The following is a 72,089-nucleotide window of genomic DNA, read 5'->3' as shown; positions in this document are numbered from 1 at the left end:
CCAGAACAGTCGTTACACTTACCTTTGCACAAAGACCTTATCTATACCTAGTATTTAACAAAGGAAACCAATCCCCTTGCCACGTGTCCACCCTACCACTTCTGAATTCGTCCCTTTATAAAAAATAAAAAAAAAATAAAAACAAAGAAGAAAGGCTACCAAAACCCACCAAAAAATAAGGGGCTTACTATTTACCGCCCCACATTACTCAAAACCGCCCTAATATTTTACTTGTATAACCCTCTTTATTTACCCCTTCATTTTTAACATTTACCATTACCATTTCTTTTTTTACCGTTTCCCCCACCGTCGGAGCACCACCGCCGGACCACCGCAGCCGGAGCGCCGCCGCCGGAGCACCACCGCCGCCGCCGGAGCACCGCCGCCGGAACCCACTTCCAACACCACGCCGACCACCACAATGCGAAACAACTTTTACATGGCCGAGACTACCGGAGGAACTTCAAATTCACAAGAGGTATTTTTTTTTTCCGGAAAAAAATTTAATGGACTTATGCAATTCTAGCTCCGACCATGGTACAGACTTATGAGTTTTAAGTCTGTACCATGGTACAGACTTATGCAATTCCAGCTCCAACTATGGTACAGACTTATGCAATTCTAGCTCCAACCATGGACGGAGCTAAAACTTCATAAGTCTATACCATGGTTGGAACTAGAAATTCATAAGTCCGTTAAATTTTAAGTTTTTTATTTGTTGTTTAATTTGGTTAAATTTTTCCGAAAAAAACATTACTGACTTATGCATTTTAAGTTTGTACCATGGTACAGACTTATGAATTTTAAGCTCGTACCATGGCAGGGGCTTACAATGCATAAGTCTACACCATGGTGTGGGCTTACGATACATAAGTCTGTTAATTCACAAGATTTTTTTAAAAAAATTTTGTGTACTTAAAACAATTCATAAACTTATGCAATTCTAGCTCCGACCATGGTACAGACTTATGCATTTTAAGTTTGTACCATGGGACAGACTTATGTGTTTTAAGCTCATACCATGGCAGGAGCTTAAACTGCATAAGTCTACACCATGGTGTGAGCTTAAAATGCATAAGTCCTTACCATGGTATGAGCTTAAACTGCATAAGTTTGTGTCATAAAAATAAAATTAGTATTTTTCTTATATATTGAATATAAAAATTACTTTGTTTAAAGAATTTATTTTTTTAAATGGGCAGGTTCCGTTGCTAGATTTTGGAAGCGAGCTGGTGATGGAACGAAGAGGGGTGGGGGAACGAAGTGGGTGCCGGTGAAAGGGGGACAACGCCGACGAGGGGAACGAAGTGGGTGCCGGTGAAAGCGCCGGTGAAGGCGCCGGTGAAAGGGGTGCCGGTGAAAGGGGACGGTGAAGGGTGTGGTGGTGGTCCATTTTTTACACTGTCGATGAAGGGAGTTTCTCTCTCCTAAGAGAGAGGGAGGGTTGAAAAATAAAAAGTTACTTTAAATTAAGTAAGGGTATTGATGTAAAAGAATAGGGCGGTTTTGAGTATATTGGGGCGGCTTTTAGCGCTCCACAAAACAAAAAGACAAACAAAGATCCACCCAAAAAAGGAAACCAACAAAACCCATTATTCTTCCCTGACTTCCCCGACTCCCCGTCTTCCCCAACTTCACCATTTACAACCCCATTTACTAAACTTCAATTCACTCCATGGAAATCACTTCTCCATTTATCATTCTTCAATTACATCAGCAGTTACAAGATATAAATTTCTCTATCAATTCTTTCATGATTATTTACTCTCATCCATTCCCTATTTCATCTTCAATTGGAATTGGAATGATAGAATCTTGATTTTGAAATTGTAAAAACTCTTCAATTGAATGTCATCTTCAATTCGACCTTCAAACGCAACACCATTCTTGAATTCTACCTTCAATTTGATCCACCATCTTCTTTAAAAGCTTCCATTTATTGATCAATTCCTCCCAAAACCATTAATAATTGAGTAAATTATGTCGGTTACACTTTGTAACCACAAACGGCCGCTGATGTATCGGCTCTCATCTCTAAATCCAATTCTTACCCTATTTAACATAGTAGGTACTGTTCCGGCGGCGGACTCGGAACAGGAAAAGGATGACTGACTCCCGACTGAGGTTGCTGACTGGATCCTGCACAGTGAAGCCGTTAACTAGCCTCGGGGGTGATCCGAGAATTACCCCTCCGATGCTTAAGTCAGATTATGCTGGTAGCTCTGTAATAAATGCTCATAAGAATGATTGGATTGGAATTGCGTACCTTTGGCATTGATGGGGGTCCGTATATATAGACGGGTTATTTGTACGGAGGACCCGGGTTATTACCCGTTGGTTCCGGATCCTCCCTTTCGGCTCTGATAGGCAGATGATGTCAGAGAACTGCCGACTGGGTTTGTAAACCCTGGATGCCGACTGCACCTTTGGTGCTTCTTGTGAGTATATGTCTATGTTACAGCTGTTATGGGTTGTCCTACCGGCATACCGGTAGGGCTACCCGTACAACTAGCCCCCTCAGAGTGACTACAGCTGGTTTTTACGGTCTGTAGTTGCTCTGATAAAAAGAAAAAAGCGAAAGCTGGGGTAAGCCCCCTATACAACTAGCCCCCTCGGGGACGATCAACACCCCACGGGTGTGATTGTTCTGTAGATGGTTGTTTTACAGTGCGGTTTTTAGCTCAATACTTGTTCTGATGTCACGACTAGCCCCCATTAGGACAAGGATTGATTGCTTTAAGTGGAAGGTTTTTTGTATGCCGGCTGCCCATGTTTGTGTTTGATTCTCTTGGCTGACTGTTATCCTTGATTTCTTTGAATGACTAGTCCCCTTGAGTTTCTAGGCTGACTAGCCCCCTTGACTTTTTAGGCTGACTAGCCCCCTTGACTTTATTAGGCTGACTAGCCCCCTTGACTTTTTAGGCTGACTAGCCCCCTTGACTTTTTAGGCTGACTAGCCCCCTTGACTTTATTAGGCTGACTAGCCCCCTTGACTTTATTAGGCTGACTAGCCCCCTTGACTTTATTAGGCTGACTAGCCCCCTTGACTGACACGTGGTGACGGTTCATTTTTCTTTATGCGCGTGGCGGGAGATTTTGAAAAGTGTTTTGGACACGTGTCGGCCATCCGGCAAGTGTGGGGAGTTGTGATATTTTCAACCGCCCAGATCTGCTTCTTGTCGTTTCAACTTCCTTTCGTTCTTTTAAATAACCGTTTCTTCTTTTTTTTTCTTCATTTCCGCTCTTTCTTATTTTCCTTTGCCAATTTTCGCGCTGCCAATTTGCTCTCTTTCTCTCTCTTGTTTTTCCTCTTAATTTTTGTCCGTTTCTTCCTGCCGTACTTTTCCGTTGGGGTTTGGTTGTCTCTCTTGGTAAGTTTTGAACTTAGTCTGGTTTTTTTTTTTAGGTTGTCTGCTGTTTTGTTAAGGTTTGGCTGTCTGATTTTCTCGTGTTGCTCTTTCAGTTGGGTTGTTTGAGGGACTTTGCAGCTGTTTGAGAGTGAATTTCCAGAATTAGGTACGGTTTCTGGTCTTACTTTCTCTTTTTGTCGGGTGTTTATGTTCTTTGCTTGCATGCGTTTTGAGTGGGGGTAGCCAAAACATGACTGGTAGGGTTGGGGTTAGTAACGTGATAGATCTGTCAGACACAAGTAGCGATTCTGGTATAGAACTAAATATGGACGGGAATACGGCCGGTAGTAATGCTAAGAATGCTGGGTGGGGGGTAAAATCGAACACGCCACCTCCTTTTGCGGAGTTTATGGGTGGGAATCCTGTTACCGGCCCTTTTATACCCATGACTGCGGCTCAGTTTACTCGCTCACAACAGCTACATGGCCTGCGGGCACGAATGGAGAGAGAGCTTAGGCCGAATGAGCATAACGTGCCGGCTGGGGAGCCGATATTAGACGTAGATCCGATTTCGGTTAGGTACCATTTGCGGGATTATCGGGAATTTACTCAGCCTGGCGGCTCTGGTCTTGGGGAGTACGGTACTAACATCGGCAATATATATGTTTCTAGGGTCATGCCGTCAGACGCCGAACCGTCTACAAGTAATCGACGGGCCGGGAAGGATCCTGCCGTCCATGATGCGGGTGAGGTTGATGCCGCCGTTAGTGGTGATGTGCCTTCCACCCCTGGCGACTCCATACTGGAGTCTTCTGAGTCTGGGTCTCCCGGGCTAAGGGCGCCGCCCATTGCCGACTCTGATGAAGATGAGGAGGATGCTGCGATTTTGCAGCAAGTGTTTGAAGAAGAGGCCTTGGACGCCGATGTGAATTTCGAAGGTGAGGCTGCCGCGTTCTTGGTTCCGGCCCCTCCTCCTAATGATTCTGCTGCCCTCACCACTGAGATAGATAGTGACTTTGTAAAAGAGGCCGTTGCCAACCGGCATTCTGAGGTTGGTGGTCGCTTTTTGGGTTTACCTGAGGGCTACAAGTTGACTGTGCCGAAAGAAGAGCAAACGGTGGCCGACTGTCCCGTAGGTCATGTTGTTGTATACACGAAGATGTTCGACTATGGGTTGCGCTTTCCCTTGCACCCGTTCATTGAGAAGGTTCTGCGGGCCTGGAATGTCGGCCTCGTTCAATTATCGCCCATAGTTATTCGCAATCTGGTTGCGTACACTTGGTTATTTTCATTCAAACAGTGGCCCTTGACCCTCAACCTTTTCAAAAAACTGCACTGGCTGAAGCGTGATGGGAAAGATACCGGCTGGTGGACGATCTTTACCAAGAGTCAGCGTCAGACTGTGAGCCCCCGGCTCTCCAGCTGCAAGGACTGGAAGGACCACTTCTATTTCATGGCTGTTCCCGAAGATTACCCCCTTCGGCGTACATTCTACCAGCCTAAACCTAGGATGGAACAATTTGACTAAGCCGACCTTGGGCCCCGAGAGCAACGTGCGTACGACAGGCTGCTGGTTGACTATGTTGACGTTGGGCTGTCTAAGCCTAAAACCTTGCCGACTTTTTGGCTTCCTCCTGCCGGTTATATTCTTAGTCCTGCCGCTTTGGGCGCAGTCGGTCTTGCACCTACACATCCCCTTGGTAAATGCAGTTGTTTGCCTGCACTCGTTATCTGCTGTATTTGTTTATATTTCTTGGATCTCTGTTGTGTCGTGTTGCGTTTGTTAAAAAAATTTTCTGACTTCCTCGTTCATTTATTTATTTATTTATATTATTTTTCTTAGGGCACCATCTTTTAAACAAGGCTTCACTCGGCCTTGACAAGAATTGGAGGGTTGCTGAACAGTGTCCGGCGGGTCCTGCTGAGAAATATTACACTGTTTCTACTTTCTGCGCGAAAGCTTGTCGTGGTCGGTCAGCCAGCTTTGTGACTCCTTCTGCCGTTGTGGACCGAGGTGTTGTTTCTCGCGTTGTTCGAACAAAGGTTCCGGCAGCTGACCAGGCTACATCCTCAGCCCAAGAAGAAATGACTACTGGCAGGTTTGCTTCTCTTCCTACCGGTCGGGGGGGACATGCTACTCGGAAGAGGTCTTCCAGCCAGGCGAAGGCCAGTTCTCCCAAACGGTCAAAAAATGACGCTGCGAAGACAGCGCAGGAGAAGGTGAAAGACGTCTACGCCAGCGTCGACAAGCCCTTGCAGACATCTGGCGCTGGAAAGAAGATTGCTGAACAGCCTGCTCAGTCGGTTGAGATTTTGGATGCTGACCTTTTGTCCAAATTGAACCGGAAGCAGGTGTTGAGCGATTTGATTAGCGACCCGATCCATCCTGCGCCTGTGTCGAGGCATAGCCCTTCCATGAACCGGTCTGCCAGCTCGGCCTCTAAGTATGGGGTTATAGTTCGTTCTGGGGGGTTCATCGAGGACAAAACTGTTGTGCTATCTCCGGATATTCTTGCCGGTCTAGCCGCTGCTCCCGGTCATGCTGAAGAGCACTGGCAGCCGCAAAATGATGTTCTGAGGGGTGAGTCTATCCTTTTTGACCGTCCTAAAGACGGAGGTACACTGGGCTACCGGTCTCTGCGCCAAGTTGTTACACCCGCCGACGGTACGCCCCAGGAGATTGAGACGCCGGCTGCACAGTTGATGCATGACCTGTACTCGGTATTTTACTTCCCTCTTTGACTTGCTTGTTTTTTATACTTGCTTTTATTTTCGGCTCTGAGCGATTTTACTTTCCTCAGGTGACGCAATCTGCTACCGAGCTTGTGGAGTGCTATCGGAGCTATCAGCGTCGTTTAAAACGATCGCAAGCTGAGAAAGAGAAGCTTCAGACGGACCTTGCTGAATCGGTCAGGACTGAAGGTGACTGCCGGAAGGAGATTGCGAGACTTGAGCTGGATGTTATTGCCGCAGGCAATAGGAAGGCTGAACTAGAGCTTCTTCCAGCCAAGTTGACGGCCGAAGAGCAGAAGACGGCTGAGCTGCAGATCAAGCTGGATGCGGCGCTGCAGGCGGCCCAAGATGCTGAGAAAGCTGCTAAGGATGATCGCAAGGCTGTGGCGCTGAAGGCTGTGCAGAAATTCATGAAGTCTGACTTCTACTGCGAGGAGATGAAGGGGCGCTACAATGGTGGTTGGACTGCAGCTCATCGTTGTGCCGTCAAAGCCTTGACGCTGACTGAGGATGCCTGGGGTAAGGTGGAGGGATCCTATGAAGAGGGTGGCCATATTGATCCGACTGGCATGGAGACCCAGACCTTCCCAGACATCGTCATTCAGAATGCTGACCCTCGCCTTCTGCCCGACAGGGAGATTCCCGAGTCTGCTTACTGGAGTGATGCAGACTACTCAGCTTGACGGTCTTGGCAGTCATCACCAGGCTCTTCTTGTGGTTCTTCCAACAGTTTTTTCCGGCCTCATACTTGTTAATGTCTGTTGGTAGCTTTTGAATATCATTTAGCGGATGTAACTTATAAACAATTTCCTTTTTTGGTACCTTTTAGCTGTTTGTGGCACTTTGTCTTTTGCCGTGTGTTAACTGTTTCAAGAACGTTATTGTCGTCTTGGCTGCGCCGTCTGAGGCGTATGTTTGTGCCTTTTAGCAACTACTCACTCCGCATTTAGTTATTTTTGGGTGGTGGCTGTCGTCCCTGTATTTGTTTAAAACCTATGTGATGCACTTGATGGATTATCCGTTTGTTTTTATTCAATTTGTCACGTAATGGCGTCGTTTTGCCTTTGATTTTATTATATATTGCATCTTGCCTCTTGTCGACTGGGCCAATGTGTTCAACCCTTGCATATGCTTATGTCGTATTTTGCCTCGTTGCTGACTGAGCCAATGTGCTCACCCTTAGATTTTAATTTTTACCGTTTCTTGCATCATTGCTGACTGAGCCAATGTGCTCAAATTTAGATTTTAACTTTTACCGTATGGTAATCTTTGCTGACTGAGCCAATGTGCTCAACCTTTGATTTCGTTTTGTTGTATCTTGCAACATTGCTGACTGAGCCAATGTGCTCAACCTTTTATGTCGTTTTGTCGTATCTTGCAACATTGCTGACTGAGCCAATGTGCTCAACCTTTTATGTCGTTTTGTCGTATCTTGCAACATTGCTGACTGAGCCAATGTGCTCAACCTTTTATTTCGTTTTGTCGTATCTTGCAACATTGCTGACTGAGCCAATGTGCTCAACCTTTTATTTCGTTTTGTCGTATCTTGCAACATTGCTGACTGAGCCAATGTGCTCAACCTTTTATTTCGTTTTGTCGTATCTTGCGACATTGCTGACTGAGCCAATGTGCTCAACCTTTTATTTCGTTTTGTCGTATCTTGCAACATTGCTGACTGAGCCAATGTGCTCAACCTTTTACTTCGTTTTGTTTATGCCGTATAGTTTCCCTGGAATATAGTTGTAGCTCATATATTAGATTTCAAAATATGGCACTGTCGGCCCTACTACATCATGTTTTCATACAACTTCACACATGGAATTTTCTTAAAGTATCTGCGTTCCATGAGTTCTTCAGCGGTGTTCCATTCATCTCCATTAGTCTGTATGATCCAGCTACCACTTCTTCCCATATCTGGTAGGGCCCTTCCCAATTTGCAGTCAGGTTTCCTTGTTTTTGAGCTTTGCCGGTTGCTGCCGTCCGGCGGAGTACAAGGTCGCCTACCTCCAGCTTCCTATGTTTTACTCGCTTGTTGTAGGCCCTGCTCATTCTGTTTTTGTATGCGGCCGACCTAATTTCCGCCTGCAGTCTGACCTCTGGTAGGAAATCAAGCTGGTGTCTGAGTAAGCTGTCGTTTCCCTGTTCTTCATAATGCTGGATGCGAAAGGTGGGTAGTGCTACTTCAGCCGGTATGACTGCTTCTGATCCGAAACACAGTTTGAAAGGACTCTCTCCTGTTGCTTCTTTAACCGTCGTTCTGTTACCCCATAGAACCTCTGGGACTGTGTCTGCCCACTTGCCCTTGAACTCATCCAACTTTTTCTTAAGGGCTACGAGTATTTGTTTGTTTGCAGCCTCGGCTTGCCCGTTGCTCTACGGGTGGCAGACTGAGGCATATGCGAATTTGATCCGGTAGTCTGCCAAGAATGCTCGTATAGGTTCGCAGTCGAACTGGCATCCGTGGTCGAATACTATTGCTGTCGGTATTCCAAATCTTGTTATGATGTTTTTCCAGATGAACTTCCGTACCTGGTTGGCTGTTATTTTTGCTACCGGCTCGGCCTCAATCCATTTTGTGAAGTAATCGACGGCAACAATCAAGAACTTCCTGCCTCCTGAGGCTGTTGTGAAGGGTCCCACGATATCCATTCCCCACTGGGCGAATGGGATTGGATTCAAAATGGGCATCAAGTCGTTTGCTGGCATACGTATTACTGGGGCAAATAGCTGGCATTTTTCGCATTTCTTGACGTAGCTCTGTGCGTCCTCCAGCATGGTTGGCCAGTAGTAACCTTGTCTTTGGCAGATCAAAGCAAGTGTTTTTCCTCCTACATGGTTTCCGCATATTCCTTCATGCATTTCTTCGATTAACCTTGCGGATTCGTATGCCGTCAAACACCGCAGCAGGGGGAGGCTGAAGGCTCTTTTATAGATTTGCCCCTGATATATGACGTACCAGCAGATGTCTTTTTTGATTTTCTTTGCCTCCCTGATATCGGCCGGGAGAACTCCAGTCGTCTTGTACGCCCAGATATCATCGTACCACTCTTTGTTTGCCGTGATGGCCATTATTTCCTTTCCTTTTTCCTCCGTACTCCTTCTGTGCATGATTTCTATCATTACTGATCGACTGAGCTCGATTGTTTTCGAACTGGCCAGTTTTGCTAGGCTGTCTGCGGCAGTGTTCAACGCTCTGGGGACCAATTCGATGTCAAAAGCTTCTAACTTCGCTGTCAGCGTCTTCAGTTTTTCTTGATACCGCCGCATTGACGGCTCTTTTGTTTCATACTCTCCCGAAAACTGATTTGCCACCAACTGAGAATCCGTTGTCATTACTATCCTCTTGGCATCTGCCAACAAGCATAGCTGTACCCCTGCAATGGCTGCTTCATATTCTGCTTCGTTGTTCGAAGCTGCGAAAGTGAATCTGATTGCGTATTCGAACTTATCTCCTGTCGGAGAGATCATGACAACGCAGGCTCCCGCTCCCGACTGAGCGGCTGAACCGTCTACTGATACTTTCCAGGATTCTGCTTTGGTTTCCTCTTCTTGATAGGATGCTTCAACTACGAAGTCAGCCAAAGCTTGTGCTTTTATTGCATTGCGCGGGTGAAACTCAAGATCGTACTCCGACAGCTCTATTGCCCATCGCAACAGTCTGCCGGCTGTATCCATTTTTTGCAAAGCCTTCTCTAGTGGAAAGTTCGTCAGAATTTGTATGGTATGTGCGTCAAAATATGGTCTGAGCTTTCTGGCGGCTATCAGGACTGCATAGGCCACTTTCTCTATCAGCGAGTATCTTGCTTCTGCCGGATTCAAAATGTGGCTGACAAAGTATATCGGCTGCTGGACTTTGTCTTTTTCACTGATTAGTACGGCAGCAACGGTTTGGGCTGAAGCGGACACATATAATTGTAGCTTGTCGCCCTCTTCCGGCCTGGCTATCGTCGGTAAAGCACGAAGATGTTCTTTTACCTTCTCGAAGGCCCTTTCCTCGGTTTCCCCCCACCGGAGTTTTCCATTCTACTTAAGAGTGTTAAAAAATGGAATCGACCTGTCGGCTGATTTGCTAACAAATCTTGTCAGAGCCGCCATTCTTCCTGTCAGCCTTTGTACATCTTTGATGCTTTTTGGTTGAGGCAGACTGAGTATCGCTTCTACCTTATCTGGGTTTGCGTCTATGCCTCTCTCGCTGACAAGGAAACCCAAGAATTTCCCCGATTTCACTCCGAACACACATTTCTTGGGGTTTAGTTTCATTTGGTAACGGCGCAGAGTTTCAAACGTTTCCCTGAGGTCATCTAAATGATCGGTCTCCAATTTGCTTTTCACTATGGAGTCGTCGACGTATACTTCAATGTTGCGGCCTTTTTGGTTTGCGAACACTCTGTCGACCAGTTTTTGGTACGTTGCCCCAGCGTTCTTTAACCCAAACGGCATAGCCTTGTAACAGAATACTCCCCCCTCAGTGATGAATGCTGCTTTTTTCCTGTCGGCCTTTGCGAGGCTGACTTGGTGGTACCCGGAGAATGCGTCAAGGAAACTGAGCAGCGCGTGGCCAGATGTGGAGTCGACTAGCCTGTCGATTCTTGGTAGTGGGTAGCAGTCTTTTGGGCATGCTCTATTAAGGTTTGTGAAATCTACGCACATTCTCCACGAGCCGTTTGACTTCTTAACCATTACGACGTTGGCCAACCACTCTGGGTAGTCGCATGGTTCAATAAATCCTGCTGCCAACAACTTTTCTACCTCTTCCTGTATTGCTTGATTTTTTTCTGTTGAGAAGTTTCTTTTCTTTTGCTTTACCGGCCTGACTGCTCTGTCGACATTCAGTCGGTGCTCGATTACCTCCGAGTTTATACCGGGCATTTCGTCTGCGGAAAATGCGAACACATCCGCATGTTCTCTCAACAGACCGATCATGTTTACCCGCAACTGGGGGTCAATGTCGGTTCCTAATTTTACTGTTCTGCCAGTTTCTCCTTCTACCAGCTCGACTTCTTCTGACCTTCCTCCGGCCTCTACCCTAGGTAGAGAAGTCCCCTTTTCTATGCTTTCGATTGTGGGTGACTCCCTTTTCTGCCTTTTCTCCTTCTTGGGCAAAAGAGATGACTCGCCCTCCAATCTTGGGGCTTGACCCTTTGCCGGTCTTTTCATTGCTGCCTCTCTCGCTATATTCCTAGATGGGGTCAGTCGGCCTGGTGTTTTTAATGCCGTCAAGTAGCATGATCTTGCTGAATCTTGACTGCCTCGGATTCTTTCAGCCTTCTCAAAGTTAGACATGTATATCATAGTTAGATGGTATGTTGATACCACTGCTTGTGCATCGTGGATGAATGGCCGGCCCACTATTACGTTGTATGCAGCAGGCACTTTGATTACTAAGAAGTCTACCATTAGGTCCCTTGCGGCTCTACCTTCTCCAATCTGCACTGGTAGCCTGATGCTACCTTCCGGGAAGACTGTGGCTCCGGAGAATCCTATCACAGGATAGTTGACTCGTGTGAGTTCTGTCTCGTCTATTTTCAGCTGAACGAAGGCTTCCCAAAAGATAATGTTCGCTGAACTCCCTCCATCCACCAGTATTCGTTTCACTGGGAAGTTTGCTATTTCGAGGCCCAAAACCAGTGGATCGTCGTGAGGGTATATAATTCCGCGACAGTCGTCTGGGGTGAATGAAATATTTGGCATGACTTGGGTTGCCGGCCATTTTATGGTGCTGTGGTAGTTTACCAGGTGGCGGTGTTCGCCCAGACTTCTGCCGGCTCCACTGATTGTTCCTCCATGGCACGGTCCTCCAGATATGACCCATACTGTCGGCCCCTTCTGGCCACTGTTTCTAGCCTCCCCATTCCGACTGGTTTCTGGTGCTTTCTGCTCTATTCGGAGCGGTGTTTGGGTGGATGGTAATCTGTTGTTTGTGTTATTGCTTTGCCAATTGCTATTCTGTTGGTTGTTGTTGTTCTGTCGGGCTTTATATTGTGTCAGATAGCCTCTCCTGATCATATCCTCGATGTTATCCTTCAAATCTCTGCAGTTTTCCGTATAGTGTCCACAGTCATCATGGAATGCGCAGTACTTCGACTGTGGTCGGGGTTTGTCGCTCATTGGTGGAGGCCTCTTCCAGTTTTCGTTCTTGTTGACATTGTAAATCGCGGCTCTTGGGGCGTTCAATGGAGTGTATTCGTGGAATGTGGGGTATATGCTGGTTGATTGTTTCTGGTAATCCCTCCCTCTTGGGTCTTTCCTCTGTTCTTCCTTTCTGAACCCCCTGTTCTGATTCTGCTGCGCCGGCTGAACCGGCCTTGGTGCGGCATTTCTGGTCTGTGCCGACTGATAGTGATTTGGGATTGTCATCAGCTCGTCGCTTTTGATGTATTCGTGGGCCTTTATCAGTGCGCTTCCCAAATCGGTGAAGGATTTTCTTCCCAAGTATTTTTTGAACTCGCAGTGGTTCATTCCTCTCATCAGGGCCACCACAGCTATCTCTTGCTGCAAGTTTGGTATGCTGGTGGACTCGTTGTTGAATCTGGTGAGGTAATCTCTTAAGGATTCTCCGCTTCTCTGGGTGACTGCCATCAGCTCTCCCGACGTTTTCTTTCTCTGCTGCCGGCTGATGAACCGTAGCATGAACTCTGTTTCTAACTGTCGGTAATTATATACCGACCCCTTTGGTAGTCCCTTATACCAGCCGGATGCCACTCCCAGCAGTGTTGAGGGAAATATCTTGCACCACATGGCGTCGGAATCTGTATACAACATCATATGTTGCTCAAATGTGTTGCAGTGGACCTCCGGATCTGTGGATCCGTCGTACTTGCAGAGTGGGAACTTCAATTTCTCCATTGGTTCCTCCAGAATGTCCGCGCACAGGGGGGAGTTTGCAGGTTGGATGGTGTAACGGCGCGACGCGTATCTCTGGGGTGCTTCTCTTGTCTCTTCGATGACCATGGGTTCCGGCCGACTGCGCAGAGCAATCGCCTGGTTTGTATTTGGGTGTTGTTCTTGTTGCACTAGGATCTGTTCTCCGAATAGGTTTCTTATCGGCAATCTCTTCCGTTTTTCGCCGACTGGTGTTTCTGTAGTCTGGTGTATGACTGTCCTGGGTACAGGTTCTGTGTTTGCCTTTCTTGCTGGCTTCAAGGCCGACAACGCGGCCATCACCGCTCTTGCTGTAGCCAACTGTTCCTCCGAGAACTGACCGGCGAGTTCAGACGGCATTTGCGTATCGTCCTGGGCTGGGCTTTTGGGCTCTTCTTCTGAGTCGTCGTCCTCGACTGAGTATCCCAGAACATGCAAGGGTGTTGCTGCAGTCGTAGTTTTGCTGACGACCGACTGGCTCCCTAGCTGGGGGGTGGGTTGGTCATTGACGGGTGTTATTATTGGTTCTGCCGAGAATAGCGTGGGTTTCAATGGGGTTGTTGTTTTTGTCGTCTGCGTACTCTGTGGGGTTGCTTTCGAGGCCTGCTTTTTGCTTCTCTTATACGAATCTGACTGCGTACTCTCCATTTTCAAGGGTGATGATTATGATTGATTTCTTTTTTTTTTTTTTTTTTTTTTTTTTTTTTTTGTTTTGCCTGGCTGTGGGTTCTGCTTACAAGTGGGGGTCCCCTCCTTCTAGCGCCAATTGTTCCGGCGGCGGACTCGGAACAGGAAAAGGATGACTGACTCCCGACTGAGGTTGCTGACTGGATCCTGCACAGTGAAGCCGTTAACTAGCCTCGGGGGTGATCCGAGAATTACCCCTCCGATGCTTAAGTCAGATTATGCTGGTAGCTCTGTAATAAATGCTCATAAGAATGATTGGATTGGAATTGCGTACCTTTGGCATTGATGGGGGTCCGTATATATAGACGGGTTATTTGTACGGAGGACCCGGGTTATTACCCGTTGGTTCCGGATCCTCCCTTTCGGCTCTGATAGGCAGATGATGTCAGAGAACTGCCGACTGGGTTTGTAAACCCTGGATGCCGACTGCACCTTTGGTGCTTCTTGTGAGTATATGTCTATGTTACAGCTGTTATGGGTTGTCCTACCGGCATACCGGTAGGGCTACCCGTACAGGTACGACAACAGTAATGCTAAGAACATGAGCTAGACTGAGACATGTACCTTTTTTGGCTCCTTTTTCCTATTTTGGTTTACCAGTTCAGTTGATTAGTGTTGATGTGTTTGTTTCTGAATAGTAGTAGTATGCTAATATTTAGTTTGTTCTATGTGTGTGGAAGTTTTGTTTGATTGCGGTTGATTGAGGTTGAATGTGTACCAATACCAGAATATGGAAGCCAAATCAAATGTTCTGGAATTGTGTTTCATGCTCTGAGTTGTTCCCTGGTTTTTTTACCCATTTAGTTTTAGTACAGAGTATTTGTGAATTTTAATTAAATTTAATGTTATTGTTGATAGAGAAGAGAAGTGTGACAAGGTGGGTGGTAAATGACTCAAACGTTAAGGAATGGTTATTGTAATTTGCTGGAAGTTTTTCAGGGACATAGTCTACTGCATTTTAATGAATAATGGGGTTGAATAGGGTGTAGTAATGTACTATTTCAATAGAGTGTTTTAGAACCTTGAATGGGGATTGTCTCAAATATATGTGGTGATATTATTTTGTGGTGGTTCTGTCCTTTTATAGGTTCTTGGGTTAATTGTGTACCCAGCGTTCGGTGTGCAGTGATTCCGACAGGCTTTTCCAAAGGTGATACCTTTTATCTATTTTGTTTGCAACATCTTGAAATTTCGCCACTACTGTGCATTTTGCATCATTTTGTTTTTGATGTTTTGAGAAAATCTAGGTATGGACTATGGAGGGAATACTTTTACATTGTAGGACTGTATTCGAATAAGTGACTATTAATGTTTTCGGAGAACTCCTAACATCATATAAAGTGAGTTTTTCCTTCCATATTGTTCCAGTATATAAGAACTTCCCCCAACACAAGAGTAGCTCTGACTATATTTTTTTTCAAAAAGCAACATATAGCACATTTGAGTAGCCCAAAATAACGGTACATTTATTAGAACTCTAATTCTTATTTGTATGATTTAGAAGGCCACTAATCTGTAACTGATTGTTCTGCATTCATTGACAATGCTAATGGCCTCTTCTATTTGACATTGAAGTTTCGACTGCTGTCTCTGCCATTATAGTCTAATACTGACATTGTAGTTTCCAGTTCAAATGTGCTCTGCTACTCTATGCAAGTACAACCGTAATGGTTGTATTGTCCACTAAAACATATAGGAGTAATCCAATGCTACTTTCTTTAATGGATGATTACTCACTTTCTTTGAAATCGAAAAAGCTCATTAATCTTCCTCACCACCAATCAAATTCTACACACAGTAGAGCTTGTATTGTGAAGAGCAGCTTTCTTGCATTCTCTCCAGGCTAGAAGCAATCGGAATTGGGAGAATCTAACCAGTTCAGAACAAAAAAAATACTTTACCAAACAGACAGCTCTACTTAATTACATGATAGATTAATATTCTAAACAAGAGATATCAGGTTTTATTTCAAGGGTGGAAAAGGTAAAACTGTAAACATTTAAATAAAAATTCCCAATACTGTTTGCATCTATATCTTGACTTTCAGTATCCACATTACAAATATCAGACAAAAGCTATTAACCTATTACCCCAACTTAAGCATACTCATTAAAGGGGGACATACCTGCACAACAAGGGAGCTAAAGTTGTATACCACTGTGACATTATAGTGTTGATCATCACTCTATTCAATATAGTTTCTTCCTTGAGGGTGTACCAACTACCAAAGAAGAAACCCCCAAAGATTCAATATAATTTCTAAACTATTAATCTGTCAAAGAAGAAATACAATGCCTTTTACATAGTATACTGATATAGAAAAAATCAATCCCTCACAAAATACCCCCACATAATTCTCCAGGTTTCTATAAATTCCTTCAAGGTTAAAGAATACATTTTGGGGGGATTATATACCGATTTACTGAGAAATTACAGACACTTCTCATTTGTGTTTAAATTAGAATCAATCAAACACAACTATACATTAAAAAAATGGTTTATAAAATATTTGCATATGGAATCATGTTCCCTGGTACTTTATATTGATATGATAAAACCATACAATAACAATGTATGTTGCATGATTCGGTTTTTGATAATTTGTGAATTTTGTCACAGTTGGAGACCCATTAAGGGACTGAATGTTAATTTAATTTTCCATATTTTTTAAAAGAAAATGAAGAATGGCAGGAAACTGTTCACCATTAGTTTCACAGGGTTGCTTGGTCAAGTTGTTCAATGGTATGGTCTTCCTAGACCCCTGTACAGACAATACTACAAAGCTAAAAAACACAAGTATAAGGTTGTTGTGAAGCTTACAATGAACAAAGAAGATTTACCAATCAAGGTTTATAGTAAACTACACAAAGGCATTGCACAAGCCTCTGAAGATGCAGCGAAACAGGCAGTCAAAATTATTCAACAAACATATAATTTTGATGTAGATGATATTAAGTATGAAGTATGCATGCAACAAAGGAGAAAAAGACGTTTAGCCGAGATTAAGCTAGCCACGGAAGAGATGAGCTTCAATGATCTTAAGCGAAGCTACTTTGAAGTTTGTGATGAGAATAGAATTTTTCGACAACATCTACAAATTTTAGGGCATCTTAATAAGTAGAGAAATATCTACTAAGTCAAACTATATTAGTTGGATTATCTATTTAGAATTTTGGCCAAATTTATGTTTTCATTCCAAATGAATAATAGAAATTGCAATCTTGACTTTGCTCAATTGAATCTTACATTTGTCTATTTGCACTTCAAATATTATAATTCATGGTCTACATTAACTTCTATCAATTTCATGGTCTGCAGTAGTACTCCATGCTAAAATAATTTTATGCACACCTTTTGTAGTTTGAAAATGGATAATGGTAACAAAAATGCTAGACATGCTCGATTGTTAAGAAAACATATACTTAAACAAAGGAGAATTGAACGCACATCAGCCTTTGGATTGTCGCCAAGAGATGTTAGAAGTTCAGTTAGAAGACCCACGACTGGTGTAACTGGTAAGAGGTCAATTTAAAAGCACAGACCATGGCTGTTATATTTGAACAATTGTAATAGTCAATCTAAATGTTTATGTATTTGGTATAATATACTTCACCCAACTCAACAAGTACCCAAAGGGTAAAATGTATAGTATTGTAGCTCATGTTTCAATTTTTTTTTGGTTTTTTAAAGTGTCCCTAATCACTATTTGAAATGCAGATAATGAGCAAACACAAAGTTTGGTATTCCGTGGCCAACAACCGATACCCCTAACTGCCACATTGGAAATGGATTATGTTAAAGGCAAAGAAAAACATGCTAGATTTTTAAGAAAACAAATAGTTAACCAAAGGAGAGATCGACGCGCATCAGACTCTAGACCACCCCTAAGAGAGGTTAGAAGATCTGTCAGGAGACCTATGACTTGTATAACTGGTAAGGGGTCTATTCAAAATTACAGAACATGGCTATTATGTTTGATCAAATGTGACAAATCAATGTAGCTGAGACTGATTTTCAGTCTGAATACTTAAATTTTTGGTTTCAGATATTTCACCCAACTCAACAAGTGTACAACCTACTCCAAGTCGCGGAAGAGGGCAGTGTCGTCAAAGTGGGAACGAACAACTGACGACATAAGAAGATACAGATCAACGGGTCGTAAATCTAAACTCACAATCACCAAATGGTAAAAAAAAGTATTGTAGGTCATGTTTAATGTTGGTTGAATTTTTTCCACACGGTACATAATCACATTTTGAAACGCAGATATTGAGCAAACACAAAGTTTGGAATTTCATTGCCAACAACCTATACCCCTAACTGTCAGACTGGACATCGAATATGTTAAAGGAAAAGCTAAACATGCTAGATTGTTAAGAAGACATATACTTAACCAAAGGAGAAATCTACGCGCATTAGCCTCTGGACCGTCCCCAAGAGATGTTAGAAGACCCCTGCCCGCTAGCATTGGTAAGGGGTAAACTGTATTGAAAAACATGACTTATGTTTGGAATTTTGAAATAAAAAAGTCTGACATATTATTTATTTGGTATTTTAGACATTGCATCCAGCTCAAATAGTGTACAACCCACTCAAAGCCGTGGAAGAAAACGTACCCGTCAAAGTGACACCGGACAACTGACAACATTAATGGCCACACAACAACGGATCACAATTCAAAACTCAGAATTCGAAAATGGTAAGAAGTAGTAATATATCTCATGTTTCAAGTAGGTTGTTTTTTTTATTAACATATTCCACCATTCTCACATTCTTGAACCACAAATATGCAACAAACACAAAGTTTGGCACTGTACGGCCACCAACACTTAGCTCAACCTACCAAACATACAAGTGAGTATTTTTTTTAATCCAATTTCAATGTAATGGTACCTGAACAAAATCAACCTAACACGTTCCCAACCATCACACAGGAATATACACTGAACCTTGGACTTTTGGGGGGCCAAGTGAAGTGTGTCCAAAATGTGATGTTATATTTTGGTTTGAAGAACGGGCGAGGAAGGATAGAAATAGTGATGTAGCTGAGTACAATTTTTGTTGTCAGAAGGGCAAAGTCAGGTTACCTTTATTAAGAGACCCCCCTAAATTTCTGAAGGATCTACTTGACAATAATGACACTCTGTCAAAAGATTTCAAAGTTAAAGGAAGGATGTACAACTCCATCAACGCATTCACTTCAATGGGAGGGAAGGTTGACACCAGCATCAATCGAGGAAATGCTCCGTATGTGTTCAGATTAAATGGCTAGAATCATCACAAGTTTGGGTCGTTGCTTCCGCCAGAAGGGCAGCAACTCAGGTTCACCCAACTTTATATTTATGACACACAAAATGAAGTAACAAACCGGATAAACAGCCTTGGAAGTGGAGAAGGAAAAGCAGATTTAGACCGAGACATTGTAGCGAGTTTATAAAAAATGTTTGATGAGCATAATGAACTAGCAAAAGTGTTTCGAATGGCAAGGGAAAGGTTCTACGAGTCTGATTTTCAACCAGTGAAGATCCGATTGATCGGAACAAGGGAAAAAGATGGAAGACAATACAACCTCCCTACTTCTTCAGAGATTTCTGCGTTGATAGTGGGTACATGTGATACTGAAAAAGGCCTTCGAGATGTCATTATTGAGGACAAGCACTTTGGTCTGAAAAGGATCTCCGAACTTCACCCGAGTTTCATGGCAATGCAATATCCTCTTCTTTTTCCTTATGGAGAAGATGGATATACAACAGAAATCCCCCATAATGATAGGGAAGAAACAAGGAGAAGGGTTAGAACAACAGTGACTATGAGAGAATATAATGCATTTCGCTTTCAACAAAGAGAAAAAGAGGCAAAAACGAGATTCCAATTGGGAAGACTTAACCAGCAACAACAAGTTGACGCGTTCACATGCATGCAAGAAGGACGGTTAGAATGGGTAAGAAACAACCAGAAGAAACTAAGAAAAGATGTGCTGCGTGGATTGACGGATGCAGTTTCTCGAGGTGATACAACGCCTGCTTCTGTAGGACAACGCGTTATACTACAATCTTCTTTCACCGGAAGCCCCAGATTCATGATTCAAAACTACCACGATGCCCTAGCTATTTGCAGTTGGGCTGGCCCTCCGGATTTGTTCATCACTATGACATGTAATCCAAAATGGGCAGAGATTACTGAATTTTTATCCTTGATTCCTGGACAAAAACCAGAAGACCGACCTGATATCATTGCTCGAGTGTTCAAGATAAAACTTGATGAGCTTATGGTGGACCTCACCAAAAGAAATATTTGTGGCCGCCCTAAAGCAGGTAAATACTTACTTAACCGCCTACTGAAATCTGACACTTAGAATGTTTTAGCATATGCATGCACCAACAACAATTCATTTTTGGGTGGATATGAATGATCTTATGATATAAATATATTCAATATTTATTACATTTATCCGGTAAAGAGAGGATTTACTTATATAATAAGATAATAAACTGGAGTGCCTTCAAAACCAAGGACTTAGAATGTAGTGTACATGCATGCTTTAAAATTTTAGTTTTTGAAACTATATGACAGTGTTTAGGGTCTAAGAACCAACACAAAAGTAGCTTAGCTTGAAAGTGCCTAAATAAGGAATTTTGATGCTTTATAGTGGAAATTGGTTGTAGAAGGTTTGTCGGTTGATTAGGGATTAAGACAGGTTTTAATGGGCGAAAAATTAGACATTAAGTGCAAGGGGTTATATTATGATTTTAACTTCTATTTTATTGATGCTTGTGGTTTAGATTTTGATTCTTTATTTCTGGGGTTAGCTGCTTCAATTTAGTGGTTTCAGTTGGTCTCTGTGGTTTGTAGTAAGTGTAGATTGGGGTTGTGGGTTATAAATAACGGTGAAGTTTTTGGATTCCATTATTCCATCCATCGGGTTCATTTATTTTATTAGATTATCACAGTTCACATGAAACAATATTATTACACTTAAGTACCTAGCAATTCTAACCTTTCAAACCACCTTGCAGCAATATACACAATCGAGTTTCAAAAAAGAGGACTCCCACATGTTCATATGTTGCTGTTTTTGCATGAAGCAGACAAACTCCGAACCGCAACGGACATCGACCGCTTGATTTCAGCAGAACTACCAGACCAGGAAAAAGACCCAATTGCATTCGAGGCAGTAGTCCAGTACATGACACATGGGCCGTGCGGTAGCTTGAACCCAAAGTGTCCATGTATGCATGAGGGCCGTGTAGGGGAATAGAGTTAAGCATAATAACATGTGCGGAACAATCCCCAAAGCCAGGAAACATGTATAAAGCACAGATTAAGCAAACTTACATTTGAAGCGTGTTTTCCACAATAATCTGTCAACGAACACGAACAAAGAACTCCAGTTGTCGTTCCTCTACTTGGTTCACCGACACGATCAGATCCGTCTTGATAATCGTAGCTTAGAAAATTGATCAAGATACTTTGCTTTTGGGAAGAACTCACTTTGGAGGCACAGAAAGAATTAGGGTTCTCTGTGTCTCTAGGGTTTGAGTAATGAATTGTGTTGTTGGAAATTAGGTTTTAAGGTTATTTACATAACCTTACTAACCGACCAAGCTAAGAAGCAAGGCCGGCTAGCAAGCCGTGCAAGCCAAGCAACACGGACCGCACGCCCGCGCCCAGCGACACACTGCAGGCCGAAGCCCACAGCGCGCCGAGCAGCTGGGCCGTGGGCCTTGCTCGCTCGTCGCTGCTGTGCGCTATTGCGTGCTGTTGCGTGCTCGCGCCCAATGGGCTGGCCTTGCTCGCCCTTGCTCGCGAGCTTGCTGGCTCGTTGGGCCTTGCACGCTTACGTGCTTGGCTCGACGGGCCGGCAACTCCGATGCACTTCGTATTCGCGATTTAATATATTTCCGATATATTATTTATCGTTACGTATACGACGAATCACCGTCGTACGATACAATTTATTCGTGTCGCCCAGCTTACGAATATTCGCGATACGATATACGATTCCGACAAAGGTCGTATCGTATAATACGTTTCCAACTAATTCTCGAAAAGCTATTAAATGAATTTCCGATTCATTTAATCCGGTGATCTGTTACGTGTCATTGGTGTGACCTTGTAGGTTCAGTCAAGAGTAAGTTGTGAGTTCAATATCCATTAGAACTCACTGATCGGAAGCATTGCTCCAGCTAGCTGTTCCGATCACTTGATCTCACCGAATTAATTGTTCGCAATTAATTTGAACCTTGGTATTAGACTTAATGCACCTTGGGTGAAGGACATATTTCCTTCAATCTCCCACTTGTCATTCAGACAAGTGTGCATCCACATTCCTTTGTCGCTTAGTGTTACTTACTGAACATAAGGTAAGATCCAAGCCATCTAACTCTCGGATTACAGAGTTCAACTGTCAAACTTTTGCAGAAGGTTAAGCCTAACCATTCTGAGCACGGCCATGCATTTTACAGTATCTAACTCTCCGAGAGGCCTTGTTACACAATAACACCATATCCTATCAAAGATAGGAGGACAATCCATTCTTGCAATCTATGAACACTCACTTTGATTCATAGTACGCCCAATAACTGCTTTTATAGCCTCCTTTTACGGTGCGACGTTTAGCTAGTATCAAAGCGAACTAATTCTCAAACTAGCAGACATAATCGCTCATGTTATGAGGAACGGTTTCTAATCACCATTAATGAGAACTACCTATGACATGACTTTAATCTCTTAAAGTGTTCTCATGGTCAATCCGATACAAGATCCAATAAGTATCTATGCAAAAGATTCTGACATCCAGTCACTCTAGTTCAAGAAACAGAACTAAGTAATCTACTTGCAATCTAATCTTCATTAGTCATTGGCCGTCCACCTTTCAATGAACTGGATTAGGGATCCTTTGTGACTTCAATATTCAAGTTCACTTATGGGTGTTTCTTTGTCGAAGAATCCATCTTGACATCCCATTTGAATGATTTGAATCACATGGACTTATCATTTAATTCTAAACCACAATTAAATGAATATGAAATAAATAAATTTCATAAATATGAAATGGTTAAACCAATTGTTTTAAACATAGATCTAACAGATGTTCTAAAACAATACTTAGAAAATCAAAGCCATTCTCCAACATGCTTGATTCCCATGGTTGCTACATGTGCGTTGTGTTTCACTTGTGGCAACGATTTAGTCAATGGATCTGCGACGTTGTCGTCAGTTCCAACCTTGCAAATCTCGATTTCCTTACTTTCAACGATCTCTCGAAGTATGTGAAATCGCCGCAGTACGTGCTTGGATTTCTGGTGGCTCCTAGGCTCCTTTGCCTGGGCAATGGCTCCGCTATTGTCGCAATACAAAGCCACTGGTCCTTTAATGGAGGGGACAACACCAAGTTCTTCGATGAACTTCCGAATCCAAACAGCTTCCTTTGCTGCTTCTGAGGCAGCAATGTACTCGGCTTCAGTTGTAGAATCCGCAATAGTGCTTTGCTTAGCACTTTTCCAGCTTACTGCTCCGCCGTTGAGGCAGAACAAAAACCCAGACTGTGATCTGAAATCATATCTGTCGGTTTGAAAGCTTGCATCCGTATAGCCCTTAACAATCAACTCATCTGTACCACCATAAACCAGAAACTGATCCTTAGTCCTTTTTAGGTACTTTAGGATGTTCTTGGCAGCAGTCCAATGCGCCTCACCTGGTTCTGTCTGGTACCTGCTCGTTGCACTGAGTGCGAACGAAACATCCGGCCTTGTACAAATCATAGCATACATGATGGATCCAATAGCCGAAGCATATGGAATTCCACTCATCTTTCTACGCTCATCAGATGTTTTGGGACACTGATTCTTGCTTAGATATACGCCATGTGACATGGGTAGGGCCTCTCTTGGCTTCCATCATATCGAACCTAGCTAGCACTTTGTCAATGTAAGTGCTTTGGCTTAGTCCAATCATCCTCTTAGATCTATCCCTATAGATCTTGATGCCCAATATGTATTGTGCCTCTCCTAAGTCCTTCATTGAGAAACACTTCCCGAGCCAAGCCTTTACAGACTCCAACATAGGAATGTCGTTTCCAATAAGCAGTATGTCGTCAACATACAAGACTAGGAATGCAATTTTACTCCCACTGACCTTCTTGTATACACAAGATTCCTCCTGATTCTTGATGAAGCCAAACTTATTGACTGCTTTATCAAATCGTTTATTCCAACTCCTTGATGCCTGCTTTAGTCCGTAGATGGACTTCTTAAGCTTGCATACCTTTCCTTGGTTCTTTTGATCGACAAAACCCTCCGGCTGTGTCATGAACACAGTCTCTTCAAGAACACCGTTCAAGAAGGCAGTTTTGACATCCATTTGCCATATTTCATAGTCATGAAAAGCGGCAATCGCAAGGATTATCTGAATAGACTTAAGCTTCGCGACTGGAGAAAAGGTTTCATCGTAGTCAACGCCGTGAACTTGCCTGTAACCTTTTGCTACCAATCTAGTCTTGTATATGTATACAATTCCATCTTTGTCTTTCTTCAACTTGAAGACCCATTTGCATACGATAGGTGTGAACCCATCCGGCAAATCAACCAAATCCCAGACTTGATTTTCAGACATGGAGTCTATTTCAGATTGCATGGCCTCTAACCATTTAATGGAGATTGGGCTCGTCATAGCTTGCTTGTAAGTCAAAGGTTCATCACTATCCAATATGAGAACATCTATGTTTTCAGTCAAGAGGACGCCTGTCCATCTGTCCGGCTGAAAAATAGTTCTATTTGACCTACGAGGGGCAACAACGTTTTGAGGAACTACTCCCACTGGCTCTTCTAAAGACCTTGGAGGTTCATCAACTTGAACTGCTTCTAAAGAGTTCTGAGTTCGTTGTTCGTCTCGAATCTCTTCGAGGTCTATTATTCTCCCACTTGTCAATTTGGAAATATGATTTCTTTCCAAAAAGACACCGTCACGAGCAACGAATACCTTGTTGTCTGACTTGTTGTAGAAATAATACCCCATAGTTTCTTTTGGATACCCAACAAAGAAACATTTGTCAGATTTAGGTTGTAGCTTGTCCGAAATTAATCGCTTGACATATGCTTCGCAACCCCAAATCTTCAGAAAAGACAACTTTGGAAGTTTCCCAGTCCATAATTCGTATGGAGTCTTTTCAACAGCTTTTGACGGAGCACGATTCAGTGTGTGTGCTGCAGTTTGCAACGCATGTCCCCAGAACTGTAAAGGAAGTTCGGCCTGACCCATCATTGACCTGACCATATCGAGTAAGGTCCTATTTCTCCGTTCAGACACTCCATTCCATTGAGGTGTCCCTGGAGCAGTCAATTCAGAAAGAATACCGCATTCTTTTAGATGGTCATCAAACTCGTGGCTAAGATATTCACCTCCTCGATCCGATCTTAGAGCTTTGATTTTCTTGCCATGTTGATTCTCTACTTCATTTTGAAATTCTCGGAATTTCTCAAACGATTAAGACTTGTGCTTCATTAAGTAAATATAGCCATATCTACTGAAGTCGTCCGTAAACGTTATGAAATAGCTGAACTCACCTCTAGCTTTCATACTCATAGGCCCAAATATGTCCGTATGTATTAGCCCTAGTAGTTCGCTTGCTCTTTCTCCCACCTTTGAGAAAGGTTGCTTTGTCATTTTGCCAAGTAAACAAGATTCGCATTGATCAATCTTCTCTAAGTCGAATGATTCTAGAATTCCTTTCCGTTGAAGTAATTCCATGCGCTTTATGTTTATATGGCCTAATCGACAATGCTACAGAAATGTGAGATCCGAATCACCAGTTTTAGCCTTTTTGGTATTTATGTTCTAAATGTGTTTGCTCGTACGTATCTAGCACATAAACACCGTTTTCTTGTTATGCTGAACCATAAAACATTCCATTCAAAGAAAAAGAACAACTATTGTCTTTAAATTAAAAACTAAAACCTTTAGAATCCAAACTTGAAACGGAAATAATGTTTCTGGTGATACTAGGAACGTATTAATAGTTTTCTAGTTCCAAAACAAACCCACTAGGCAAAGAAATAAAATAGGATCCTACGGCTAATGCAGCAATCCGTGCTCCATTTCCCACGCGTAGATCCATCTCGCCTTTATCAAGCCTTCTACTTCTCTTTAGTCCCTGTGTATTGGAACTAAGTGTGAGCCACAACCAGTATCTAATACCCAAGAAGTAGAATTAGCAAGATTACAATGTATAACATACATACCTGAAGTAGAAGCAACGTTCCCGTTCTTCTCATCTTCCTTCTTCTTCAAGCAATCCCTCTTCCAATGCCTCTTCTTCTTGCAGTAGAAGCATTCAGAGTCGGCAGGAGAACGAGTCGCCCTTTTCTGTTTACCAGAACTAGCGCCATTGGACTTGAATGAGGGCGAAGCCTTGCCCTTACCCTTCTTGCCCTTATTCTTGCCTGATTTCTTGAAGTTCTTGCCCTTACGCACCATAAGCATATCGTGCTTGTTCTCTTGCTTGAGCGTCTTTTCAGTGGTTTTCAGCATACCGTGAAGCTCAGTAAGATATTTCTCCATGCTGTTCATGTTGTAATTCAACTTGAACTGATCATAGCCATTATGAAGCGAATGGAGAATGATGTCAATAGCCATTTCATTTGAGACGTCAGAATCTAGAGCTCTCATGTTCTCAAAGAGTCCAATCATTTTAAGAACATGTGGGCTCACTGGTTCTCCTTTCTTGAGCTTAGTCTCAAGGATCAACCTCTGAGTCTCGAATCTTTCGATTCTGGCTTGGTCCTGAAACATGTTCATCAAATCTGAGATGATTTGGTAAGCATCCGAGTTAATGAAAGTTTTCTGAAGTTCAGGACTCATGGATGCAAGCATCACACATTTGACATCGATCCCTGTTGGCCTGAATCCAACGATTAAGGGCAGCTTGAGTTACCTCCGGCCCAGCCTCTTGCGGTAACTCTTCCTCAAGGACATATTCTTTTTCCTCATGCATAAGAACTATTTGTAAGTTCCTTTGCCGGTTGAGGAAATTGTTGCCATTCAACTTCTCTTGTCGAGAATTGAACGCAGATTGAAAGTGTTATTGTTTGCGGCCATTTGATTACTACAATCGAAAAGAATTTGCAATAAATAACCATTCATACAATTCAATAACTTTGAAATAAAAGCAAAACATGCAATCATTAAAGCTATTAAAACATTTCATTCATGCAAAAAGCAAAAACATGGTCCAAAATGAATGAAACGATTCCAAGACCCCAAAAGTCCTAAATCCTTAAGCAGCTTTAGCATGTCTTAAGTAGTTTAAGATTTTAGGTAAGCAAAACCTATTACTAGTAATCTCCAAATTACTCTTGGTTTTCCATAATTTATCTCATTGCCACAACTTAATGCCATTGTTGTTTGAGTTGTAACCACAATCAACGTGCTCCTTTAGGACGCCTTACCACCTAAGTCAACTAAAATAGCACTGTGAGGGGGTCGAAAAAGCACGAGGCTAATGCGTGACCTCGTCCCTCGTGGGTGTGACGATTCTTTTTATTAAATCAAGTGTAATTGGATTTCCTGTGAGTTTACACCCAATTGACTAGTAATATAGGAGTCGCCATTCAGTTTTTAACGACAATGAGAAAAACTGACAAAACCCGGTTATCGTGGCATAAAGGGAGTGCAATTATGTTTGACCACGACGGCCGTAGGTTCCCTTGTGATCCCTGGTGTGGGGATCTCTCAACATACACCCGCAAGGTAGAGATTGAGGGTTCGGGGGACTGTAACTACCGAGAGGAGTACTCGCTCGTCGATAACTCCAGAGGCAGGATATCCTTACTAGCTCAGCATAAATAATTGAAGGGACATGCGTTAACTATTAAACTAATCTGAGTTGATTTTAGCAATATGCAACATATAATACGAGATCGACCGCGATTATGTGATTTAAATAGCATTAAGGGACCTAGCATGATAATCCAATTTCCCAAAAATATTATATTTGTTAGGCGTGGTAGAACTATCAGATTTAGTTAGTTTAACAGTTCATAAAAAGGGCGAGGAAAGCAATTAAATCATAAAAAAGGGACACATTACGACGCACCCTTGAGAGGTGCGTCACGGTTCTCAGAAAACTAACCACTTTGACTTTGCTATTTCTCCTTTTTATTTAACGAATCTCAAATTATGGGACAGGATACGTTCTGTTCGATTTATGGATCGATTGCGACAGAACGCGTGAACAATTTCGCAGCGTGAGGCTTAGGCTAGGGGTTGGAGTCAATACTCAGAATATGAATTGTGTGTTGTGATTTCACGTCGAACTTGGGCTATATTTATAGAAAAGAGTTTGTGGAAAGATAGAATTGCAGAGCTCTAATCCACAAAGAATTAGGAAAAAACACGTACCCAGGTAATTCCAGCGCCCAGGCCTGGGCGCCGAAGATTTCGGCGCCCAGAGCCAGGCGTTGAAAATAGGGGCTGGGCTGTTTTCTTAGTCAGATTCGGATTCCTGAAATCCGTAGTGTTTGAGACTTAATCGAGTCTTTTAGTGCGTATCAATTTAATGACGGAATGCGTCTGGGCCCGTTACGAACTCTAGGCTCGTTAGGATTTTAATTAATACGTAACTCTTATTTCCGAATCATATTAGGAATAGGATTCTCGCAGTTTTCTATCTCATTTAGGATTTATGTTGGAGTGCAACACCTAATTCTGACAGGTTTTTATCTTTTATGACTTGCCACTTTTAGAAGCTACCCTTTACGGCAGTTACTATTTTTAGCAGGTTTCCATAAATAGCAGGTTTCGGATGAAACGAGAAGGGTGATTGAGATTCGTTATTTTATAGGAGATGCGTTGTCAAGTGGAGATTTATGTTTTCATCATCGAACCTTAGTAGGTGTCTACAGTTAGCCCCCACTTTGACTGAGTCTTGGAGTAAGACGATGGTCAAAGTATTAGACGGAGTGCGTCACACAAGCCATGGTGACCTGTTTTTTGCGAGGGTCTCACGAGCCCCCGAGTGATAACATTTGACTTAAGGGTCATCACTTTGAAGTGTCGACATATCCCTCACGTGTCATTGGGATTTGTCAACTGATAGTATAGAAACTTCCTCACTTTGTCATTGGAAGGATCTAAAGGTGCGTAGAAACTCCCTCACTTTGTCATTGGGAGTAGCTACAGATGTTTTCGAAATCAAAGCTGTAAAGTGTAATTAGGCCTGGCCAAGCCCAATCACGAGGTAAAAATATTTTTAAAGATTCTCATTTTCAGGGTTAGCTAAACGAGAAAACCCCCTTGTTTTTATGGGACGTAAAACGAAGGAAAATCCAGCACATCGTTCTTTTTTGGAAAAACGGAAAACCAATCCTTTAATTTTTGGAAAAAAGGGAAAACTACTCACATCGCTTTTTTTGTAAAAGCGGAAAACCAATAACTACTCACATCGCTCTTTTTTTGGAAAAAACGGAAAACAAATCCTTTAATTTTCGGAGAAAAGGGAAAACTACTCACATCGTTCTTTTTGAAAAAACGGAAAACCAAAAGCTACTCACATCGCTCTTTTTTGGAAAAACGGAAAACCAAAAGCTACTCACATCGTTCTTTTTTGGAAAAACGGAAAACCAAAAGCTACTCACATCGTTCTTTTTTGGAAAAACGGAAAACCAAAAGCTACTCACATCGTTCTTTTTTGGAAAAACGGAAAACCAAAAGAAGTTATCGCTGCAGCGACTAAGGACCTGCGCGGTTAGTGATGCAGACCCCGCCGGCTAAAGATGGCGAGCCTGTCCGCTAAGGGTGGACACCCCGTCCGATAGAAGTGGACGAATCTGTTTTGAAATTTGTTTGTGCTTTTTTTGAAAATAAGGACCTACGCGGTTTGTGACGTAGACCCCGCCGGCTAAAGATGGCGAGCCTGTTTCATTTGTTTTTTGAAGATTCTATTTTTCGAAAACTGAGGACCTGCGCGGCTAGTGACGCAGACCCCGCCCGGTGAGGGTGGGCGAGCCCTGTCCGCTGAGGGTGGACGTCCCTGAATTCGTTTTTTCGATTTGGGAACTCGCGTGGTTCGTGACGCGATCTTGCCAACTGAAGACGGGCAAGTTCCTATTTCTTTTGTTCTTTGTGATTTCTTTTGAGAATTTCTTTTTATTCATTCTTGTAGGAGCGAATTCTTCCGAGGGATGCTCGGATTTAGTTGCAACCTGAATGTGGGTTGACAATGTGTTTAGATGGACCATAGTCTCCTGGTCATCACCTTTTCATGGTTTTGAGCTAGTCTTTTCGGCTCAATTTTGCCATTACCTAGGTCCTTGATTATGGGACTATGTATAAGTATCAACGACGACCTTTGTCTTGAGGTCGTAAACTGGTTTTATTTTTTTGAGACATCCAAACACGGGACTTCGTACAGCGTAGTCTGGGAATATTTTTTTAACTTTTCATACTCTCTTTTGAAATATATATTTTCTTTCGAGCCCCCAAGCATTCGTGCTTGACGGTCATTTCTTGTCAAAGGGGTTCCTTGGGGATACGCAATTTGTGATGTCCTTGATCATGTTTGGGATTGTACTCGTAAGTGCGAGCGATCTTTGTAGTGGTGTGCTACTCTTGACAAAGTCGCGAGGTGCAACTTTCATTAAGGAAATCGGCAATTTTCGAGTCGAATGGATGCGGCAGGGCCCAATAGAAGTTAGGGCCTTTTTTGAGCCTGAGTTCATTTTCGGCGCCCAGGCCTGGGCGTTGAAATAATTCACGCCCAGGTGGGGCGTTGAAAGTGTTGTTTGGGCTGGTCTTTTGATGACAGAGTTGGCTTCTTGTTCATTCGTTTATTTCACTTGGAAGTTCTATGTATTCTCTTTTCTTTTGTTTTTTCTTTGTTTTTAGAACGTGATGATTTTCTTGAGAAGCCGTAGCCGATTGGTGGACTACGGTGCTTGTCGCTTTGGGGCGATTATTTTAAGGAACTGTTGCTCTTAAGGCGCACAATTATTGCGATAGTTGGGTGAGTCTATATGGCTCGAGGAACATACCTTGAGGCGTAAGACTTTGACCGCTCTTGTTGTTGTGTATTTTTCCTTTTGAACGCGTTCGTGAATGTTCGATACTTAGAATGATGATATGTATGTGCGAACGAGCGTTCATAGAATGGCCGTTGTGTGCGGTCCATTAATCGGTTTGTTTGAATAATCATTTTTTGATTTTGAATAGTTTGCTTAGAAGCTTGATAGGGTTCAGGCCCATTCACGAGGTGGGCTCAAACATCGTGCCTTTTCGATTGTTCAAACATTTGCTTCGAGATTTTTTATTTTGCTATGGTTGTTTCGTAGCTTGGAGCCCCCAAGTATGCATGTTGGGATGCTTCCTTTTGGCGTACGATCTTTGTAGGTTCTTTCGAGAAAGATGACTTGGGGTTCCGCTCGTGTAGGTGCGAGCTATCCCTTCCGTGGTAGGTAATATTTTGCTACCTTTAATCCTTAATGTAGAAGTCATGTGGTTTGGATTTTGAATTTGGGCAATAAGTAGTCTTTGCCTCTTACTCTTGGTCGTGCCCGCATTAGTGCGATATGCCTTACTCTCTTTTTTAGACTTGAACCGTGGGACGGTTGAACTTATGGTGCAACGTAGGCTTGTGTGGCCTAACGGTGTGTCTTAAGGCATTCCTCCAGGTGTTGGGATATCATTATTATGTTTTGCATTGGAGTACTTCATCACGCCTCGTTCAGGTGCTCGAACAAGTGTAGCACCTTCCGCATGGGTATGCACGGCTTATTACTTCGTTCGATGCGAGGATTCATATGTGTTTTTTTTCTTATTTTCATATCTGGGCAAAACTTGGCTAGCAGAAAGATTCAGCGCCCAGGCTGGGGCGTTAAAGATATAGGCGCCCAGCTCTGGGCGTTGAAAATGATTTCTGGGTATATTTTGACAGTTCTTATCCTTGATATCGCTTTTGCTTTGGAACGACGTAGACTGTGTAACGGGCGCTTATAGGGCGAGCGTCAGGTGCAGTAGTTTGATCGGAGTTTTGGTGACTCGCGATTTTCAGTTACCCTTGTTAGTGGGGTGACTTTATATATCCTAAGTAGTGCTTAGAATTTGGGAGGGGTTGTAGCCATTCTAAGGTTCGTTTTACACGATTAAAGCTTAGGATTGTGCCCCTATGATGTATGTATAGCATTAGCGTCGAGAATTTGCGATAAAATCGTCATTTCGAGCATTTTTAGAGTGTTTTTCTCAAGCCCCCAATTGTATCTAAGGGATTGGCTTGGTGCTATAATGCTTTGCATACGTTTTTGTGCATTCATGGTGACATGGATCATGAATAGTTTGAACCAGACTCGTTTAGTGCGAGGTACGTTCGAGTAGTGATCTGCTACTTCTCTTGTAAATGTCGTATTGTGTGATATTGCCATGGTCAAGGTAGTCACATGTTGAAGTGTGCCTTGTCCAAAATCTAGGTGCCTTCCTTTACCCATAATCATATTTAGAAATCTTTCAACTCACTTGAAACATTGAGATAAACGCATACTTAGCTTAAACCAACGACACTTTATTATGTTCCAAGAGGTCATTTGAAAATTATTTAAAATCCGAGTCCTATTGTGTACAACCCGAGGTGTCCTAGGTAAGTTGACTTATAGAAAGGTTCGTACAGGATTATATGAGTGAATCAAAATACTGTTACGATTTTTGGAATGCTGTCTAAGGATTTGCTGGAAGCCAGGGTGCAGGCGCCAAGATTTTACTTGTGCCCGTGCGGCACATGCTTTAGGCTTTTAGGGCCATATTTTCCAGAATTGCGGGAATATAACCGTTTTCAAATTGACTTAGATTTACTTGGTGTATGTCCGTACAAAAGGTCAAGGTATATTTAGTTCTTTCCCTAGCTCTTTCATTTCAATTTTTAGCCCCCAGTTGCTGTTATGTCTTCCCATTAATAATGCTTTCAGATTTCGATTTTAGATGCCCGTGTCACATGTCTGAGTAGGGTGAGCCTCGGTTAAGTGCCAAGTCCTATTGACAATGTCTTATTTTTTCCAAAGGGGATTAGCTAGCATTTGAATTACCATGAACGGGTGCCCTGAGTTCGAAGGAACGATAGGGCGACGCCGTAGAACAATCCTCTTTATTGCAAGCTTACTGCCTTTATTACTTGTTGGCGATTATGACTGTGTCTAGTGGTGAAAGAAGGTCTTTAAGCGAACGACTATGTCTAGTGGTGAAAGAAAGTCTTTAAGCGAGTTAGTTCGCTTTATGGAGGGTCAAGTCGAGTATTTTAGAGGTCATGGACGCTTGCGCTAGCCCCCATTCAATTGAGGCAAAGCGGTCTTTTGAGTCTTGGCTAAGTGCCTAGGAGTGTGTGTGCTCCTTCTGGCAAGGGTACGTGCCCTTTATTATTTTTCGATGTGTGCTCATTTTGGCATCTTGACGACTTGGATTCTTTCCTTGACTTAAATTTTTCTTTCGACTTGGATTGCGAGTAATTAAATTTCAATAAGGGACTCTAATTCTTATTCTTGTTTTTCTATAGGCTTTAATATTTTTGCAAATTGGTTGGACCGAATCATGGATTGCCTACGTATCCGCCTTAAATAGATTTAATTTGGAATCAGGTCTTGCGTAGTTCTCAGCCTAGAAAATGGTTTCTTAGAATGCCGAATTCGATAAGTATGTTCTGAGGTGGAAACATATCATTTGAAACGGTAGAATAAGTGAAGTTCATTATTATTTTAATCTGCCGCTTTGCCGTAAGCCAAAAATTTGTTTTATATTTTTTTCGAGTACATGTATTTTTTGGTGGTACGTATATCTGAATACGTGCTGTACCCTTCCAAGTGTTCGTTATTTTTCCGTGTATGTGCGGATAAAATGACGAGCACTTCTGGACAAAATTTGGCAAGCAGAGAGAATCAGCGCCCAGGCTGGGGCGTTAAAGATTTCCGCGCCCATCTTTGGGCGCTGAAAATAATTTCTGGGCGGATCTCTTTTTTTTTTTTTGGTGCGCTAAATGCTTCTTTTTCTTTTTAGACAAACTTTAGAGGCGCTTTGCAAAGTTTCTTTTGTTTACATTTTTTTTATTCTTATGTTGAGCGTAGAGTGTACTTTTCATTTGTCTCTTTTTTATTTGTGACTCAAGACGGCTTGAAAGATGGGTTGAATGAGATTGGATAAGTTGTATAGATATTGGTCAAGCATAAGGATTACATCTTCTAGGACTCACAATTGGCAGCCTCAAGCTAGTGTCATGAGTTTACATCAACCAAGGCCAATGAATAACATGGGGACGGCTCAAGGGTATATCAACAGGATGTATCCACACAAGTTATATGGTCATTTTGCTAATGGTGGTGTAAGAACAGGTTTGGACTTTGGAAATGATGGGCATGACGCACGTGTAAATGGCCGTGCGTGGTTTGCGGTTGATAACAAGTTCAAAAACAAGAGTTGAGGTAATGGTTTCTTGGGTTATGGCAATGAGAACATGGATGGGTTAAATGAGTTGAATGGGGACCCCAGAGCGAAGGCATCTAAGAGCATAAGGATTGGAAAGGGTAGACATCGTAGAATTTTATGATTTGGATTGGTTGACTCAATTCTTTTCCTTCGTTTACTTGGGTAGATTTCGCACTTTGGGAGGTACGGGCTTAGTATTTCATGGCTCTTTTCGCTCTCCCTTTTCTTCTTAAGTATTTCATGGCTTGCTCTTTTCGCTCTCCCTTTTCTCTTTCTATTTTTTCCTTTTGCTTGGGATTTCTCCCCAACATAAATCCTTCAATCAATTTTTTGTTTGGGCTAAAAGGTAGATGGTTGTGGTCTTTGAGTCACGAGGCGAGAATGAGTGAGCCTCGTTTGGTAGGCCTATAGTGGACCTTTAACTTTAGTAGGCCTAGGGTGGACCTTTTAAATTGTCTTACTTTGCAAGCGTATTTAGTCGTTTCTTAAAATGTGCAAATAGCGTAGATTCAAAATGTTGTTTTTACCTTATTGAAATTTAACGAAAGAATTACATCGAAAATGATTTTTTTGCTTCTTTTTAGATTCCCGTTTCTGGGATTTAATTGGAAGTTGTGATTTAGACTCGAACTTTCATTAATCTTTCTGATTATAACCCGTGTATGAATACAAGGAGGTGGCCTAGACTCAAAATAATGATGTGGCGTAAGCCTATAATACTTGACCAAGCGACTCTCAGACTTAGGCTAATTGGACCATAACTTTCGTTGGTTGACACTTTAGATTTTAACCCTTGGGTGTTCATTTGTCATGCGCCATTTTGCTTAATGTTGGCAAGGTAGTTAATTGGGGAGATCGATTTTTTATTTTTGCAAGGCTAGAATCATTAGAGCGGCTTCCCTCTTAGTGTGTATTGCTTTACCCCAATGGTAGCCTTATGGCATGCAGATTTGGGTATTTTCATGGTTGGTCATGTTGCATTCATGAAAAATCTTTTAGTCCGTACTTAGGAGTATTTAATGGAGCGAGTGGCTCGAGAAGACTACGATGGTCGTGACCCAATGTGATCATAAGCCTTGAGGCCATTAATAATTTTTTGCCAATGGTATTGATACCTTTGGTTCACTTTGGGGGTTGTGCGACTATGGAGGAACGATTTTCAGAATGTGACTGTTTCCATTTTGCAAATACTATAATATATTCTTTTATTGGTGAGAGAGAGTATTGAGGCCGTGGATTCTTAGCAAGGGATGACAATTACATATGGGTGCTCATTGATTTAAATGTTAGGAAGGGAGACTCAATATGGTTTAACCTTTTAACTTGCAGAACGACACCAAGCATTAGGACCGATTCTATGGATAAGACAACTAAGACTTAGGGTTTAGATTGTACTTTGGCATAGCCTAGTCTAGACTCGGATTTATTTATTTTTTATTTGAACATTTATTTTTTCTTGAAGACTTTATTCGAACATTATTTTTTTGAATACTTTGCCCATGTGACATTCAAGGTTATTTAATTAGCATGCTCGGTTTTGGTGCCGAACATTGTCGTCATAGGAGGCCTAACAACGACACAAAGAGTTATTTATTTTTATTTTTTTAGTCGCTTTTAAAATCGAGTGCCTTTTCATACGCCCTTGCAGCAATTTTTACGAAAAGTTTTTTTTTTTGCTACGTATTTTCTTCATGCGTGGGCACCGAGGCTGCTGTGCCTGACCAAAAGGCCAGGCAGCAACTTCAGCGCCCAGCGTAGGGCGTGAGAAATATCAGCGCCCAGCTAGGGGCGTTGAAAATGCGTCCCTGGCTGGTTCTCGTTTTTTGCTTTCGTCCACTTTTGTTTTTGCGACTTTAATTTTGCGTGCTTGCCTTATAAGGTACTTTACGCGTTGTGCAGTGTTTGTGGGATTCGTTACAGGCCATCCCGAGCGTCGCTTATTTTTGTGGCGATCGTTCGGGCTTGCGGAACACGTATTTTGGTATAACTCTTTGGCCAATTGGTTCATGAATGTTTGGGTAATTTTTAGGGTCGTTGGTTTTTCTATGACAGTTTGTCACACACAATCATATATTTCGCTACACATAACTAACATTCCATCATGAGGCAATAATAATAATATGTCATGTAGTTTATGATAGGCTTCTATGGGTAGTTATTTGCGCCTGGCTTGGTACCGCTTCTATCGCAGATCCAACACATGCCCCGGTCGAGGTAGTGTCTTCAACAGACGAATTTCGTCCCAGAAGGCCAACCCGCAAGTGCAAGCCAAGGGGGCATGCAGGCGAGAGGGACCTAATGAGCGAGCGATTGGGTTCGGGATAGGTGTACTACCTGCACAAGTACCGAGTGGGAAACATGCGCGGCGTCTGCACCCCCCTATTGGCGGAAAAAGGTATCCTTAGTCCCAACTCCCGAGGGAGCCGAGATTCGTTATGCGGTTCTGTCCGTTCACATTAATATGCTGATTTTCAGGTCGTCCCAACTTTATTGGGAAATAAACGCGGGGTAGGATCGTTTCACCCTTCGGCTATTTTGATTACCTACAAGCACGAGTATTTCCTTCACTATCCCCAGTGGAGTCGCCACTGTGAGGGGGTCGAAAAAGCACGAGGCTAATGCGTGACCTCGTCCCTCGTGGGTGTGACGATTCTTTTTATTCAATCAAGTGTAATTGGATTTCCTGTGAGTTTACACCCAATTGACTAGTAATATAGGAGTCGCCATTCAGTTTTTAACGACAATGAAAAAAACTGACAAAACCCGGTTATCGTGACATAAAGGGAGTGCAATTATGTTTGACCAAGACGGCCGTAGGTTCCCTTGTGATCCCTGGTGTGGGGATCTCTCAACATACACCCGCAAGGTAGAGATTGAGGGTTCGGGGGACTGTAACTACCGAGAGAAGTACTCGGTCGTCGATAACTCCAGAGGCAGGATATCCTTACTAGCTCAGCATAAATAATTGAAGGGACATGCGTTATCTATTAAACTAATCTGAGTTGATTTTAGCAATATGCAACATATAATACTAGATCGATCGCGATTATCTGATTTAAATAGCATTAAGGGACCTAGCATGATAATCCAATTTCCCAAAAATATTATATTTGTTAGGCGTGGTAGAACAATCAGATTTAGTTAGTTTAACAGTTCATAAAAAGGGCGAGGAAAGCAATTAAATCATAGAAAAGAGACACATTACGACGCACCCTTGAGAGGTGCGTCACGGTTCTCAGAAAACTAACCACTTTGACTTTGCTATTTCTCCTTTTTATTTAATGAATCTCAAATTATGGGACAGGATACGTTCTGTTCGATTTATGGATCGATTGCGACAGAACGCGTGAACAATTTCGCAGCGTGAGGCTTAGGCTAGGGGTTGGAGTCAATACTCAGAATATGAATTGTGTGTTGTGATTTCACGTCGAACTTGGGCTATATTTATAGAAAAGAGTTTGTGGAAAGATAGAATTGCAGAGCTCTAATCCACGAAGAATTAGGAAAAAACACGTACCCAGGTAATTCCAGCGCCCAGGCCTGGGCGCCGAAGATTTCGGCACCCCGAGCCAGGCGTTGAAAATAAGGTCTGGGCTGTTTTCTTAGTCAGATTCGGATTCCTGAAATCCGTAGTGTTTGAGACTTAATCGAGTCTTTTAGTGCGTATCAATTTCATGACGGAATGCGTCTGGGCCCGTTACGAACTCTAGGCTCGTTAGGATTTTAATTAATACGTAACTCTTATTTCCGAATCATATTAGGAATAGGATTCTCGCAGTTTTCTATCTCATTTAGGATTTATGTTGGAGTGCAACACCTAATTCTGACAGGTTTCTATCTTTTATGACTTGCCACTTTTAGAAGCTACCCTTTACGGCAGTTACTATTTTTAGCAGGTTTCCATAAATAGCAGGTTTCCGGTGAAAAGAGAAGGGTGATTGAGATTCGTTATTTTATAGGAGATGCGTTGTCAAGTGGAGATTTATGTTTTCATCATCGAACCTTCCCTTTCGGGAATGGGGACAAAAGTAGGTGTCTACAAGCACCTCGCTTTAGCGTAAACCTACTATCTTACATCCCTGGATTTTTGTAAGTGTTGATTTGGAAGGCAATTTTTAAACTCAATATTACTTGGACCTAGTTGTTTCTATGTTGGTTCGACTATTAAGTGAACTTAAAACTAATCGATTCATAGGAAACAACCTGTTTATGCAAAACATACATACATTCATACATTCACGCATAATATATATATAGAAGTGCATAAATAAATGGTGATCTAGTATGGCCCAAAACATCTTGTCTTGAACCATCCAATCTTCATCACCTCCTTGGCATCGTTTTGAATCTTCCTTCAAATGCTAACTTAAAGTTCTAAACTTAGAAATACTTGAAAATAATAAAATTACATCAAAATTTCCATGGTACGCAGACCATATTTAAAACTTTACATTCAAAGATAGAACGGTACGCAGACCGTATTTAACTATCCTAAATTGGCCATACTAGTCACTTGGAGTACCTGCATTGCATAAAATATATATTCTATGCATTCACCCATTCGTATGCTAAAACGAATGGCCCATGTTAATATGCAAGTATTTACGTGAATTAATTAAAATTCACGTTCACATAAACGCGTCCTAAAAGAGTAATCAATTTCCAAATTATTAATCCTTAGACTTTATTCTAATTAAAATTGAATTTAATTAAAATAATGCGACCTACAAAAATAATTAAAATAATTATTTCATTTTAATTTCATTTAGTGGCTCCCACTCAAACCGATAATTATTCCGGATAATTAATTATGAAATATTAAATTAAAACTCGCGGCCCGGTCCAAGCAAATAAAATATTAAAATTAAATATCCCGTTAGCCCAAATTAATGCTAATATACGAAGCCCAACGAATTAAACGATTTTTAACAAAAAAAAAAGTCCAATTGCTAAATCGGGCTAGGCTTGCGCCCAGCCCCGCCTTGCGTGAGGCCCAAGAGCACACGAGCAAAGCTCGTGCACCCCAGCCCCATCGCGCGCACGCGCACCACATCCCCGCAGCCATGCTGCCCCTGCGCTGCGTGTTGTGCATCGTGTGTGTGCTAGACGTCGCAAGGCTTGCGCCTCGCTTCGTCGCAGCCCCGCAAGCTCCCTCGCCTGCCCCTTCCTTGCCTAGCGCGCACGAGGCACGCAGCATAACTGCTGTTGCCCGTGTCGCGTGGCTCGGCCTGAGCGCAATGGCCTCGTATGGCTCGACGATCCATACTTCCATCATGCTCATGTTCTTGTTTTTGGTTCGTAATACAGACCAACTTAATTAAAATTAAATTTAATTCACGAACTTGAATTAATTTTATTTTTCAAAAAGTTACGATTTTATTTTCGAAAAACAACGGTTTTTAACGATTTAATAAACTTTAACGACAATCCAATTTCGTAAAATTAATAAATCAAGGGCTAATAATATTCAAACTTTTATGAACGAACGAATCAACATTAAAGTTTGAACTTTTAATTAATAAAATCCGAAGCTTTAAATCGTTCATAAACAATTAAATTTCAGATTATTTAAGTGCGATTAAAATTAACGAAACCATTCAAAATTTTAATCCAATAATTTTTAAAATTAGCCACTGACCCATGAAATTATACCCCTTTCCCCAATTAACCGAATTATTAAACCAAAATTAAGTAAAATTCAATTAGGGTTTCAAATTTTACGAATTGGGGAAAGGCAAAATTAGGGTTTATACTTATCGGAAAAATCTGAAGCATTTACCCAGAAACATTGTGTCAAAATTTCAAGTAATTCCGAGTAGTTTAGGTTGACCTTTTAATTGAATTACTGTCCGACACTTTTAATTTTTAATGAAAAATTAACAAAAATGCCCAAAAAACGATACTTCGAGGCCTGTTTTCGCAATTCTATTCTCATGAGTTGATTTTAGAAAATCGGTTTCCATCAGATTAGGGTTTTAAAAGTCGAAAAAGCGATGATTTTTGATTTCGGACCTGATTATACGCAATTCATCCAATAATTCGTAAAAAATTCCGAAAAATTAACAAAAAATCCAAAATTTCGACAGATGCAAAAACAATAATAATCATGCTAATTCATGCTTTGAATACATAAGGCTCATGATACCACTGTAGGGGAATACAGTTAAACATAATAACATGTGCGGAACAATCCCCAAAGCCAGGAAACATGTATAAAGCAAAGATTAAGCAAACTTACATTCGAAGCGTGTTTTCCACAATAATCTGTCAACGAACACGAACAAAGAACTCCACTTGTCTTTCCTCTACTTGGTTCACCGACACGATCAGATCCGTCTTGATAATCGTAGCTTAGACAATTGATCAAGATACTTTGCTTTTGGGAAGAACTCACTTTGGAGGCACAGAGAGAATTAGGGTTCTCTGTGTTTCTAGAGTTTGAGTAATGAATTGTGTTGTTGGAAATTAGGTTGTAAGGTTATTTACATAACCTTACTAACCGACCAAGCTAAGAAGCAAGGCCGGCTAGCAAGCCGTGCAAGCCAAGCAACACGGACCGCACGCCCGCGCCCAGCGACACACTGCAGGCCGAAGCCCACAGCGCGCGCGCCGAGCAGCTGGGCCGTGGGCCTTGCTCGCTCGTCGCTGTTGTGCGCTATTGCGTGCTCGCGCCCAATGGGCCGGCCTTGCTCGCCCTGGCTCGCGAGCTTGCTGGCTCGTTGGACCTTGCACGCTTACGTGCTTGGCTCGACGGGCTGGCAACTCCGATGCCCTTCGTGTTCGCGATTTAATATATTTCCGATATATTATTTATCGTTTCGTATACGACGAATGACCGCCGTACGATACGATTTATTCGTGTCGCCCAGCTTACGAATATTCGCGATACGATATACGATTCCGACAAAGATCGTATCGTATAATACGTTTCCAACTAATTCCCGAAAAGCTATTAAATGAATTTCCGATTCATTTAATCTGATGATTTGTTACGTGTCATTGGTGTGACCTTGTAGGTTCAGTCAAGAGTAAGTTGTGAGTTCAATATCCATTAGAACTCACTGATCGGAAGCATTGCTCCAGCTAGCTGTTCCGATCACTTGATCTCACTGAATTAATTGTTCGCAATTAATCTGAACCTTGGTATTAGACTTAATGCACCTTGGGTGAAGGACATATTTCCTTCAGGTCGGTGTACGAAATATTACACCAAAGACTTCAACAACGAAACTGTTATTGGTGAAGACGGATACCCGACGTACAGGAGAAGAAACAATGGAAGGACAGCAACAAAGAATGGACACACAATTGATAATACTTTCATTGTCCCGTACAATGTGGACTTGCTGGTGAAGTATCAAGCACACATCAACGTTGAAGTGTGCAACAAATACACATGTACCAAGTACCTGTTCAAGTACATGAATAAAAGTCCAGACATGGCATTAGCAACAATACAAGAAGATACAGAAAATGCAATGCCGGGAGGACAACTAGCCAATCACGAACCTCAAAAAGACAAGATAAAATCATAATTGCGTATCTGCTGCAGAGGCATGTTGGAGGGTTTTCAGCTTCCCAATACAATATAAATACCCTCCAGTCCAACGCCTAAGTTGTCACCTCCAGGAAGAACAAACGGTGATGTTTGAAGATCATGAGCCACTGGATGAAGTCCTCGAAAGAGTAGGAGCAGCCAAGACACCTCTCACTAGGTGGATGGAAGCAAACAAAAAGTATCTAGAAGCAAGAAAACTCACATACCACGAATTCCCAACTGAATGGGTATGGCTAAGCAAGGAAAAGAGGTGGAAAGTCAGAGAAGACAGGCTCAAAATAGGGAGAATATATTTTGTGCACCCAGCATCAGGGGAACTTTACTACTTGCGCATGCTCCTGAATATAGTTACAGGATCCACAACCTTTGGGGAAATAAGAACGGTAAACGGCATAGAGTATGGCACTTTCAAGGAAGCTTGCAATGCTATGAGTCTATTAGAAGGAGATACTGAATGGCATGAAGCTTTACAAGCTGCATCATCGTGGGCCCATGCCCCACAGCTTAGAGAGTTGTTTGTTACAATTTTAATTTTCTGTGAAGTTTCAAATCCCAGTGACTTATGGTATAAAAACTGGGCGCTTCTGTCAGAGGATGTGCTATATCGGCAACGCAAAAGTTTTAATAACCCCAACATCATGTTGACGACCAACCAACTGCAAAATTATGCATTATATGAGATTGAATTGATCCTCAACCGAAATAATCGGAGTCTCACAAACTATGGAAGCATGCCGTTCCAAGACAGGTCTTTAGTGCAACAAACATCAAACAAGTTGATATTGGAAGAGCAAATGTATGATGTGGGGACCCTAGCAGATGAAGCATCTACTCTCAAAGGAGGGCTAAATCCAGAACAAAACACTATCTACCATCAGATACTCGAGGCAGTAAAAAATAGAGCAGGAGGAGTGTTCTTCATTTATGGAAGCGGGGGTATAGGGAAGACATATTTGTGGAGCACCTTAATATCAAGACATAGATCTGAGGGTCGTATAGTGATCGCAGTGGCATCATCGGGAATTGCAGCACTATTACTTCAGTGTGGACGAACAGCAAACTCACGCTTCAGCATCCCCATAAATTTAAATGAGAACTCATGTTGCCGGATAACGCAGGGTTCGGACTTGGCATTTCTCCTCCAACGAGCAAGCCTTATAATATGGGACGAAGCACCATGGTCCATAGGCATGCCTTTGAGGCAGTGGATCGTACTCTACGTGATATTATGCAAACAAATGATAGGCCCTTCGGAGGAAAAACAATGGTTTTAGGAGGCGATTTCAGACAAATACTACCAGTTGTCCCACGAAAAGGAAGAGCAAATATTGTCAATGCATCTGTCAGCAGGTCACAAACAATTTGGCCACATTGCACCGTGTTCAAACTAACAATAAACATGAGATTGAGAGCAAGCTCGGCCATTGTCGGATTAGAACAAATGCAGACTTTTAGCAACTAGGTACTAGATGTGGGTGATGGTCAAATACCTGCCACTGCAAAAACAGGGGAAGATGAAGCCAGCTGGATTCAAATTCCCCCCGACCTACTGGTAAAACACCATGAAGACAAAAAGGCAGCCCTCGTGGAAGAAATTTACCCAGACCTCCTTACCAGGTACACAGACATCAAATACCTAGCTGATAGAGCAATATTAGCGCCTAAAAACGATTGTGTTGATGAAATCAATAACTACATACTCTCTTTGATCCATGGAGAAGAAGGAGTGTATAAAAGTGTTGATAGAGTAAGCCCCCTAGCAAATAGAACATCAGTTGATGAAGATCTATACCCGACAAAATTCCTAAACACTCTTCAATTCCCCGGCATCCCAAATCATGAAATACGTCTAAAAGTGGGGTGCCCAATTGTGAGGGGGTCGAAAAAGCACGAGGCTAATACATGACCTCGTCCCTCGTGGGCATGACGTCGTCAGATCAAGTGTAGTTAGATTTCCTGTGAGTTTACACCCAATCGACTAGTAATATAGGAGTCGCCATTCAGTTTTTAACGACAATGAGAAAAACTGACAAAACCCGGTTATCGTGACATAAAGGGAGTGCAATTATGTTCGACCACGACGGCCATAGGTTCCCTTGTGATCCCTGGTGTGGGGATCGCTCAACGTACACCCGCAGGGCAGAGATTGAGAGTTCGGGGGACTGTAACTACCGAGAGGGTGCTCATCGATAACTCCAGAGGCAGGTTATCCTTATTAGCTCAGCATAAATAATTGAAGGGACATACGTTAACTATTAAACTATTCTGAATTGATTTTAGCAATATGCAACACATAATACTAAATCGATCGTGATTATCTTGTTTAGATTGATTTAAGGTACCTAGCATGATAGTTCAATTGTCCAAGATATTATCTTTATTAGGCGTGATAGATCAATCAAATGAATAGTTTAACAATTTTATAAAAGGGTGATGAAAGCGATTAAATCATGCAAATGGACACATTACGACGCACCCTTGAGAGGTGCGTCACGGTTCTCAGAAAACTAACCACTTGGCTTTGCTATTTCTCCTTTTATCTAACGAATCTCGGGTTTTTGAGCAGTGTTCCAGTATTTAGGCCTAATTCATCAGCTACAAGGGACAGGATACGTTCTGTTCGACTTTTGGGTCGATTGCGACAGATTGCGGGATCAATTTCGCAGCGTGAGGCTTAGGCTTAGGGTTGGAGTCAATACTCAACTTATGAATTGTGTGTTCTGTTCACGTCGGCTTTAGGGGTCTATTTATAGGAAAAAGTGGCGTAGAAAGATAGATTTTCAGGAATATGAATACGAAACGGATTAGGAAAAGAATCCGTCCCAGGTATTTTCGGCGCCCAACACTGGGCGTCAAAGATTTCGGCGCCCAGGGCTGGGCGTTGAAAATAGGATCTGGGCAGAATTCTTTGTCAGATTGGACTCTAGAGTACGGAGTCCATTTAGAGACTTAATCCGAGTTATTTGGTGCGTATCAATTTACGACGGAATGCGTCTGGGCCCTTTACGAACTCTAGGTTCGTTATGAGTTTAATTAATACGTAACTCTTACTTTCGAATTATAGCAGGAATAGAATTCTTTTTGCCAATTCTATCTCTTTTAGGATATATGTTGGAGTGCAACACCTAATTCTGACAGGTTTCTATCTTTTTATTCTTACTACTTTTAGCAATTACCTTTTACGGCAGCTACTATTTTTAGCAGGTTTCTATAAATGGAAGCTTTGGCTGAAATGAAAGGGTGATTTGAGATTCTTTATTTTATAGGAGATGCGTTGCCAAGTGGAGATTTATGTTCTCATCATCGAACCTTCACTTTCGGGAATGGGGAAAAAAGTAGGTGTCTACACCAATCATCCTACTTAGAAACATCAACCAGGTAGAAGGATTATGCAACGGAACAAGGCTCATCATAACACGGTTGGAACAAGTTGTGATTGAAGCACAAGTGGTGACTGGAACAAATGTGGGACGACGAGTATCTATTCCGCGGGTAGAGATGACACCAGCTAATCACACACTCCCATTCACTATGAAGCGCAGACAATTCCCTGTCAAGGTATGTTTTGCAATGACAATAAACAAGAGCCAGGGACAAACATTCAACCGTGTGGGTGTATATTTGCCAGAGCCCGTCTTCAGCCACGGGCAACTATATGTGGCTGTTTCTAGAGTCACGTGTCGATCAGGTCTCCGAATTTGTATAGGACCCGATGGAGACAGTACAGAAGATAGTACAGTCACAAAGAATGTAGTCTATAGAGAAATCTTTGACAATGTTTGAAAGAAAAAAACAAGGGAAAAAGACAATGTGTTGCATAGTTTCCTGTTGTTCATGATTTTTAAAGAAATAAATAATAATACCCTTCAAATGTCTTTATAAAGAACCAATATGAGTGCCTCTGTTTTCTTTAGCCTATTAATTTAAAATCCTATTCACATGAATGTGGAATCCCAGTGATTTCACCTTTTGTTGTTGTTGTTTGGCACATTAATATTTTGTTTACATAATCCTTCCTGGGTCTTCCAATAACTTATCCCATTTTGTGTTATATTTTCTTGACAGACAAATCGATAGGATTTTATTCACGTCCTTAATGTTTATGGTTGTACATGTCAAAAAGGAGGCACATAAGACAAATGATGATGGAGCAAAACAATTATTCTTTGGTGAAGAACAACTCCGCCATGGCTAATGTAAGTACACTATGTCACGTGAAATAAGGAACCCGCACATGGTGTATCGAATAAGTAAGCTTATTCACCTATGTAAACCATCTGACCAGAAAAAAGACAAACAAAACTCCTTAATGATCATCTGCAAAAAGGCCAAATTCATTGGTTTGGGGTCTGAGTAATATAGGAAGGTCTAATTAACATCTGTTTTTCTCAAGGTCTAAACCATAACTCAACGGTATACAACATAGAGTAAATACTTTATAGCTTTGTCTCCCTATTCTTTCTAAAACTTCCAGTACAGTGTCCAGGTAACCGAAAAGATGAGAAAACGCAGTGGAGACTAGAAGTTCGTTCAAGCAGAAGGAAGGACCAACAAGAAGCCCAAGAAAAACAACTCACAATTGGTATAATAAAGTACTCTTCCAAGGTGGCATCTATTCAACAATGATGACTCTCAAACCTTGTGCACCAGCCTGATCCTTCAATCCTTAAACATCAAGGTATAAAAACAAGACTTTTAAAAACTACTTGATGTATGCATGCTTAATAACCTATTGACAAGTAATACCATTTTAAAGGCAAATGTAATAAAGGAATCAACTGAATCTGTTGATCTTTGAAAACAATGATATATTTTAAATCAATTACGATGCAGAATAGCACATCTCTAAGATTTCCATCCTTGGGTTTGCAGGTCTGTGACACCAATTTCTAGAATAAAAATCCCACATATTAGTGCCCAGACTTGATACATCCATCTAAGTAAACTAAGTGCCAACCCCAACCTCAGCCAAAGTAAAAACCCAAAACTAAGAACATTGTCCCCTTTTATTATCATTAACCATTATACTAGAAACTGTCATAACATAGTAATAAATGACATATTAACTACAACACAATTAAAACAAATTTCAAAACCAATAAACATGACAGTAAAGTACAGCAATCAATCACTATTGTAACTGACAAATAACATATTAAACAGCTAAATACTTAATATAAACGACAGTTACAATGTACAAGGCTGCATCAAACTGAAGGGGGGGCAAAATAAATAAACCCGACATAACTACTACACAAAAAACTGCCAGAAAACACCATAATTAAGACCATCATTAATAAAAAATGCAAAACTGAAAAATAAAACCACAAACCCAATAAACTACCCACCTCGAACGATAATCAATGACATAATTAAAGAAATACTAGACACATCCACTATAAAAAGAATAGAACAAAATATAAAACACACACCATTCAACAACAACCTCAAAAAAGTACACTGCAAAAAGAAAAACAGCCACTCTCCAAAGAAACCCAGGTATTCTTCTACATCCTACACATGATAAATCACAAGGACAAACAAATCTCACATCAACGCAAAGAAATGCGGTTAGTTCCTTGCACGAAAAATTATATAACAATAATGTCATCTCTTGGCAAATGCAGGATATGGAAGCCACACAAAGCTATATTGCAGAATTGGATACAACTAAAAGAGATTGGAAAATAACAGCTCGAGTAACACGCATGTGGGAGGTACGGTACAAACCGACAAATCAAACACCGGATACTATAGACATGGTGCTTCTAGATGAACAGGTATGGAACTAAAAAGCTACTTTATCTTTAATACGAAAAAGGTACTAACACATGCAAATGACAGGGAACACAAATACAAGCACTGATAAAAAAAAAGCAATAGTAAGTCATTTCAAGGACCGGCTACAAGAAGGAATAATATATACATTGAGTCATTTCAATGTTGGAAAAAATAACAGGACACGACTACAAATGGAGAATGAGCATATCATGTGGTTCACTTCATTCACATCAGTCACGTTGCAAGAAGAAACTTCAGCAACAATCCCATTTCACAAATTCAACTTACACCCCATCGACGAGCGAAATAACAAGATCGATGACCTTACAGGTAATCCCACTGTGTCATTTCATGTAAATAACGTATACACTAACTTGTGTGTTGTAACTACCTGTGCAGAGGTAATTGGACAACTAATTGGCGTAGAAAATAAAGTCAACCAAAATCAGGATAACAAAACGGATCAACGAAGGACGATACACATCCAAGATGAAAGGTAAGCAAAAAAATTAACAAACCCACCAACAAAACTCAAATTAAATCATAAATGTTTCACCACAGGGCCAACACGATTGCAGTAACTTTCTGGGGACAACAAGCAGATCTGGTGGCGGATGACGTAGCAGAAAATGGAGCCCAACCAAAAATAGTAATAATAACAGCTACTAGGGTAACAATGTTCATGGGTGAGTGCAAACACAAAACAATATAGAATACTATACAGTATACACTCTAACAACTTTGATTCCCAAATACTAAACACAAACAATGTAATTGCAGGAATTTATCAATTGAACTCTACATGAGGAACAAAGATCTACATCAATTTAGAAATCCCTGAAGTCGAAGACTTCAAAAGAAAGTAAGAAAGTTCATTATATAATGCAGTTCATTATTATCAACTATAGTCACTCCTTCAAACATTAATTAATTCCCTCTTTGTAAAGCATGATTGATATCCCACTACAACAAATAGTCCATATTAAAGTCACTCAACCAGAGAGTTTAGAGGAGGCGATGACCAAGAATCGAAGAACAATCACTGAATTACAACAGCTATACATGGAAGGAGAAGAAAATCAGGTACAAATGCAATAAATTTACAACAAATTGAAATAAATTAATGCAACACAAGGCCAAAATAAAGGGAGGATGAAATTGTTAGGTTATGATACATATGAAAATACATAAATCATGCGGAAAAACCATAAAGCCAGGAAAGCATATTATTTACACATAATCATTTAGCATAGTATAGATGCATACACTTTGTAGCGTGCCTTCCCTAGCTGCGCCCGAACCGAACAAGAACAAGTCTTTAGGACTCCAAGTGTCGTCCCTCCGTAGATAGTCCACAGTACGTCCGGATCCGCCTCAAGATTGACCAACTAGAATCGCCCTTAAGGTGCTTAGGAATTTTCGGCTATTATTGTGCAAGAGTGTGGCTAAATTTTATTTCAAAACTTACCCTTTTGAATACTTCAATCGTGTTTATAAATTATGACCCTAGGCCCTTATTTATAGAGGTTTGGAAAGGGAATTGGAATCCTAGTAGGATACGATTTAATTAAACTTAGAATCCTAAAAGGACTCTAATTAATTAAATAATCCTAATAGGAATAGAAATTTAATCACACACCAAATCCTAATAGATTTAGGAATTGTGCATGGACACAAACACACACGCACGGAGCCACGAGGGCGCCCACACGCGTGCGCTCGGCCCACGCAGCCCACGCTGGGCAGCCTTGCCTTGGCGCGCTGGGCCTGCCATGCGGTGGGCCTGGCGCTGCCTTGGGCTGGGCGTTGGCGCGCGTCTTTGCTTGCTGGGCGATGGCCTGGCTTCGTGCTGGGCCTTCGTCCGGCAGGCCTCGTCCGATGCTTATTCGTACGATACGCTTCCGATTAAATTCCCGGTTCCGAAATTCATTTCCGATACGAACAATATTTAATATTTCCGATTCCGGAATTAATTTCCGTTTCGAACAAATATTTTATATTTCCGTTTCCGGAACTATTTTCCGATTCCGATAATATTTTCGATTCTGACAATATTTCCGTTTCCGGCAATATTTCCAATTCCGGCAATATTTCCATTTCTGATAATATTTTCCGATACGTACCATGTTTCCGTTTCCGGCAACATCTACGACTTGGATAATATTTATATTTCCAATACGATCCATATTTCCGTTTCCGGCAATTTCATCATTTCCGGAGTATTCATTTCTTGCTTGTGACGATCTTAGCTCCCACTGAAACCAAGATCCGTCGATTCCGAATATCCATAGATAGAGTATTTAATGCCATTAAATACTTGATCCATTTACGTACTATTTGTGTGACCCTACGGGTTCAGTCAAGAGTAAGCTAGGGATTAATATCATTAATTCCACTTGAACTAAAGCGGCCTCTAGCTAGGCATTCAGCTCACTTGATCTCACTGAATTATTAACTTGTTAATTAATACTGAACCGCATTTATTAGACTTATCATTAAATGCATACTTGGACCAAGGGCATTATTTCCTTCAGTCTCCCACTTGTCCTTAGGGACAAGTGTGCATTTCCTAATTCCTTTGTCGCTCGATGCTTGCTCTTGAAGATAAGGTAAGAGTTGTCATCCTTATTATGTCCAGAGGTGTTTCTCGGTTTCAGAGTTCAACTGATCAAATAAACAGATAATCATAGCCTATGATTCATCCGAGCACGGCCATGCATTTCACAGTTTCTAGCTCTCCGAGTGGCCTTGTACAACTTTTAAGCATCTCATCCCAATTTATGGGAGGACAATCCCAATCTTGCGATCTTGAGATTAGACTTCGTTTGATAGGTGATTACCTGAGCGTTGCCTTTATAGCCTCCTTTTACGGTGCGACGGTAGGTCAACGTCAAAGGAACCAGTTCTCAAACAAGTAATCTCAAATCACTCAGGTATTGAGGATTTAGTGTCTAATAATTTTAATGAAATTTACTTATGACAGATTTTCATCTCTTACAGTAAAGTTTCATAGGTCTGTCCGATACTAGTTTTCCCAAAGTAAGTATCTATGCAAATGATTATGACATTGCCATGTCCACATAGTTCAAGAAACAGAACTACTAGTCATCTTGCATTCTAGTCGTCTAACGTTTTCTATGCCTCCAATTTTATAGAAAACTCCGACCAGGGACCATTTTCAACTTTTGACATTCAAGTTCACTTGATAGACATTTCTTAGTCACAGGACTGGTCCTGACAGTCTATCTTGAATATATCGTCAAATTGAAGGGACTCATCATTTAATAAACCACAAATTAAATGGAAAAATGAATTCTATTCATTTATTGTGAATGGTTAACCAATAATGTTTTACAAAGATTTAAACTCTAAAACTTTAAAACATTAAATAAGGACATCAAAGCCATTCTCCAATATGCTTGATTCCCATAGCTGCAGTGTGCGAGTTGTGCTTCGCCTGCGGCAGAGGTTTAGTTAATGGATCTGATATGTTGTCATGCCAGTTCCAATCTTGCTTATCTCGACTTCTTTTCTTTCAACGAACTCTCGTAGAAGGTGAAATCTACGAAGTACATGCTTGACTCTTTGGTGGTGTCTAGGCTCCTTTGCCTGTGCAATAGCTCCGTTATTATCACAATACAGGGTTATTGGTCCTTTAATGGAGGGGACTACACCTAGTTCACCTATGAACTTCCTTAGCCATATAGCTTCCTTTGCTGCTTCATGTGCAGCAATGTACTCCGCTTCAGTTGTAGAATCCACAATGGTGTTTTGCTTAGCACTTTTCCAGCTTACTGCACCTCCGTTGAGGCAGAAGACAAACCCAGACTGTGATCTGAAATCATCTTTGTCGGTTTGGAAACTTGCGTCCGTATAGCCTTTAACAATTAATTCATCATCTCCACCATAGACCAGGAAGTCATCTTTGTGCCTTTTCAGGTACTTCAGAATATTCTTGGCAGCAGTCCAATGTGCCTCTCCTGGGTCTGACTGGTATCTGCTCGTAGCACTTAGTGTGTACGAAACATCCGGGCGTGTACATATCATAGCATACATTATTGAACCAATCAATGATGCATATGGAATCCCATTCATTCGTCTACGCTCATCAAGTGTTTTTGGGCACTGAGTCTTGCTTAGAGTTATTCCATGAGACATGGGTAGGTAGCCTCGCTTGGAGTCTGCCATGTTGAACCTATCAAGCACCTTATTAATATAAGTGCTTTGACTAAGTCCAATCATCTTTTTAGATCTATCTCTGTAAATCTTGATGCCCAATATGTACTGTGCTTCTCCTAGATCCTTCATCGAAAAACATTTCCCAAGCCAAATCTTGACAGAGTTCAACATAGGAATGTCATTTCCGATAAGTAATATGTCGTCGACATATAATACTAGGAAAGCAATTTTTCTCCCACTGACCTTCTTGTATACACAAGATTCGTCAGCGTTCTTGATGAAACCAAAGTCACTGACTGCTTCATCAAAACGTATATTCCAGCTCCTAGATGCCTGCTTCAATCCGTAGATTTATTTCTTTAGCTTGCATACCTTTTTAGCATTCTTTGGATCCTCAAAACCTTCAGGCTATGTCATGAACACAGTTTCTGTTAAAACGCCGTTTAAGAAAGCGGTTTTGACATCCATCTGCCATATTTCGTAATCGTAATATGCAGCGATTGCTAACATTATTCGAATAGACTTTAGCATTGCAACTGGTGAAAAGTTTCATCGTAATCCACACCGTGGACTTGCCTATAACCTTTTGCAACCAATCTAGCTTTGAAAACTTCAAGTTCCCCATCCTTGTCCTTTTTCAGTTTGAAAACCCATTTGCTTCCAATGGCTTGGTAGCCATCTGGAAAATCGACCAAATCCCATACTTGGTTTTCAGACATGGAGTCTAATTCAGATTGTATGGCTTCTTGCCATTGCTTGGAGCTAGGGCTCGTCATAGTTTGTTTGTAAGTCGCAGGTTCATCACTTTCAAGTAATAGAACATCATAGCTCTCTTTCGTCAAAATACCTAAGTACCTTTCCGGTTGAGATCTATATCTTTGCGATCTACGCGGGGTAACATTTCTAGATTGACCATGATCCTCACCAGATTCTTCTAAAGATCTCTGAGTTTCATCCTGAATGTCATCTTGAGCATTCTCTAGAGTTTGTTGTTCGACTCGAATTTCTTCGAGGTCTACTTTTCTCCCACTTGTCATTTTGGAAATGTGATCTTTCTCCAAAAAGACACCATCTCGAGCAACAAACACCTTGTTCTCAGATGTATTGTAGAAGTAATACCCCTTTGTTTCCTTTGGATATCCCACAAGGATACATTTGTCAGATTTCGGATGAAGTTTGTCTGAAATTAATCGTTTGACGTATACTTAACATCCCCAAATATTAAGAAAAGACACATTTGGAGGCTTTCCAAACCATAACTCATATGGAGTCTTTTCGACAGCTTTAGACGGAGCTCTATTTATAGTGAGTGCAGCTGTATTTAGTGCATGTCCCCAAAATTCTATTGGAAGTTCGGCCTGACCCATCCTTGACCTGACCATGTCTAGCAAGGTTCTGTTCCTCCGTTCCGACACACCATTCCATTGTGGTGTTCCAGGAGGAGTCAATTTTGACAGAATTCACATTCTTTCAGATGGTCATCAAATTCATAGCTCAGATATTCACCGCCTCTATCAGACCGCAGTGCCTTAATCTTCTTGCCTAATTGATTCTCTACTTCACTCTGAAATTCCTTGAATTTATCAAAGGATTCAGACTTATGCTTCATTAGGTAGACATAACCATATCTAGTGAAGTCATCAGTGAAAGTGATAAAGTAGCTGAAACCACCTCTAGCATTTGTACTCATTGGTCCACAAACATCTGTATGGATTAAACCCAATAGTTCATTTGCTCTTTCTCCAACTTTAGAGAAAGGTTGCTTTGTCATTTTTCCAAGTAAACATGATTCGCATTTACCATAATCCTCTAAGTCAAATGGTTCTAGAATTCCTTCCTTTTGAAGTCTTTCTAAGAGTTTCAAGTTTATATGGCCTAATCGACAATGCCACAGATAGGTGAGATCTGAATCATCCTTTTTGGCCCTTTTGGTATTTATGTTATAAACTTGTTTGTCGTGATCTAATAAATAAAGTCCATTGACTAATCTAGCAGATCCATAAAACATCTCTTCAAAATAAAACGAACAACTATTGTCTTTTATTAAAAAGGAAAATCCCTTAGCATCTAAGCAAGAAACTGAAATGATGTTTTTAGTAAGACTTGGAACATGGAAACATTCTTCTAGTTCCAAAACTAATCCAGAGGGCAACGACAAATAATAAGTTCCTACAGCTAATGCAGCAATCCGTGCTCCATTTCCCACTCGTAGGTCGACTTCACCCTTGGTTAGCTTTCTACTTCTTCTTAGTCCCACTAGTAGAAAAAACCCCTGTTGCAGCCCCCTTGTTGCAGCGTACAAGTATTAATACGCTTCAACAACCAGTCGGTCAACGCGGGTCAAACCCTTTAAAGGGTTATTGCAGCGTACAAATTAATTGCCCCCTGCAAAAGAGCTTTTTGCAGCGTACATAGTAAAAGCCCCCTGCAATAGGTCTTTTATTTTGCAGCGTACATGATAAAAGCCCCCTGCAATAACATATTTGTAAAAAAATTTCGATGCAACTTTAACTTTGACCAAACATTTCTATCTCAAACCTCGTGACCAATTTCGAAATTCATATCCCACTCAGTAGTCCCTTCTTCTTCTCTCGACCTTCCTCTCCTTCACACCGTACACCTAGCCCTTCTTCTTCGATCTTCCCTTAGCTCTACCGGAAACACCGCAGACCTTGCCCCTTCTTCTTCTTCGATCTTCCTCGCTGGCCTTCTTCTTCTTCCCTCTGCGTTTTTCTCTCTCCTCTGCTTCTCAAAAAATTAGGGTTTGTGAATTAGAATTTGGGGATTTGGCAGTTAGGGCTTTTCGTTTCGGTGGCAGAGCACCACTCAGAACCACTCCACAGCAGCGGCGTGAGTGACTGACGACAGCCCACAGTGGTGGTCCACGGAGCAAGCCGAGATTACTTGAGAGTTGAGACGAAACGGAGAGGCAAGTAATATAAGCAACTTAATAGGTTTAATTGTTTTCTTGTGGATTGATTTGTCTTTAATACTTAGCAGTTTTGGAAATTCGCATCATCCGGATTCACTTAGCTTGTTGGTAATTTCCCTATACTCAAAGATTTGTTTCAATCAGTTGTTTGCAGTTTGTTTTTATTAAATCTTGCTGTTTTTTTTAATTAAGAAGTATAAGTTAGATTGTTCTGGATTTGAGAATTTGATAACATGATAGATTGAAGAATGATGATGGTTTTGGGTTTAATTTGTTAGGAAAATGCCTTTCTGGGTTATGTTGCTAGTATTTCGTGGGTCTGGATCATCTAATATTCATCGTATAAATCAACAGGGTAAACGAATCGATCGTTGTTGCTAGCCTTTTGCCCTTTTACTTCGAAATGGATCATTGTTTTTAGTTTCAGTCTGAGTTATTGTTAACGATAGGTAACACTGTAACAGCCAAAGAGTCCTGTGATTATCTGGACATGCTTTAGAGGTAATCTTACCCACTGAAAACTTAGTGCAAAACTAACAAGGAAAATGAACAAGAACGATTGCACCAGAAAAGCTTGGTTTCTTGTTGAAAAGCTTGTTTTAGAATTACAAGAAGTGGTCAAGTAAAAAGACTAGAGAAACCTTATTATGATAACAAATATTAAAGCACGTACATTCTTGACAAAGCTTAGGAGATTTAATTTTATTCTACTAACAATTTCCTTTGTCTAAGCAGTTAAAATATTACTTCTTTTTCTTCAAAATTGCAAGGGAAACTAAAGAAGGAAACGATTGATTTAAAGGGTAGAAAGGTTTTGATGCATGAATAGAAAAATAAGTGATTTTTTAGGCAGACAATAGTTGCATAAGGCATAAGATTGGGAAGAGAGGTGTACCTTTTGAATGCAGGAAGACCTTTGTATGGGTATGTGCTACACCTAAAAGCATCTCTTAGTCCACACTGTAATTTTAGAAGCCTGGCAGGAGGGATTCAAGCACGTTGACAACAAATAATAAGCAAACAGGCAATATACATCAAGTAAATCTAAACACACAACGAAAAACGCACACCTGTCTTCAAATATCACAATTTGTAAACATTATAACACATGCGCTGCCACACGCAGACTGAGGAGTATCCAGCTGTTATATTGTTAACCCCAAAATTTTCAACTTTCTGCTCTTCCTCGGCCCTTAGTACAGCTCTTGCAGGCTTTCCTTGTGCTTCCAACTTCACAGTCCCCACCTGCAGCAATAATTTGGATCAAGATGCATATATGTTGGAGAGATAATTTCCAGAAAAAAGGAAAAGAAAAACCTTAATTATCCAAGCTTTTACCAAGAGTATCCTCCTAAGTGGTTTCTTCAGGTCCTCAGTTAATAGAGTATCCTCGTCAATCAGATCCATATTATCAGTTATTTGAACCTTTGGTAAACCATTTGAGGCTTTGATGGAAAAAGGTGATCCAATTTTCCAAGATGGCTTCTTGGCTTTAACTTGTGACAAAAGAAGTACTTTTCAATTTTCATTAAATGCAAAATAAAAGAAACATAAATCTTGAAGAAGAAGAATAAAAGCAAAATGCAAAACAATGATCAATTTGTTTCCAGATAGATTGTCCTCATTCTATAATTCCTTTATATCTCTGACAAACCTACTTTTCTAAACTCCATAAGGCAGAGACCAAGGCCTGTGGATATTGTTTGGTTTACATAGTGTGTTAACGTCCATTGATTCCTTCAAGAATTTACTTTTATCAGTACTAGTGTTTAGGTAATACAATGTGGTACTTGATTGTCTTTAAGTTACCTGTAATTTCTATTGATTGTTTTAGTTTAGTATTTGGCACAACTTGTATTTAACTGTTCTTGTGCTTTGCATCAGTCATTTTAGTCTTTCTTATTTTAGTTTTCTACTGCCCTTAGTTCTAGTAAGAGCCAAATAAGTCATTGGAGACAAAAATGTTCTAACTTGCTAACAAAGCAGCCTTCTCCTGGAAAAAACCAGCTAACAATCACTTTTTATTATCGGTATTTCGCTCTGTGGTCTGATATATCACTGTCACCATCATGCTGGATTGCAGGTATGCCTAGTAATGTCAGAAAAAGACTGTTACTCGTATCCTTGTACTGTTGTACACTTACTGCCATTGATAACTCTTAGTTTCCCATGATTATTTAGGGAAATAGGGTGGAAATTGTAACTAGTTGTTTATGTTATTGTTTCATTTGAAGGTTTATGCTTTAGATGCAAACCGCAGCAAGTTCTGAAAATTAAAATAGCATTGATATTCTGCTTCTGACAGGTTCTAACATTGGTGTTACTGGATCTTCTTGGACTTCTGTTTTTCTCCACATATACTCTCCTTGTCCTCTTTTGGGCAGAGATCGATCATCAGGTAGAGTGTAATCTGATGTTGCCTTGCTTACATTTGAAAATGACAACATTCATTTCATCTTAGCTCCTTTTCCGCCTAACAAGTGCCTACTTTTTCAGGCTAGATATCTACCAACTGATAAGCTGAGGCTTGTTTACATATTGCTAAACGCTGAAATTTACTTCATACAGGTTTATTACATCTCATGTTTACTTTATCTTTCATGTTAGTGATTTGTTACCAGTTTATTTTCAAAGGGTTTGAACCCATGATAGTTATATTTTATGCTTTAGGTTTGTATCTGGATTTTTCTCTGGTTGTATAACAATGAAGCATTGGAAACCGTAGGACGTATCTTTATTGCAGGTTCGTTTCTGTTATTGATGATGATTTTTTTTTGTTATGGGACCACTATTTTCAAACTGTCCAAACTTCTTTATATTTTGTCAGCTGTCTCATTTGTTGCTGCGATCAGTTTCTTGTTTTACGGACGAAGGTCAGTTTTTGAATGTTTGGGTAGTTTGATCGTCTATAACCGAACAACAATGCAAATTTGGTATACCAGTATACTTCGTATCTGTATTTACTTGTCATGTTTTCTATGAACGACTCCAGATTGTTTGTAATGCTGAGACAGTTCCCAATTGAATCTAAAGGAAGAAGTAAGAAGTTATACGAGGTTTGTCTTCTTTCCTGAAACATTTTTAGTCCAGTTTCCCGCGTAATTTCTAAGTTCTAACCTGCTAACTAAGCAGCCTTCTCCTGGAAAAAACCAGTTAATAGACAACGCCTAAATGAGTTTAAAGCCAATAAAACCTAGGGTCATGTTAGCTCTCCTCAAAGCTGGTCTCATTTATCAGGCCATTATCCTGAGATAAACCAGTTTAAAGCTAGTAAAACCCTTTAAACAGGAGTCAAAGTGTACTGCCGTTATATACAACACCCATGAACAACCTAAATATGACCTATAGAAACAAATAAGAGCACGGGAGAAAACAACACTGTTATTTCAGAATAGAGTCTGGACTCAGTCGACGAGCTAATACCCCTCTTCTCTCTCTTTGTTCCCCTCAACCCTGCTTGTAATAGATTTCCTGTGTGACCTGGCTACTGCTCACAAATTCATCAGATAAGATCTGATAACTTCTCAATATTTGAAGATAGGTCTTTAAAATTTTAGTTTGGCCTAATAATTCATCTGTTGAGGAATCTGTAATTGTGGAGTCACTTGTATTCTTATAAATATCATTTGAGATGAGAGCAGTTTATATCATGCCTGTAACTTCACCAAAAGGCAAATTGTACCACCACTCTAAAGTTCTTTTCATCTTTCTCTCTTACACAATTCTACATTTCTGCTCAAACTAAACAATAACCAATTAAATTTATATGGTTGAATCTAGTAGTTTTGATGATTGAATTAAAATTGTTGAGATGGCAGTAATTGAATTCAGCTGAATTATTGTGAGTTTTATAATGAGGGAACAAAAACATGATCAGGAATCTATATTTACTTTTACACCAGCAGGAACATGTTCACATTTACTTGAACTTGGTACTAAAAATTTTCAAATTTTCATAGAAAATTTTGTATAGCAGGGACTTTTGGAAGTCCTTCACTAATTGTGAATTGGAGCTTTCTTTTCCTGAGAAACCAGTTTAGTGACTTGCATAGCTAACCCCATAATCGGTTCATTCGTTTCAAAGATAGATGTAGCATTATTTTTCTTTCTTTTTTTTCTTGGTTGTAAGTGAGTATTATATCCTTCTTAAAAGTAAACAACCCAAGGAGACAGTTAACAACCAGTTTGTTTCTTTCTGTCAGAAGCAGAAACTTTACAAGACAAGATACTAGGAACTCTATATTTTACATCGTGTTTTATCCTATTTACAAGAGTTTTAGGGATATTTCTTTCTTAGTTGCTTGAATGTTAAAATGTGACATTTCATTTGCATTTAATCTAATGCTCCCTACAAATTTTTGTTTTTGTAAAGGTCTATACTCCGAGGAATGCGCCTTATGCTAATGAGGAAATTGATGTGGTTCGTGAGCAATGGTCTATACTCCGAGGAATGCGCCTTATTATTGGCCTGAGCGCGCTTGATCGAGTTGGTTTAGATGTTATAGAACAATCTTTTATATTAAAATGTATGCGTATGTTGAAATTGGGACGTACATATATTTAAATGTAGTACGTGTATTTTGGTTTTATGATATATACAGAACACCAGTTATTGTTTTATATTTGTTATACAATTTGAGATATTATTATTGTTGTTACAGGTTTCTATATTTGGTGCAAGACACTCTAGCTATCCCTAAATAAAATTTTTTCCGCCAAAAGTGATTTGTTGCAGCGTACATATGTATATGTACGCTGCAACAAGGCTGTAAAATTTGGCAAAAATTATGACCTTTTGCAGCGTACAAATAGATGTTCGCTGCAACAGGATGGGTTTTTTCCAGCGTACACCAATTTGTACGCTGCAACAAGTCATGATTTTGGCAAATTTTTCACACTTGTTGCAGCGTACAAATATATGTACGCTGCAAAAAATCACTTTTCGCAGCGAACAATGTACGCTGCAACAAGTTCAGACTTGTTGCAGGCCCCCCAGTTGCAGCATACGATGTACGCTGCAACAAGGGTCTAAAAGCCCGCTGCAATAAGGGTTTTTTCTACTAGTTTCCCTGTGGATTGGAACATAAGTGTGAGCCACAACCTGTATCTAATACCCAAGAAGTTGAATTAGCAAGTATACAGTCTATAACGAAAATACCTGAAGATGGAACGACTGTTCCGTTCTTCTGATCTTCCTTTAGCTTCAAGCAATCTCTCTTCCAATGCCCCTTCTTCTTGCAGTAGAAGCATTCGGATTCAGAAGTGGGTTGACTGACCTTCCTCTTTTCAGACTTGGCGCCAGTTTGCTTAGTTGGGCTGGCCTTGTTGCCACCTTTCTTAGCATTCCTCTTCTTTCTAGATTTCTTGAACTTGCCCCCACGCACCATAAGCACATCTTGCTTATCACTTTTGAGCGTCTTTTCAGCGGTTTTCAGCATACCGTGAAGCTCAGTGAGCGTTTTTTCCAGACTATTCATACTATAGTTCAGTTTGAACTGATCATACCCGTTATGAAGAGAATGGAGGATGGTGTCTACAGCCATTTCCTGAGAGAATTGCTGATCCAGCCGACTCATATTCTCAATGAGTCCAATCATTTTGAGAACATGTGGACTTACGGGCTCGCCTTTCTTAAGCTTGGTCTCAAGAATTTGCCTATGAGTCTCGAATCTTTCGACTCGAGCCAGATCTTGGAACATGTTCTTTAACTCACTGATGATCGTGAAAGCATCTGAGTTGATGAACATTTTCTGCAGATCTGCACTCATGGTGGCGAGCATTAGACATTTCACATCCTTGTTGGCATCAATCCAACGATTGAGGGCTGCCTGAGTGACCCCGTCGCCTGCGGCTTCGAGCATCGCCTCTTCCAGGACATACTCCTTTTCTTCCTGCTTAAGAACTATTTGCAAGTTCCTTTGCCAGTCAAGGAAGTTTTTCCCGCTCAACTTCTCCTTTTCGAGAATTGATCGAATGTTGAATGAATTGTTGTTTGCCATAATTAAAACTACAATTGAAAAGAATAAACAAATAAATAACCATTCACAATTTCTCTTAATAAACTTAAATTCTAGCATACATGCATAATTCAATGTTCATTAAGCATTTTATTCAAGTTATGTCTTCCGGCAGGTGTGAATAAAATGATTCCAAGATCCTAAAATCCATTGAATAATTAAGCACAGTTTGTCGACTTAATCCTAAAACATTTTAGGTAAGCAAAAACCTTTTGCTAATAGTCTAGAAACTATTCTTGGTTGATAGGCACGTCTAAGAACTTATTAGGTAAACCTATCGATTTTGCCACGACATAAAAGGACTCCTTACTTATATCGTTGAGTTTCACCAAAACTAACATGTACTCACAATTATTTGTGTACCTTGCCCCTTTAGGACCAATAAGTAACACCTCGCTGAGCGAAAACTATTACTAGATTGATGTAAAGGATATCCAAGCAAGTGTATATTTTGGCATGGCACCTTTTAACTCAATTTTTAAGTTTGGAACTTAAGGCTCTTACTATGTTGGTTAGATTTTAAGTGAACTAAAATCCTTAATCATGCAACATAATCAAGCCACAATCTCATGCATAATTAAGACATATTTAAAGCAATAAATAACTGAAAGCATGCATAAGATATATGTGATCTAGTATGGCCCGACTTCATTTTGAAGCTTCAACTTCAAAGTCCGTCTCGAAAATCTCCGTGGGAGGCACCATTTTCTTCAAATAGGATAAGCTATAATTAAACTAATTACAACTATCTGATGGTACGCATACCATATTTGAATTGAAAAACAATTTTGGTACTTTAGACCAATTACATTCAAATTAATGGTACGCAGACCATATTTTCTATCCTATTTGGGCCATACTAGTCACTTCATAACCTGCAAAACAGTACATATACAATATATACAATTCACCCATTCATTATCATGAATGGCCCACATAGCTGGTTAGTAAAACACGTTATGCATTACATAAACATTTGCAGCAATTAATCAAGGGCACCAATAATCTACAAATTATTCAGTCCTTATTAATTCTAATCAAGTTGTTTTAACCTTAAGGATTTGTAGACCTAATCAAGAGTTTATGATTAAAAGGGCTCCCACTTAAACCAATATATTCATATGCTTTACTAATTTTAAGCATAAAAATGTATTTCTAGTCTAACCGGAAACATACAAATTTAATTAAAATTTAAAGCTCATATAAATTTATAATTGAATCCACATATTTAATTTATTTTCAGTCGTATTTAAATTAATTCATGATTTTAATTTTAGTAAAATAATTAGAATAAATGAAATTTATTATAATTATAATATTCAAAATTAAAATCCAAGAAAATAATTTAAATATTAATTTTAAAATTAATTAAAATTACGTAAACTGAAAATTTCAAATTAAAATTTTAAAACGATCTAATCGTAACATGAGGTGCGCAACATCATCACGCAACGCACAGCCATAGGCCACACGCACGCAGCCATCGCTGGCCATGTGCGCGCAGCCTATATGCTGCGTCGCATCTGCTGCTGCTCACCATCGCAAGGCGCGCGCCAGCGCTCGTCGCAACACGCTCGCTGCTCACCATCGCTGGGCGTAGCGCTCGTCGCATGCGAGCTTGCGCTCGCTGCGCGCGAGGCTTCGCACGTTGCGCGCGGCAGTTGCGTCGTGGCGCAGCTCGCCTGCTGCCCACACGCGACTGTCGCTGCCTTGCTCTCGCCCTTGCCCACTCGCTAGTCGCACACAGCACACAACACAAGGCAGGGCTGCTGCCTTGTGCTCATGCACCATAGCCTTGCTCATTGCATTCGTACCGCATGGGCGACGAGCTCCCTTGCTCGTCGTCGCATGCCCGCACTATACAACACCCCTTAAGGGTAACACGTAGCGTCCATTGCTTTGTGCGTGCAAGTTATATGAGCGAATCGCATAAAAATTAAAATTTTATTTTCAAAATTAATGACAAATTAATAAATCATATTAATTTCATAATTTTAAGGCGAAAAATCGAAAATTTATTAATTAATTGATTTCCGATTAACATGGATTCAAGTCTAGGTCATAAAAATTTAAAATTTAACACAAATTTACAATTTTTATGGTGGTTTTTAATCATAGGTATTTAATTAAATTATTAACTAATTATGAAAATCAAATTAATTCTAAATTATTCTAATTTTCAACAAATTAATCATAATTACAAATTAGACTGCATAATTAACAAGGCTAGGCATTCAAACTTGTTAAACATATACAGTAGGTCGATCAAAAATTCAAGATTTATCAACAAGAATCGCAAATATTTAATTTAACATCTTAAATTTACAAAATTTTGCGTTCGAAAAACTAAAACCTCCGAAAAGTCATAGTTAGGCTTCGAATTTGAGAATTCTGGATTCGGCAGAAAAATCTAATTTTTGTCAAAATTTTAGAATGCCTTTTACATGCAGAATTGATACAAAAATCCCTCGATTTGGATGAGTAACGAAGAAACTGCCGAAAAACTGCGTACATATAATTAAATAAACGCAATTTGCAATTAATTAACAATTACGAAAATTAATCACCCCTTTTAATTCTTGCAAATTTGTAATATTTAACCATGTTTATGCAATTTAGATTATGAAAATAATAAGAGGCTCGTGATACCACTGTTAGGTTATGATACATATGACAATACATAAATCATGCGGAAAAACCATAAAGCCAGGAAAGCATATTATTTACACATAATCATTTAGCATAGTATAGATGCATACACTTTGTAGCGTGCCTTCCCTAGCTGCTCCCGAACCGAACAAGAACAAGTCTTTAGGACTCCAAGTGTCGTCCCTCCGTAGATAGTCCACAGTACGTCCGGATCCGCCTCAAGATTGACCGACTAGAATCGCCCTTAAGGTGCTTAGGAATTTTCGGCTATTATTGTGCAAGAGTGTGGCTGAATTTTCTTTCAAAACTTACCCTTTTGAATACTTCAATCGTGTTTATAAATTAGGACCCTAGGCCCTTATTTATAGAGGTTTGGAAAGGGAATTGGAATCCTAGTAAGATACGATTTAATTAAACTTAGAATCCTACAAGGACTCTAATTAATTAAATAATCCTAATAGGAATAGGAATTTAATCACACACCAAATCCTAATAGATTTAGGAATTGTGCATGGACACAAACACACACGCACGGAGCCACGAGGGCGCCCGCACGCGTGCGCTCGGCCCACGCAACCCACGCTGGGCAGCCTTGCCTTGGCGCGCTGGGCCTGCCTTGCGGTGGGCCTGGCGCTGCCTTGGGCTGGGCGTTGGCGCGCGTCTTTGCTTGCTGGGCGATGGCCTGGCTTCGTGCTGGGCCTTCGTCCGGCAGGCCTCGTCCGATGCTTATTCGTACGATACGCTTCCGATTAAATTCCCGGTTCCGGAATTCATTTCCGATACGAACAATATTTAATATTTCTGATTCGGGAATTAATTTCCGTTTCGAACAAATATTTAATATTTCCGTTTCCAGAACTATTTTCCGATTCCGATAATATTTCCGTTTCCGGCAATATTTCCGATTCCGGCAATATTTCCATTTCTGATAATATTTTCCGATACGTACCATGTTTCCATTTCCGGCAACATCTACGACTTGGATAATATTTATATTTCCGATACGATCCATATTTCCGTTTCCGGCAATATCATCGTTTCCGGAGTATTCATTTCTTGCTTGTGACGATCTTAGCTCCCACTGAAACCAAGATCCGTCGATTCCGAATATCCATAGATAGAGTATTTAATGCCATTAAATACTTGATCCGTTTACGTACTATTTGTATGACCCTACGGGTTCATTCAGAGTAAGCTGTGGATTAATATCATTAATTCCACTTGAACTGAAGCGACCTCTAACTAGGCATTCAGCTCACTTGATCTCACTGAATTATTAACTTGTTAATTAATACTGAACCGCATTTATTAGACTTAACATTAAATGCATACTTGGACCAAGGGCATTATTTCCTTCAGAAATGATTGAAACAATGTATACAGGAAAACAAAAACACTTACACATGCGTGGCAAAAATAGCATCCATACATGACCAAGAGTGTGGTTGGATGTACACTTCATGTAACAATTGCAAATCAAAGATTGATGAGAATCAATATTGCAACAAATGCGAAGAAGTCCCAGAGTTTCCAATTGACAGGTGATACCAGAATTAACCACATTGTATAACACTTGCATCAATATACCTACTTTCTTACAATACCAACCACAGGTACCGATTAATTGCCACAATTGATGATGGCAGTGCAACAATGACTGTGGGGATTTTCGACAAAGATGTGGAAAAAATAATTGGCAAACCAATAGTATCAATGGTGAAGATTTTAAACCAGGTATTATTACGTTACTTACAAACTAACTAGCCAACTACCTAGATACATTTAAAAATTAACTACATTGCATATGCAGGACAATGGACCAGAAAAGGTCGCAAAGGAGCTACAACAATGCATTGGGAAGAAATGTACAATCAAACTAAAAGTCAACGATAAAGGATACATACAAGAACTAACTGCTCTAAAGGTATTCCATATTGAAACAGAAGACAAAACAACACCAAAACGACAAGGAAAGGAGATACTAAGAGAAATTAAAAAAGAGGGACAACCAAACAAAAGGAACAGAATGAACAGGTAACGAATTTATCAAACACCTGTGTACTTATTATTATTATTATTATTATTATTATTATTATTATTATTATTATTATTATTATTATTATTATTATTAATATAATACATTATACTAACAGACAATACCCTTTCACCAACAGCATCATCACAATAGAGGAAACACCAATAACAACAGCAGGCACAAATACTAATGAAGAACAAGTACAACTTCTCGACCAAAGTATCAACCAGGGAACAATTGAAGGAAATAATGCCCTTGGTCCAAGTATGCATTCAATGTTAAGTCTAATAAATGCGGTTCAGTATTAATTAACAAGTTAATAATTCAGTGAGATCAAGTTAGCTGAATGCCTAGCTAGAGGCCGCTTCAGTTCAAGTGGAATTAATGATATTAATCCACAGCTTACTCTTGACTGAACCCGTAGGGTCACACAAATAGTACGTAAACGGATCAAGTATTTAATGGCATTAAATACTCCATCTATGGATATTCGGAATCGACGGATCTTGGTTTCAGTGGGAGCTGAGATCGTCACAGGCAAGAAATGAATACTCCGGAAACGATGATATTGCCGGAAACGGAAATATGGATCGTATCGGAAATATAAATATTATCCAAGTCGTAGATGTTGCCGGAAACGGAAACATGGTACGTATCGGGAAATATTATCGGAAATAGAAATATTGCCGGAATCGGAAATATTGCCAGAAACGGAAATATTGTCTGAATCGGAAATTAATTCCGGAATCGGAAATGTTAAATATTGTTCGTATCGGAAATGAATTCCGGAATCGGAAAATTAATCGGAAGCGCTTCGTACGAATTAGCATCGGATGAGCTTGCTAGACGAAGGCCCAGCACGAAGCCAGGCCCACGTCCAGCAAGGAAACGCGCGCCACAACACGCCAGCCCAAGGCTGCGCCAGGCCCACCGCAAGGCAGGCCCAGCGCGCGCCCAAGGCTGCGGCAGTCGTGGGCTGCGTTGCTCGGGCTGTGCGCGCGCGCGCATGGGGCCCCTCGTGGGCTGCTGTGCGTGCGTGTGTTTGTGTTCACATACGAAACCTAAAACGTACAGGATTCGTTTAATGATTAAATTCCTAATCCTATTTGATAAATTAATTAAATAAGAGTTTCATTAGGATTCTAATTTAATTAATTCGTATCCTAATAGGATTCCAATTCTCTTTCCATACCCCTATAAATATGTGGCCTGGGTTCACAATTTATAACGAGTTTTCAAGTATTCAAAGTGAGTTTTTGAGAGAAAAATTCAGTCACATACCTTGCCTAAAAGTGCCGAAATTATTAGTACCTTAAGGGCGATTCTAGTTGGTCAATCTTAAGGCGGATCCGGACGTGCTGTGGACTATCTACGGAGGGACGACACTTGGAGTCCTAAAGACTTGTTCTTGTTCGGTTCGGGCGCAGCTAGGGAAGGCACGCAACAAAGAGTATGCATCTAAACTATGCTATATGATTATGTGTAAATAATATGTATTCCTGGCTAAATGGTTTTTCCGCATGATTTATGAATTGTCATATGAATCATAACCTAACAGTGGTATCACGAGCCTCTTATTATTTTCATAATCTAAATTGCATGAACATGGTTAAATATTACAAATTTGCATGTATCAATTCCGCATGTAAAAGGCATTCTAAAATTTTGACAAAAATAGTATTTTTCTGCCGAACCCTGAATTCTCAAATTCGAAGCCTAACTGTGACTTTTCGAAGGTTTTAGTTTTTCGAATGCAAAATTTCGTAAATTTAAGATGTTAAATTAAATATTTTCGATTCTTGTTGATAAATCTTGAATTTTTGATTGACCTACTGTATATGTTTAACAAGTTTGAATGCCTAGCCTTGTTAATTATGCAATCTAATTTGTAATTATGATTAATTTGTTGAAAATTAGAATAATTTAGAATTAATTTGATTTTCATAATTGATTATAATTTATTTAGATACCTATGATTAAAAACCACCATAAAAATTGTAAATTTATGTTAAATTTTAAATTTTTATGACCTAGACTTGAATCCATGTTAATCGGAAATCAATTGAATAATAAATTTTCGATTTTTCGCCCTAAAATTATGAAATTAATATTAATTTATTAATTTGTCATTAATTTTAAAAATATAAATTTTTATAAATTTTATGCGATTCGTTCATATAACTTGCACGCACAAAGCAATGGACGCTACGTGTTACCCTTAAGGGTGTTGTATAGTGCGGGCATGTGACGACGAGCAAGGGAGCTCGTCGCCCATGCGGAACGAATGCAATGAGCAAGGGCATGGTGCACGAGCACAAGGCAGCAGCCCTGCCTTGTGTCGTGGGCTATGAGCAATGGACGAATGGGCATGGGCGAAGGCAAGGCACGGCAGTCGCGTGTAGGCAGCAAGCGAGCTGCGCCACAACGCGCACTGCCTCGCGCAAGCGCGCGCAGCCTCGCGCGCAGCGAGCGCAAGCTCGCGTGCCACGAGTGCTGCGCCCAGCGTCGATGTCGCGCGCAGCGAGCGCTGGCTCGCACCAAGCGAGCGCTAGCGAGCGCGCACAGCATGCGCTGGCGAGTGCACGAAGCGAGCGCTGGCCCGCGTGCAGCGAGCGCTAGCGAGCGAATGCAGCAAGCGATGGCTCGCGTGCATCGAGCGCTGGCGCGCGCGCAGCGAGCACATGCTCGCGTGCATCGAGCGCTGGCGCGCGCGCAGCGAGCACATGCTCGCGTGCATCGAGCGCTGGTGCGCGCGCAGCGAGCACCAGCTCGCGCGATGGCTTGCGAAGGGTAGAAGCAGCAGCTATGCGACGAGCGCATGGGCTGCGCGCACATGGCCAGCGATGGCTATGTGCGTGTGGCCCATGGGCGTGCGATGCGTAGGGTGTTTGCGTTGCGATTAGATCGTTTTGAATGTTTAATTTGAAATTTTAAGTTTACGTAATTTTAATTAATTTTAAAATTAATAATTTAAATTATTTTCTTGGATTTTAATTTTGAATATTGTAATTATAATAAATTTTATTTATTCTAATTATTTTACTAAAATTAAAATCATGAATTAATTTAAATACGACTGAAATTAAATTAAACTTTTGGATTCAATTATAAATTTATATGAGCTTTAAATTTTAATTAAATTTGTATGTTTCTGGTTAGACTAGAAATACATTTTTATGTTTAAAATTAGTAAAGCATATGAATTTATTGGTTTAAGTGGGAGCCCTTTTAGTCATAAACTCTTGATTAGGTGTGCAAATCCTTAAGGTTAAAACAACTTGATTAGAATTAATAAGGACTGAATAATTGGTAGATTATTGGTGCCCTTGATTAATTGCTGCAAATGTTTACGTGATGCATAATGTGTTTTACTAACCAGCTATGTGGGCCATTCATGATAATGAATGGGTGAATGGTATATATTGTATATGTACTGTTTTGCAGGTTATGAAGTGACTAGTATGGCCCAAATAGGATAGAAAATATGGTCTGCGTACCATTAATTTGAATGTAATTGGTCTAAAGTACCAAAGTCGTTTTTCAAATTCAAATATGGTCTGCGTACCATCAAATAGTTGTAATTAGTTTTAATTATAGCTTATCCTATTTGAAGAAAATGGTGCCTCCCACGGAGATTTTCAAGACGGACTTTGAAGTTGAAGCTTCAAGATGAAGTCGGGCCATACTAGATCACATTTATCTTGTGCATGTTTTAAGTTATTTATTGCTTTTAAATATGTCTTAAAATGCATGAGATCAAAGCTTGATTATGTTGCATGATTAAGGATTTTAGTTCACTTAAAATCTAACCAACATAGTAAGAGCCTTAAGTTTCAAACTTAAAAATTGAGTTAAAAGGTGCCATGCCAAAATATACACTTGCTTGGATATCCTTTACATCAATCTAGTAATAGTTTTCGCTCAGCGAGGTGTTACTTATTTGTCCTAAAGGGGCAAGGTACACAAATAATTGTGAGTACATGTTAGTTTTGGTGAAACTCAACGATATAAGTAAGGAGTCCTTTTATGTCGTGGCAAAATCGATAGGTTTACCTAATAAGTTCTTAGACGTACCTATCAACCAAGAATAGTTTCTAGACTATTAGCAAAAGGCTTTTGCTTACCTAAGATGTTTTAGGATTAAGTCGACAAACTGTGCTTAGTTCTTCAATGATTTTAGGATCTTGGAATCATTTTATTCACACCTGCAGGAACACATAACTTGAATAAAATGCTTAATAAACATTGAATTATGCATGTATGCTAGAATTTGAGTTTATTAAGAGAAACTGTGAATGGCTATTTATTTGTTTATTCTTTTCAATTGTAGTTTTTAATATGGCAAACAACAATTCATTCAACATTCGATCAATTCTCGAAAAGGAGAAGTTGAACGGGAAAAACTTCCTTGACTGGCAAAGGAACTTGCAAATAGTTCTTATGCAGGAAGAAAAGGAGTATGTCCTAGAAGAGGCGATGCCCGAAGCCGCAGGCGACGGGGTCACTCAGGCAGCCCTCAATCGTTGGATTGATGCCAACAAGGATGTGAAATGTCTAATGCTCGCCACCATGAGTGCGGATCTGCAGAAAACGTTCATCAACTCAGATGCTTTCACAATCATCAGTGAGTTGAAGAACATGTTCCAAGATCTGGCTCGAGTCGAAAGATTCGAGACTCATAGGCAAATTCTTGAGACCAAGCTTAAGAAAGGCGAGCCCGTAAGTCCACATGTTCTCAAAATGATTGGACTCATTGAGAATATGAGTCGGCTGGATCAGCAATTTTCTCAGGAAATGGCTATAGACACCATCCTCCATTCTCTTCATAGCGGGTATGATCAGTTCAAACTGAACTACAGTATGAATAGTCTGGACAAAACGCTCACTGAGCTTCACGGTATGCTGAAGACCGCTGAAAAGACGCTCAAAAGTGATAAGCAGGATGTGCTTATGGTGCGTGGGGGCAAGTTCAAGAAATCTGGAAAGAAGAGGAATGCTAAGAAAGGTGGCAACAAGGCCAGCCCAACTAAGCAAACTGGCGCCAAATCTGTAAAGAGGAAGGTCAGTCAACCCACTTCTGAATCCGAATGCTTCTACTGCAAGAAGAAGGGGCATTGGAAGAGAGATTGCTTGAAGCTAAAGGAAGATCAGAAGAACGGAACAGTCGTTCCATCTTCAGGTATTTTCGTTATAGACTGTATACTTGCTAATTCAACTTCTTGGGTATTAGATACAGGTTGTGGCTCACACTTATGTTCCAATCCACAGGGACTAAGAAGAAGTAGAAAGTTAAGCAAGGGTGAAGTCGACCTACGAGTGGGAAATGGAGCACGGATTGCTGCATTAGCTGTAGGAACTTACTATTTGTCGTTGCCCTCCGGGCTAGTTTTGGAACTGGAAGAATGTTTCCATGTTCCAAGTCTTACTAAAAACATCATTTCAGTTTCTTGCTTAGATGCTAAGGGATTTTCCTTTTCAATAAAAGACAATAGTTGTTCGTTTTATTTTAAAGAGATGTTTTATGGATCTGCTAGATTAGTCAATGGACTTTATTTATTAGATCACGACAAACAAGTATATAACATAAATACCAAAAAGGCCAAAAAGGATGATTCAGATCTCACCTATCTGTGGCATTGTCGATTAGGCCATATAAATTTGAAACGCTTAGAAAGACTTCAAAAGGAAGGAATTCTAGAACCATTTGACTTAGAGGATTATGGTAAATGCGAATCATGTTTACTTGGCAAAATGACAAAGCAACCTTTCTCTAAAGTTGGAGAAAGAGCAAATGAACTATTGGGTTTAATCCATACAGATGTATGTGGACCAATGAGTACAAATGCTAGAGGTGGTTTCAGCTACTTTATCACTTTCACTGATGACTTCAGTAGGTATGGTTATGTCTACCTAATGAAGCATAAGTCTGAATCCTTTGACAAATTCAAGGAATTTCAGAGTGAAGTAGAGAATCAATTAGGCAAGAAGATTAAGGCACTGCGGTCTGATAGAGGCGGTGAATATCTGAGCTATGAATTTGATGACCATCTGAAAGAATGTGGAATTCTATAAGAATTGACTCCTCCTGGAACACCACAATGGAACGGTGTGTCGGAACGGAGGAACAGAACCTTGCTAGACATGGTCAGGTCAATGATGGGTCAGGCCAAACTTCCATTAGAATTTTGGGGACATGCACTAAATACAGCTGCACTCACTATAAATAGAGCTCCGTCTAAAGCTGTCGAAAAGACTCCATACGAATTATGGTTTGGAAAGCCTCCAAATGTGTCTTTTCTTAAGATTTGGGGATGTGAAGTATACGTCAAACGATTAATTTCAGACAAACTTCATCCAAAATCTGACAAATGTATCCTTGTGGGATATCCAAAGGAAACAAAGGGGTATTACTTCTACAATACATCTGAGAACAAGGTGTTTGTTGCTCGAGATGGTGTCTTTTTGGAGAAAGATCACATTTCCAAAATGACAAGTGGGAGAAAAGTAGACCTCGAAGAAATTCGAGTCGAACAACAAACTCTAGAGAATGCTCAAGATGACATTCAAGATGAAAATCAGAGATCTTTAGAAGAATCTGGTGAGAATCATGGTCAAACTAGAAATGTTACCCCGCGTAGATCGCAAAGATATAGATCTCAACCGGAAAGGTACTTAGGTATTTTGACGAACGAGAGCTATGACGTTCTATTACTTGAAAGTGATGAACCTGCGACTTACAAACAAGCTATGACGAGCCCTAGCTCCAAGCAATGGCAAGAAGCCATGCAATCTGAATTAGACTCCATGTCTGAAAACCAAGTATGGGATTTGGTCGATTACGAAATATGGCAGATGG

At 40.7% G+C, this 72,089-nt stretch overlaps 2 protein-coding genes across 2 annotated transcripts; one reads left to right on the top strand and one right to left on the bottom strand.

The window, feature by feature from the left end:
* Positions 1-7,892: 7,892 nt before the first annotated feature.
* LOC130465436 (uncharacterized) lies at positions 7,893-13,304 on the bottom strand. The gene is made up of 3 exons (XM_056834189.1): positions 10,158-13,304; positions 8,613-10,106; positions 7,893-8,456 (listed from the first exon to the last, which is right to left on the bottom strand). The coding sequence occupies exons 1-3, from the start codon at positions 13,302-13,304 to the stop codon at positions 7,893-7,895; spliced, it is 5,205 nt and encodes a 1,734-aa protein (XP_056690167.1).
* Positions 13,305-41,726: 28,422 nt separating this feature from the next.
* Positions 41,727-45,423, top strand: LOC110799494 (uncharacterized). Its single transcript, XM_056834188.1, has 3 exons — positions 41,727-42,576; positions 43,149-43,387; positions 45,019-45,423. Exons 1-3 carry the CDS (start codon positions 41,727-41,729, stop codon positions 45,421-45,423), a joined length of 1,494 nt encoding a protein of 497 aa, XP_056690166.1.
* Positions 45,424-72,089: the final 26,666 nt, after the last annotated feature.

The sequence above is a fragment of the Spinacia oleracea genome, chromosome 1 (assembly GCF_020520425.1).
Source record: "Spinacia oleracea cultivar Varoflay chromosome 1, BTI_SOV_V1, whole genome shotgun sequence".
NCBI classification, from domain to species: Eukaryota; Viridiplantae; Streptophyta; class Magnoliopsida; order Caryophyllales; family Amaranthaceae; genus Spinacia; species Spinacia oleracea.
The sequence above is the reverse complement of the archived record's forward strand: the minus strand, read 5'-3'. Positions and strand labels throughout refer to the sequence as shown.

Coding starts and splice junctions, on each gene's coding strand:
- LOC130465436 (XM_056834189.1), bottom strand. CDS start 13,304: ATGCCGTCTGAACTCGCCGGTCAGTTCTCGGAGGAACAGTTGGCTACA. Junction 10,107..10,157: donor TGGCGGCTCTGACAAGATTT/GTTAGCAAATCA, acceptor ACTCTTAAGTAG/AATGGAAAACTCCGGTGGGG. Junction 8,457..8,612: donor CAAAAATAACAGCCAACCAG/GTACGGAAGTTC, acceptor TGCCACCCGTAG/AGCAACGGGCAAGCCGAGGC.
- LOC110799494 (XM_056834188.1), top strand. CDS start 41,727: ATGTTTGAAGATCATGAGCCACTGGATGAAGTCCTCGAAAGAGTAGGA. Junction 42,577..43,148: donor CTTCATTTATGGAAGCGGGG/GTATAGGGAAGA, acceptor CTGCAAAAACAG/GGGAAGATGAAGCCAGCTGG. Junction 43,388..45,018: donor TGTATAAAAGTGTTGATAGA/GTAAGCCCCCTA, acceptor AACATCAACCAG/GTAGAAGGATTATGCAACGG.